We start from the raw sequence: 72,089 nt of genomic DNA, 5'->3' as shown, positions 1-72,089 counted from the left end.
TATGTATTATTTTGACAGGATAGATCTGTTCTGTTGGAGTACATTCTTTTCTCTCTTGCACGAAATAACCATGACTCTGCCCGTCTTAGTTTGCAAAGGTAAATTTTACTGTCTTTTTCTATGCAACAGTTGCCAAGTACGACTTGGATAAACAAATAAAATGCTGAATACTTGTGCATTAGACGGATGCGTTCCTAATTCAATTTTGTAGTTGGGTCAAATTAATTTTTTGCTACTGCTTTTTTCTATACTATGGTGGCTCTATCACCTTGTCCTTTTTCTTTGCCAGTAAATCATACCTCTAATTTATGCATTATTTTTCTTTATAACCTTCGTTTTAATGTCCTTGTTAGAATTTAAAGTCCTGAATTCCTGATTAAGATTTGAATACACTGCTAGTCTGCTACTACAAGTAATTCCTCTAAAAACCATGAGCCTGAATCTTATGAAACAGAAATTTCACTTTCTCTTCTCTCTTAATCTCGCTTTCATCAACATGACTAACCTCTCATGATAGCACAAAATTGAAAGCTAGTTTTAGTATCATGTGCTATGAAGATAAATAGGAGATATACCAGCTTTGATGTCGAAGCTTGAGTGTATCATAGATGTGCAAATGTTGTTGTTGTTTTTTTTTTTTTTCTATGATTTAACTTCTTTTTTGAGCTTTATGGAGCTGATTACCTTTTTACTTATCTTTGTTCATTTAATATTTTCTCTGTTCCAATTACTATTTCCTCTGTTCCAATTCCTTGCACATTTGATTTTTACGGTTGCTGAAGCATAACTTCAACCATTGATATATTTAGTTATGATCTAGTACAATATAATAAAAAGTTGATATTGTGAAAGTATACATTTTGATGAATCTAACAGGATCCCACTTGACTATTTTTTTTCCTTATGAAGCACATTACTAAGGATTTTCAAACAAAAATATGTAAATAGTGTCAAAAGTCAAATTGTTGCAAGTAAAATGAAACGGAGGAAGTGTATTATATTTAATAATATATTTTTTTTTTTTTTTTGAAATGTGTGTTCTATTGGTTATTCATGTAGTCTTCAGCAGGAATATGAATCTGCAAGAGACCTGAAATCTAATTTGGTAATGGGTTTGACCAATTATGAGTTGTGGTATTCACAACTGCCAAACAAGATGCGGCTGGGAAACTTAGAAGAGTCTTGCATGCCTATGGAGTCCGAGACTATGAAAACCAACTCCTCTCAGGAACTTGATAACCTGAACGATGGGGATGCAGCCAGTATCTATGAGACATATTCAGAGTTGCACTATCATTCAGAGACATCTGTTGTGAATGACAAGGACACTTGTGCAAATGTCAATCAAAAGCCAGACGGCGAGGTTTCTGGGGTCAAGCCAGTTGAGAATGACAAGAAACTACAGTCACAGGATTTCTATATGAGGTCTGATGAAACAAGTGTAGAAACTGATGGCTCAAATCAACATGCTTATCATCAATATCAATGTTCTTCTGCATATAATGTACACAGTGAGTGTAATTCAGTTTTTGTAATTATCTATCCTCACCTGCGCAGTTTGTCACCCCTCTCCTTTATTTTTTCTTCAGAGCAATTGCTCTTCACTGTGTTTCTTATAGATTTATGGAATCCAGTAAGTCAGTCCATAAGTACTGGTGGTCCTGGCAGATACTTCCTTTGGTCTTCCAGGATCATGATACTTAATATGAAGTGGTAGGCTGGTAGCATGATGATGTCTTGCTATTTCTATTGACAGCTCCATTTGACTTATCACTGTAGGAATATGTGGCATAGTTGTGTTGGCAGTACTTTGTGATGGATGGGGTTGGAATAATGTATATAAGTCACAAACTAAGGGTATAGATTGGTTGTTTTGATTGTTTGGGGTAGGAGGAAACAATTTGGTGGTTAGTGGTGATGGGGTGGGGTGGATTAATTTAGTCCGAGTGGTAATAGCTTCTCAGGGGCCGTATGGGGTAGTGGGATCTTCAGGTTGTGGTCTTAAATTTGGTGGTGGTAGAGGCATTACAATTGCAGGGTTTGAGGGAAAAAGGAAAAAGATGTAAATAGTTTGGAGCTAAAGGTGTCTCTGTGTGTGTTTGTGTCTGTTTTTATGTTTTTTATTTTTTTTTATTTTTTATGGATATAGGTATCTCTGTGTGTGTGTGTCTGTTTTTTTATTTTTTTTGTTTTTTTATTTTATTTTTTATGGATATAGGTATCTCTGTGTGTGTGTGTGTCTGTTTTTTTATTTTTTTATTTTTTTTATTTTTTATTTTTTTATTTTTATGTTTATATATATATATATATATATATATATATGTAAAATTGAGTAGCCAGACCTATTTCCTTGCTGGTGCAATTTCTCATTGGTTACTCTTGGTACCAATATATTGAGCCTTGTTTTGTCAAAACAGGCTTGCAATCACTGTTGCCCATAAGAGTGCCTTCTTCAGATAATTTGATGGACATGCTCTCTTCTCGTCGACAGTTTTTTGGTGATTATTACAAGGAAGCTTTGAAGTTCTTAAAGCTTGCTCTTCATTCTCCGCCTCCAATCTCAGTGGCAGCATTACTTCCTTTGATACAGGTACTTTATTGTTTTATGTTTTGTCTTTACCATATGCAGTGATCTGAGTTTGCATTCATTAATTCCTTTCCTTACAAAATTTGAGTTTATTATTAGTGAAGTTGGATAAGAAAGTTTGTAGGGTTCAACTGGTTTGCAGACAAATGCAAGATTAAGCCTGTTTCTCAGTTTCTGTAGCAATTTGCTATTAATTTGAGGATCTAACTTTGTCATGTCACTTTGTGAAAGTTAAGGCTTGTGTAGTATAATTATATTGAGTATAGTAGCATGATAAGAAACTTTTAGTTATGGTAAGGGAGGTTACGGAGGTAGTATTAAAAAAAATATATATATTACCCCTTTGTCCCAACTTAGTTTGCCAAGATGGGATTTGAACTTTTAGTATTGAAAAAGAGAGTAATATAAACTAGTGAACCCTTGCCAATTTTAGAAATGGGCAAACTAGGGATTTGAACTTTTAGTATTGAAAAAGAGAGTAATATAAACTAGTGAACCCTTGCCAATTTTAGAAATGGGCAAACTAATTTGGGATGGATGGAAAAAGGAAAGTGGGCAAAGTAAATTGAAATAGAGTAAACAAATTAACAATTACAAAATCAAATACATACAAAAAAAGTAATGACCAATGTGCCATCCACATCATTGATACAGACATAGGCTTTGAGTTTGGGCTGTGAACTCTTCTTATCTTTGGATTTGGTTGAAATGTATGATAAACTTGTTTTGGATACAAGGCAGGGGCAAGACGGGTATGCTTATAATTCCAATATCTACCTAACCCATGGCAGGTATGACTTATGATATCAACGCCCACCCACTACCCACCAATGTCATACCTATACCTGCTCCAACTAGTGTGGTGTGGTGTAGTGCAATTGCTGTTATGGTGAATTGGTGATGTAAATTGTTGGATATTATGTGTCATTGATTGCAATGTGTATTTCAATCTTTATTAATTAAAAATTTCTTTTGGCAGCTGTTGCTTCTTGATGGTCGCGGTAAGGAAGCCTTAGCTATTCTTGAGCAGTCCTGCAATGAGTCAAGCTCAGTGCTTTCTTTTAGGTAATGATCTTGCCTCTTAATTAAGATATGGAGCATACAATTGCATGTGGATTATCTATAAATAGGAACTGAAATGTGGTACCATGATATTGGGAGTAGAATTGGGAAAAGGCAGTGCGTTTGGTAGGGAGATATATGCTAGAAGAGGTTTGGAGATACAGGAAGTGAGACACATCCCATTTTTGGTGTAAAAAGACACATTGAATTTGGTAGATGAAGAAGGGAAGTAAATGGAAAACCCCGTTATAAATGGAAAAACCCATTTTTAAATAGCAGAAATTAAGCTGACGAAAACAACTGTTCACCCTCAATACGCTGCAGGATTTTCCTTCTTTCTTTCCGTTATTATAACTAAACAGTAGTGTTATTAAACCCTGACATAGGATTATAGGAATATAGTCCCATTTCTTAGCAAAAATATAAATAGCAAGCTGTAAAGTCGTTGCTTATCTGTAAGCACTTCACTTGTACTTCTTCCATTTGATCTCAATTTTTTACGTTTCTTAACTGCTCTCTTGTTTCAGTTAACTCCTTTTGGCACCTAAAAGCCTTATAAATCTATGGTTTTTTTTTTCTAAAATCCTGGAAGAGAGAGACCACAGTATTATATCTTCAATGGACACTTGATGTTTGGGATTTGAAAGCAGTCTTGACCTTCTACAGTTCTGCATGCTTCTCTACTTTGTGGTTTGAAAGGCATGGGTTAATATCTTAAAAGGGTGAATCTTACTGCAATAATGGGAGCATTAAAAGATGATAAATTAAAATTGAACAAGAGGGTGTTTGGTTGGGGTATTCATCTCTAACCCTGGAACCCAAGCAGCCGTGTCCACCTTTTTTTATGCACTTGGTATTGAATTTGCTAGAATTGATTTTGTATATGTGAGTTTGCAATGAATTTTCTAGTATAAAATTTGTATATGTGATAAATATATTTTATGTATGTGAATTAAAAGGGTTATATGGTTTTCTCACAATCTTACCTACTTCAAGTTCAACTTTCATGACATATTGACATGGTTTCCTATGGCTTCTCGGCAATAACCCATTTGTTTGATCACATCAATAATTTTTATCAGCTATCTTTGTGGATTGTTGTAGGGAGCTGCAACTAGTCATTTCTTTTCATCACAGTTTGGTCACAAAATATAATGGATTAGACACTCGTGATATCACATGATGGTTAATAAAACATTGTTAAGCTCATGAGTTCAGATTTAAGAGAATTTATGCTAAAGTGAGTTCACTTTAATTATCACAAAGATTAGCAAGCAAATGAAATCTAATTACAGGTTATTATTGTAACAAAATAATAAGACTTTAAATTTTTTTAGTCTGATTCTGTGCTTTGAACCAAACTGTTACAAAGGCAATTAGGAATCAGTTCATTCCGTTTCTGGACAAATACAAACAGATAGGGAGATTCAGGGTCATTGTTTTCCATTCTCCTTGTATCCCCTTTCTGGATTCCATTCCATTTACCCTGCTTAAACCAAACACCCCCTACTTATGCTGTGGTTTGTAAGAAACTTTGTGATATTAGTCTTTTGCGAGTTGAGAGACTCGTGACTCTAATTTGTTTGCTATTTTGTGTTCGGCTGTAACTACTCTATATTTTAAGAAGATTTAAATTGTGAAATCAGAAATGTGTCAGTAGATTGTTATGCATAAGTATCAACTGTCTGTTGAGATACAATGGCAATTCCTGAATAATTATCAAATTATGAGGTGATCAATGTGTGATTAGAGTATTATAGTTTTGTCCTCTATGCTTTGGCAGATTAAAGGCTCGTCTCTGCGAGTGCTTTGATGCAAACAATTATGATAACCTCTCTGGATGTTTCGAGGATGTCATGAAGAGGGACCCGACATGTAGGCATTCGTTAGCAAGACTCCTGGACTTGAATAAAAAAGGTATTGTATTTTTGGAACCTGATATTTGCTTTCTTTGTAATCTAATCCTATATACACTTGTTTATTGTTAAAGTTCAAATATACATGCTTACTAAGTTTACTATACCGTCGGCTTGTAGATAATCTGTCTTTTGTATTATTGTGCAAAGGCGTTGCTCTGTAGTCTTATTAATTTACACATTTAAATCAGATACAAGGAAATCGTGATTGATTGAGTATTGGAGTTTACATGTTCGCCCATCTAATTTTCATCAAACTTGGAACAAACTGAAAATATCATGTCTACCCTTGATATAATCTATTCAAGGTTTTAAGCATTGCACTTTTATAATCAACTGCCCTTTTTATGCAAGTTTTAAAATTTTTATAATGTGTTTTAATTACCAAAAGTATATGGTAAGTGAAAATTATGTTGTTGGAATTATGCTATCATTAACATGTCCAGAATAGAAAACTCTACTAATTGAACTGCATGGAGAGTACATACCTCGAGTAAAGTATAACATTTATATGTTAACATTTTATGCAAGGTATATAGTTGAGCTAGGAAACATAAACAAACAACACAATGATTCTTGAGCTCAAGTTTGAAAGTTGTAGTTGTTTTCTATGGAATTCTTGATGACATATTTGTTTAGTTTTGACCGAGCCTGCTGGTCATTTATGAGTAATTAGTACATATTCAGTCCTATTGTCACCTGCACTGAATTGTTTTGCTTTTGATTGTTTATTTTAATTCAATTTTTCCCCGCTAGTATAACAAAATTACAACAGTTACAAAGTGTATTAATAAATTGAAATTCTCCTAGGGAGTTGCATGTTACATCACCTTAAAATTAAAGTTTCAGTACTTATAAATTGCCAATAAGCACTGATATGTTCAACTCAAATGAGGTTTAGTTTAATGGCTAGAAGTTCAAATAATTTTTTTTTTTTTTGAATAAAGAAGTTCAAATAATTAAGTGCAGGCTAGTGAGTTAAATAAGTTGAGATTTCCAATCTCTTTCTGAGGACAACTTCTTTTCATAATGTACATCTACTATTTTGTTAATCCAAATTTTTATAATATAAAGTTTCTTATTAAAGTTGAAGAAAGTTCAAATAAGTTGATATAAGCTTACTTAAGTTCAGATGAGGTTGAATAATTTCATTTTGGTTCTGTTCTGTTCAATATTTTTCAAATAAAAAAGCATACTCCTTTACATGTTCATCAAAAGGTTGCTTACCCTGAAAACTTAGATGGCTGCTGCAGCATCTCTTTGTATGATGTAAAAAGTTTTCACTTTTTTTTTTTTTTTTTTTTTTTTTTTTTGACATTTAATCTTTCCAGGAGAGTATTCTCCTGAACGTCTGGTGGAGATGATTTCTCTTCACTTGGAAGCGACGTATGGAGATCACACTTCATGGAGGGAATTTGCTTTATGTTTGCTTAAACTTTCCCAGTGCGAAGAAGACAGAATGTCAATGTGTGTAGATGGGGAGCAAATTCAGAGTCAGAATTTGCATACTATCCGGTTCAGTAGGACACCTCCCTCATTTGTGGAGGGTACATCGGGAAAGACTTGGAAATTCCGCTGTAAATGGTGGTTGAACCGCCATTTTAGCAAGCACGTACTGGCATCAGAAATGGCAGAAGGTATCGCCTAAACTTACTTTGGCTATCTGCATTGTTTGTGTCGTATAATAATAATTTTTTGTAGCGGAGTGCATTTTGTGTAAAGTAAAACTTTTTTAACCACCGAAGGACAGTTTTTGCAACATTATCATGTTTTTGAAATTGATAATGAGAATCTGGTTTAATTCAATAATGTTGCCCATTCAAGTTTATTTCATCTGTGCCTGTTATACTGTATATAGACCATTGGTATATGAATGAGTGCATTTTGTTATTTGTTGCTAGTAAAGAAGTTGCATAACTATTCCTTTACCTGTGCCTCTCAATGTCTTAAGCTTGATGTTGGTTTTTGTGCAATGACCTGAATTTTTTGATGTCCCAGGTGACTCAAGGCTCATGTCGTACAAGGCAGCTTGTGCATCCCATTTTTACGGGAAAGAGATGGAATATGTTGTGAGGGTTAATACATATCTGAACGAGCATGAGAACGATAGGACCTTGTTGTCATTTTTATACACACACATGCAGAATTCTGTAGGTTTTTTCTCTAATCTTGTTAGAAAGTGACATAACTTGCTATATAATTTTATTCGTCGAGGCTTTTTTAGAGTCAAGATCTCGATAGTTTATTACTGCACTAATTTACTAACTGATCTCACTAATCAAAATGTTTCACCTTCCGAGCAGTAATCCGAACAAGCACTATAACTCGTGTTAAAGCACTATTACTGCACCTAACGCTTGAGTAGGTATGATATGTCCCCAATATGAATTTGGAGTGCAATATCAATTACTTAGGGAAAAAATCACTGGCAAATTATTACGGAGTATTGGTTATACAGTACTATAACTCGTGTTAAAATATTGCTCCGTAATAAAATGAAAATCCTGAATATTAGAATGGCAACTGCATATAAAAACGAAAAAACAATGGTCAAAAGACTACAAAGTGTTGGATTTTTAATTTATGTTAATCATATGCAAATAATGTTGGATGTATCATTCATGAAAAGTCATTTTTTGAGCTCCAACTTCAGGTTGTGCTTGTGCATACAATTTATGCTATTCAGGTCGTGTAAGTGACCAAAAATCTCTAATTCGCCAATTTAAGTTTGTGCATACAATCTTTGAAGTTGTCCGCACAATATTGACAACTTTTTAGTAAGTGAGCTTTGCGCAAATACCACCAGACAACTTTAATAGCAAATTCAAGTTTATCAGAATGAGAAACAAAATATTGCTTCAAAAAAAAAAAAAAAAAAAAAAAAGAATGAGAAACATAATATGTTTCTCAAGTGGCTTTTTTTGTAATTAACTTACTTTGGGTACCGTGACAAATATTAAAATATACTCCAAACATAGCTGACCATTAACCTTGGGTTAAACAACCCAACCAGTCTACTCAGTGCTGTCAAATTTCAAACCGAAACCGTTTAACTGTCCGAAACCGACCGACCCAAATGAGAACCGAACCGATTAAAAACCGATTTTGTAAAACCGACCGGAACCGTATTTAAGTAAACCCGAAACCGAGCCGATCTGAATAATGTCAAACCGTATAAGAACCGAACCCGTTAACAAACCGAACCAGTTCTAAACCGAACTGTAATCAAACCGAACCGAAAAGGAACCGAACTGTTTCTAACCCGAAACTGTTTCCAACCCGAAACCGTTTGAACCGAGGTAAAAACCGTTTACACCGAACCGTTGACAAACTGCAACCCGTTTGCACCGAACCGTTTATAAACTGAACCACTTACAAACCGAACCGTCTATAAATCAAACTGTAATTTCGACGTCACAATAACTCATCAAATCATGATTATGACACATCAATTAGTTGATTGAGTAAGAAGCAGCTAATAATGTGATAGTAAAACAATAATAATTCATTAATACACTAAACTTTTAGGAAAAATTGCTCCCATTAATTTGAACTTTGCCTCGTCCGCCGAAAATAATCCCAACTTTCGTTTATTATCTATTGCACCGAACTTTGGGGGGTATTAATTTTTGTTGCACCCAACAGGTCATCTAACCTGATGTAGCAAGTTACCTAGACACGTGTCAGCGTATGATCGGCTTAATTTTTTTTTTTTTTTAAAACAAAAATAAAAAACAAAAAAATAAAAAAAAAACCCCAAACCACCCACGCCCAGCGGCTGCCACCACACCCCTACCCCCACCACGCCGGAAAATCACTCCCACCCTCGAAAAAGCCCTCCCCTGCTGCCGGAAACCGCCGCCCAGCCTTCCCCCTACCTCGAAACCCACCCTTTCCCTTCCCCCACCCCCGAAAACCCCTCCCTCACTCTCGGAAACTGCCGCACAACCCTCCCCCTTCCCTCAAAACTCCCCCTTTCCCTTTCCCTTTCCCCACCCCCGAAAACCCCTCCCCCACCCCTATTTCCTCCCCTCTCCCCCGCCGTTTTCCGACCCGAATCCCCTTCCCCTTCGTTTTCGTCGTTTCCGCCCCCTTCCCCTTCGTTTTCGTCATTTCCGCCCCCTTCCCCTTCGTTTTCGGCAGGTGGGGAGTGGTGGTCGGGGGTGGGGGCAATTTTTCGGCTGCATGGGGGGTGTTTTCAGGTGGGGTCTGGTGGAAGGGGTGGGGGAGGGCTGGTGGATGGGGTGGTTTGGGTGGGGGGCTGGTGGTTAAGGGGGAAGGGGTGGGTTTATGTTTTGTTTTTTTTTTTTTTTAAATTTTGTTTTTTTTTTTTTAATTTTGTTTTTTTAAAATTTTTTTTTATTTGACCATTCATGTAGTGACACGTGTCCAAAAAAATGTAACACACAAATGTCGACCGGATTAACCGGTTGCAGGTAAGTTGGGTGCAACGAAAATTAATACCCCCCAAAGTTCGGTGCAATAGATAATAAACGAAAGTTGGGATTATTTTCGGCGGACGAGGCAAAGTTCAGATTAATGGGAGCAATTTTTCCAAACTTTTATAATCTACGTTACTTCGTAATAAACTAGTAAGATCAGTATGACTAAACTTGAAATAACATGATATATATGTATTTTTGTAATCGATGAGAATTTGTATATAATATAATGCTTAATGCCTAAATATGAAGTGATGATGTCTCGGCTTGATATAAAACTTGTTAACTAACAAAAGGTTAGCAAGTACTATGAAACTTCAAACCAAAATCGTTTAACTGCCCGAATCCAAACGACCCGATTAAAAACCGAATTTTTGAAATAAAAAACCGTTCCGAACCATAATTTAGTAAACGTGAAATGGAACTGATCCGAATAACGTTAAATCGTATAAAAGGCAAACCCGTTAACAAAACGAACCAAAATAAAACTGAACCAAAAAAGGACCGAACCGTTTCCAACCCGAAACTGTTTGAACCGGTATAAAAACCGCTTACACCGAACCGTTAACAAACTGCAACCCGGCTGCACCGAACCGTTTACTTTCCGAACCATTTACAACCCGGACCGAATTAAAACCGCTCAAGAATAAACCGAAACCGAATCGGACCGATAACTATTTATACCGAACCAAAACCGACCCGCGAGACACTTAAACCGATTTCAAACCGACTCAATTTAATACCGAACCGATTTCAAACCGAACCGAACCCGAAATGTCAAACCGTTTTGACAGTGCTAAGTCTACTATTACAACATTGAACAACGTCAACGACATAAAACCAAGGTGTTGATCGATGTTTTTGGTCAAATTTCGTAGTGGGGAGACAAATGAGGTCGAGATACGAGCTTATCGAAGTACGAGCAGCTTCAACATCTGATGTTGAAGCGTCAATTTGGTTTATGAGCTCCAATTTGGTGTTTTGAATAATAAGGAAAATTCATAAATTTAGTAATGGAGAGATTATCAGAAACTTAGTATGGAGGAAATCAAGTTTCAAGCTTAGCTTCAATAGAGGACATGGTCACCTTTACCCTTTGGGGTTGACTATGCCCTTAATTTCACCCTTTTATCTAGGGTTTTTCGCTTATATCGGCGCCTGAAGGGGTCATCTTCAATGTCACCGTCTCAATGGTGTTGACCCTTTGATGTGAGCTTCAATGGAGGAGGAAAGAGAAAGGAGGAAGAAGAAGGATGATTGTTGACGGTGTGAGTGATGCAAGTTAACTAGAGTTTCATGAAGTTAACTCAAGTACAAAGCAAATTACATATTTGTCCTTCATTAATTAGTTGAGATTACTTAATTACCCCTTGAGAAACAATTTTTTGTTTCTCATTGTGAGAAACTAGGGCTCCCTCCAACTTTAATTAAATAGTTTGACAACTTTAATTGATTTTTTTTCTATTTCTTATCCTATCATTTTTCTTGTGCTTTTGTATTTGCTATTCTATTTCTTATCCTATCATTTTTCTCGTGCTTGTATTTGCTATACATTTGTATAATTTAATCTCATTTTATTTGAGAGATATGAAGAAGATTTCCCCCATTGTTGGAGGTGACGAATCTTTATTCTTTGATTTAATTCGTGCCATGTTTGGGGGTTCGTTATTTGGTTTATCTTCGATCTAGTAGTAGTTGCTACATCTTTTATTCTCCCTCTTTATTTACTTTGATTTTCTTGAGTTGAGTAAATGTACAATCAATCATTAATACATATTCATAGTTGTATCCTGATGCACCATGTTTCCAGATGATAGTCACGATTACTACCCAACTCAATCTAACTAAATGGATGGGAATTAGATTAGTCAGCTCAAATCCTAGAAGAACCCTCAAGAGTGATAACCACTATGAACACCAATAACCAGAGAATAGAGAGAGAGGTTTTAGGGGGAGAAGAGATAGATTTGTATTAATTCATCTTAAGTAATTATATCCACTAATTGGCTTATTATAGCCTTCATTACAAGTGCATTGAACTAAGAAATAAAATAACAACTTCATAGAAAACTAGCAAAAGGAATCTAATTAGTTATTCTCTCTCTATATAGCAACAAGTCTCTCCTCCGGCTCATTGTCTAGCATAGTTTGCTCCAGCACAACAATAGCCAAAAGCAATGGAACAATAACCGTATCATTCTTTCCCATTTCACCCTCTTGCTGACTGATGTTTGCATAAATGCCTCCCCCTTTAGAGGATCCTAGACCCCAAGGATCAAATTATGGGAACTGATTCTCAAGGCTCTAGCATCCTCCCTAGTGGCATCTTCAGGAGATGAATTTAACCATTGAATTAGCCATTGCACCACAACATGGTTCCCTCTTTCTACAGATCGCTTATCAATCATGGTAGCGGGATGCTTCGGTGAGTCAGTACCACCATTAGGAAAAATAGAGTGATAAGTATGGGGATGAACATGACCTCTGTACCCCTTGAGCTGAGAAACTTGAAAAGTAAGGTGAACCTTAGCTGAACTTTGCACACACTTTCTTAATTATCTTGTATAGACCAAAGTATTTTGCTGCTAGTTTATGTTTTAGCCTGGACACCATAGGTTGTTGCTTGTAAGGCTGAAATTTAAGATATACCCATGCCCCCACATCAAATATTCTTTCACTAATATGCTTGTTAGCCTGCTGCTTCATTCATTTTTGCGCTTTACTCATATTTTGTTTGATCATTGCAATGATTTATTCCCTATGTTGTAAGCTTCTGTCTACAGTGTCCACTCTACTCATGCCTTGTAGGTAAGGGATGTGAATGGGAGGGGGTTGTCCATAGAGAACTTCATAAGGTTTAATATTAAGTGCAGACTGGTATGTAGTATTATACCAAAATTCTGCCAGAGGAAGCCACCTAGCCCATTCTTGAGGAGTGTTTGTGCACATACACCTAAGATAGGTTTCGAGGCACCTATTCAACACCTCGTATAGCCGATAAGTTTGTGGGTGATAAGATATGGAGGGTTTGTGTTGATGCCCTATAGTTTCATCAATTCCATCCAAGAGGTGCTAATAAACACCTTGTCTCTATCTGAGATAATTGACTTAGGGAATCCATGTATCTTTTAGATGTGATCTAAGTAAGCTTGAGCAACCTTCATAGCAGCAAAAGGATGAGATAGAGGGAAAAAATGAGCATACTTGCTTAATCTGTCTATGACAACCAAGATTACTTCCTTGCTCATGGACTTAAGTAAACCCTCAATAAAGTCCATAGTAAATTCTTCCCAAACCCTTTCAGGAATAGGGAGTTGTTGCACAAACCTAGGTAAGGTACTAGGGTCATATTTGCATCTTAGACATACATCACATTGTTTGATATAGTCAATAACACTTTGTTTCATGCCAGACCAATAAAATAAGCTCTTGGTTTTTCTGAGAGTTGCCTCCATGCCAGAATAACCTCCCATTGAAGAATTGTGCAGCCAAGTCATGATCTTAGTCTTTAAACCATGATCATGCCCCATCACTTGCTTCCCCTTTTTGCTTAGCGGTTGATTCTTCCACTTGTAGTGTTTGTGAGAGGTCGATTCATTCACCAAATTAGCTATGATTTTCTGCATATCAGGATCATCCTGCCATACCTTCTGCAAATCATCCATTAGAGTTGAATGAACAGGTGAAATCAGCATAGGCATCAACTAAGAGCTAGGTATCCTAGATAAAGCATCAGCTACCATATTCTCACTTCCCTGCTTATACTCAATGGTATAATCCATTCCCCCCAATTTGGACAATCATTTCTCTTGGAATGGTGTCACTATCTTATGATCAAGCAAGTGTTTTAGACTTAGTTTTAATGACAAAAGGTAAGATCATGAGGTGTTGCTGCCATATCTTCACCGCATAAACCATTGCTAACAAACTAGCAAAAGGAATCTAGTTAGTTATTCTCTCTCTATAGCAATAACTCTCTCCTCCAGCTTAGATTGCTCTAGCACAACAATAGCCAAAATCAGTGGACAATAAGGGCCTGTTCTCATACGTTTATTTTCAGTTCAGTTCAGTCCAGTTTAGTTCAGCTCCTAATTTCCTTCTCTTATAAAATATTCAGTTCAGTTCAGTTCAATTCAGTTCAGCTGATTTCAGTCTATTAGAATAGGCCCTAACTATATCATTCTTTCCCATTTCACCCTCCTGCTGACTAATGCTTGCATCATATCCCTTTTTTTGGATTTTTTTCCTCCTAATTCATAGTATACTAGATGAAACTCATGCGATGCACAACATGGATTGTCTGTATTTTTTAACCAATTATTGTTTTTTTGTTTTATTTATTCCTTCATTATACAATCTGTATGTATGTGATAAAATTTGTTATTTATTCGTTACATAGTATATCATTTAATATTTTTATTTAAAATAAATTGTTAAGTTTTCTCTCATTTAAAAATTTAAAATATTAAAAGATATTATTTTAGATTTAACTAATTAAATTTTAAATTTTATTCACCAATTTTGCTTATGTGACATTTGAATGATTTAATTTTGAAAGAAATTACAAATCATTCATTTAAATGGCTATCATAAATTTTTTAATCTTACATGTTGCGTTAAGAAAATTTAATCCTATGTGGCTCTCTACAAACTCGGGATTCGTGCTATATACGGGTTGTTTGAATATTTTAAAACAATTTTTTTTTTGCTATTTATGTGCTAAAATTTATTATATATTTAGATAAAATTCCTACATTCAAAAGATAATACTTCCTCCGTTTTTTTTAGTTGCTACACTTTTATTTTCACGGTCTCCTAAGCAGTTTTTAAGAAGAGAGAGGACCCATGTGGGTAGGAGTGAGATAGAGAGAAAAGAATGTCAAAGTGTTGCAACTAATTAAAAATTTCCATCGGAAAGTGTAGCCACTAAAAAGAAACGAAGGAAGTATTTTATCGAAGAAAGTATTTTATACTTTCACATGTATTAGATCTATGCCACTTCACCTTCCATATGTATTGTATGCCACATCTATCTTTGCTATCGTTTAATTGTGTTTCATCTTTAATAATCATATACTAAATACTTCATATTAAACAACAATTTGAGAGCACTTATTTAGTTTCATAGTTATTATTGTTCACTTTTTATTTAATTATACAGTTTATATTTTATAACTCAAATGATATTTATTGATATCAATATATATTATTAAAACTCATGGCAAGACATGTTGTTTTGTCATGTGTCAACAATTTTGCCATTTGGCATATGATGTGTCGCCAAATCATACCATACCATTAATGATTGAAAAACTTCATGCATTAACCTTCATGTATTAATGTTAAGTTTAATTGATAAACTCTTCATATGCATAACAATTTCCCTTGAAATGTAACACCTTAATAATTACATAATATAAGGTTTGTAAGAAATTACTCTATTTTTATTTTGTGCATTAATTTATAAAATTGTAATCATAGAGTAAAAGATTTTTGTGCAATATGGAGTAGTATATATTTTGATATCAAATCTATAAAGATTTGATTACTTATCATTTTTTTTAACAAAGAGTTGATTTTAATGCAAAAAAAAAAAAAAAACCTTATAGTCAAACCAACTCATACAATCAACAACCTACTTAAGCTATCATTTTACCAAAAAAAAAAAAGAAAAACCACCACTTAAGCTCTCAGTGACAAACAAGCTAAAATATATATACTACGTAGTTCGATTAAAGTAATAAATTTACAATGACCTAGGCTTCCTCTGGGACAATAACTATTGGGTTGCAAACTAAAACCCGTCCCATGTTCCGCACATAAATTAAAGCAACTAAAACATGCATATTAATTAACAACATCAGTAATTAACAAGAAAGGGAAAGACGAAATCACCCTTGACGTGTGCTTCGCTCTTTCTTAGAGCTCGGATTTGAAAGCGTAGAGCCCCACATATGCGCAAGCCTTCAACGTCTCACACCCTCGAGACCCGACCCGAACGACCCTTACCCCTAAGCTTAGTCGGGGTTAGACCAAGAAAGACTAGAGTATTACGAACTTAAAGGTTTTCTCACCTATTGGGAGATGCCTTATTGAGTTCAACTCAAATGCATAATTCCAACTCTTAAAGTTGATATTCATAGGCAAAGACTCCTAAAAACATCCATCATCTTTCCACTACAACAATTCACCACTTGTGCCACGAATTATGCCACGGGAATTCTAAATTCGTGGCATAATTTGATCTTGCCACGGGAAAAATTAAATTCAATAATAAACTTGATATGACAACAAATATTATGCCATGGGAAAAATGATGTTCGTGGCTAACTGAAACTAGTGCCACGACTATATGTTTTTCCCGTGGCAAATAAACACTTATGCCACACGTATTTATATTCTTGTGGCAAATAGACAGTGATGCCACGACAATATTATTCTCGTGGAAAACAAACACTTGTGTCACGGGTATTTTATTCAATGTGACAATCATTATAACACTTGTGCCACATCAAAATTTATTTATGTGGCAAACATATGTTAATATAAACCGACCATATTTCTTTTAAAGAAAATAAACTTAGTGTAATGATAGGAATCTTACGACAAAATTTCTTTTATTATGGTTAAATTTACAATTAGTTTCAAACATGAAATACAAATTAATATGTAAAACAAAAAAATTACAAATTCTTTCAAATAAAATTGTTGGTTATGCACTATTATAAATTTTTAACCATATGACATTTACCCAAATAATATTCAAATAAATTTGTTTAAAAAATGTTGTATCTTATAATTATTGATTATTTTAAAAAAAAAAAATAATAATAAAATAAAATAAACAATGTAGTGTAAAATTGCCAAAAAAATATTTTGTTTTGCATTTTATTATTATTAATTTTTGTTTTTTTTTTTAATTTGCATTTTTTAGAAGATTAGCTTAGTCTTGTCAAATTGATGAATATATTTGATATTAAAAGTCATATGTTACAATAATTCTGAACAAGTAGAGCAGTACCAATGCAAAATACACTAGTACACTTGCTACGGTTTTATTCAAGCCTTTTGCTCTGGTTTTGAACCGCAAAACTAGGAGTAACACATAGGAACATGTATTTGCTACAATTCAAAATCATAGCATTTTTTACCTAATTGCTACGGTTTTATAAAAAAAACATAGCCTTTTCTTATTATATGATGCGATTTTAATGTGCAAATAGTAAACCAAAAGAATTATTTTTTTTTTGTTAGCATTTTTAAAGCTTAATTAATGTTGAGATTATTATATCTTCCTTGAGTCCTATTTTCTTCAATGTATTCTCAATCCAGAACCTCTTACATGTACATGAAGAAATAAAGTAATGAGAATCCAAGTCAGATTTATATCAAATCAATAAAACATGGTCCATTCTTTTTTCTTTTTTCTTTTTCTTTTTTTCCTTTTTTTTATAAAACCCATAAAGGGGAGCTAATTAGATATGTCAAGAAGAGCTACATCAAGAATACGAGAGGGAATTACATCAAACCAAATTCATTGACCCACTTCCCTATGATGAAACCGGGTCAATTCATGAGCAACCCTATTCCCACCTCGTTTCACAAAAGACCAATAAACAATAACAAAGTTAGTGCAAAATAACAAAACATCCTCTAAAATTAAAGAAAATTCACTATAGCCAATCTCTTCGCTCTTCAAAGCTTGGAAGACCTGCAAACAATCACCCTCAACTAAATTTTGGGCACCCATATTCGCAGCCAGCTGCAGCCCCCATCACACGGCTTTTGCTTCAGCCACCTTCACGTCCCACTTCTCACTGCCCTGCTAGACCCCTGTAGCCATAACTTCACCAAAACCATCCCTGATCACTACCCCAAACCACACCCAAAGTCACCTACAAAGGCAACATCAACATTAACCTTTAAGAGTCCAGCATATGTTGTCCAATCGACACACAACATCAGCCTTCCCTGAACTAACATCAGTAGCACAGCAAAAACCAGGCTTGGAATTTCCAGTCTTTATAGCATAGCTCAGCACTTCCCCATAGTCCCTACACTCCCCCTCCATGATCTAAGAGTTCCTAGCACCATAAATAGCCCAGCAAATGGCTATAAAGTTTGCTACATCACACTCATCCATATTCAAAAAACAGGATTCCTTAATCCGTCTTCCCTTCTCACCTAATACAATAAATCAAAATAACAAAATCAGAAACAAAGAATTGAAAAAATCGAATCCAAAACACAAAAGGGGTAAATTACGAAGAAGATTCTGGATACAAGTAGCCCTAATTCAACACAATTTCCAATTACCACATCGTGGTTCAATCAATGTATAGGTCTCTTATATGATAAGCTGCTGCACAACTCTCACTAGAACTTTTATTGATGGTTAAAATGTTGATTTGAAACCCATTGAATTCGAGTTACATTATGAAATCAGCTAATTGACGGATGATGATAGATTGAAAACAAATTTCACAACCCATTGAAACCCGAAATGATATTTGATATCACACATATATGTATATTAAAATTTTTTTTTTTAAGAAAAAAAAAACCCCAATAAATAACGTTAATTAATTTACATAAACATAATTTCAGAGAGAAATTAAATTTCAGATATAGGAGAGAAGGAACTTACCTGAGAATTTGAGATTTCCCACTTGAGTCTAGAAGAGAGTAGTTGGGTTAAAAGCTTGAAATTGGTAGAGAATAGAGGATGGAGTAAAGAACTGGCTTTCCCAAAAAAAAAAATTTAAAAAAAAAATGGAGTGAAGGATGAAGAACGCAGGTTGAGGAATTGAAGCTGTTAGTGTTTAAGTGTTTTACACCCTTTTTCTTAATGTTTTTTGTTTTTAATTTTGTTTTTGATTTTTTTAAATTTTTTTATTATAGATTAGATATATTGAGTATTGATTTGGAGGGAGTTTTACCACCTAATGTTGATGAGTTTTACTTTAGGGGTAGAATTCCACACAAAATTTTCAACCTCTTTACTGATTATGGAGGTAAATTTCCCTCCTACATTTTACTTGTAGCTTTGTAAAATTAATTTTATTTTTTATATTTTATTTTTTGATTTTTTATTGATTAGAACTTTATTTAAAAAATTATAATTTTATATTTGAATTGCTCACTGAATAGATATAAGATAGTATGATATGAGACAACGATCATAACATGGAGAATTTGCTTACGAATGATTCGATTTGATTCAATTATTACGTATTTAGTAGATCTAAATCTTTTTTTAGATGTCGTATAACTTTTATTTATGAATGATTTTATATACTCCCTCCGTGTTTTTTTAAGTGACTCACTTTCCTTAAACAATTGTTTTTTTTTAAAGTGACACACTTCCTCTTTTAGAAATTCCTTACATTTTAATAATATATTTTCACCCCACTATCTCTTACTTTATCATTTCTCATTCCTTTCATGGTCCGCATTTCCTCTCACATTCTTTTACTTTATCATTTTTCACTCCTCCAACCTACCCCACTAACATCTTATTTTATTAAAGTCAATAAAATCTCCTAAAACTACGTGTCGGTCAAACTGTGTCACTTAAAAAAAACACGAAGGGAGTATATAAAAAAAAAAAAGAAGATAGTGTACAACAAACATAGCATTCGATACACATGAATATATATAAATGTTTTATTTTATAAATATAAGTATAATCTGAAATAATTTAGTGCTCCGTAATAGATATGAGCATAGTTTCAAAATTACATTACAATGATTATACAAGTACCTATATATATAAATTAAGCTAGATAGGAGACTATACTATTATATGAAATAATTAGAATGAGGTTGTTAAAACATGGATTAACAATAACCTAATATTACTCTAACAATATTGTTAATCAATTTTATAGGATTATTAAAATAGTATTGGATGGAGGAACTCTATTAGTAGTAAAGTTAAATTACTCTTTAACTCTTTCTCAGACTAAGGGCTTGTTCACATTTACTGAACTAAAGTGAGCTTAACTTAACTGAACTAAACTGAACTGATTGGAGTTGAATTGAACTGATTGGAGCTGAACTTAACTAAACTAAACTAAGCTGAAATGAATATTTTTTTAAGAATGAAGGAAATTTGAAGCTGAACTGAACTAAATTGATTAGAGCTGAACTGAATTGAACTAAACTGATTGGAGCTGAAATGAATTGAATTAAAATTAAGCTGAAATGATATTCACACAATATATTTTTTTTTTTTTGTAACTAGATTATTAAATGTAAGAAAACATAATTAATTGTGTACTTATTAGATTATTAAATGTAAGAAAACATAATTAATTGTGTACTTATTGTCGGAAGTTAACACAATTAATATTTTATCAATAATTCAATTTCAGTTATTACTTTTATATTTCGAGGACACTTATTATGGGGTTATTTATTCAAGGGTTATCAGTTAGGGGTTAGTTATTCATGAGTTACTCGGTTGGTTATAAGTTACTTAATAGTAGTAACCCTTAACCGACCAAGTAACCCCTTAAATAAGTAACTCTTGAATAAGTAATATCGTTTTTTTATTATTATTATTATTAATAAGCACCTTTATAATATATGCAGTTTTTACTTTTTTCTAGAGGAACAATATATACTACATTCTATAATATATATACACCACCTTTGATTTTTAATTAGTTGTAACTTTGAGGCATTATTAGTGAGATATAAATTATTCCGAAGTTGCAACTAATAAAAATCGAAGGTAGTATAATTAATGTAATAACAAGTTATTACATTATGAATAATCATACATGTGTAATAAAAAAAATAGAATTAACCACTTCAAATTAAATAAAAAAAAAAACTAAGACAAATCAACAAAACACAAAAAAGATTAAAAAAGGATATAAGGTCATTATGTTATATTGATACTTATATAAAGTACCACTTAATCTTAATTAACAAATAATGTTAGTTCACCCTATTCAAAAACAAAAAACAAAAAAAACAAAAAAAAAAAAAAAAAAAAAAAAAAGAAAGAAGTTAGTTCACCGATTAGGTAGCTAATTACCCCAAACAAAAAAATCTCACAAACACTAATCCCCTCACAAATCCCAAATTTTTTTTTTTGAATAAAGCCTCTAAAGGGGACTAAATCTCATTAATAGGAAAATCAGAAACCAAGAGTGGGACAATACAATCAGGGAAATCCGAAACAAAAGTACGACTACCTACTATCCCAAAATCGATTAGATTAGGCGCTTAATTTTTTTTTCATTAGCCGCCACTTATTAACAAATTTAGCAAAACCACAAAATTCTCCTCAAAAATCAAAAACCTTCCTATTAAAAAAAATTCAGAAACCTTGTTTGCTGATAAACGAGAACCGTTCGTTCTAAGGACCCTAATTTGAAGATTCGACTAACGCTCAGAAGATCAATTCTTGGACAAAATTTCAAGGTTAGATCTATTTACTGCTCTCTTTTCTCATATGTTGTGTTTTAATGCGTGAATCAATGGAAATTTTAATTTATTTTTTCTAATACATATGTGGTAGCAATTGAATTATGTTGGATTGTAGTTGATATGCTTGAACAGATTTGTTCTCGAATTTTGATTTTATTTTTCGATATTTGCTTCAATTTGGCGAGGCTCAAGATTTTTGCTCTTTAATTTTCATAATTTCTGATTTTTGTTCTCGAATTTTGATTTTATTTTTCGATTTTTGCTTCAATTTGGTGTGACTCAATCCTCCGATATACTTCAGACTTACAGTCTATAACTGAGTTGTAGTGGTATCAATCTCTCAATGTAAAGCATATAAATAAATATATGATGTGATTCATGCATGCAAATTATTTAGAAGACTATTACTCTGTACTTCTTAGATGAAGTAGCTTTTAATTAATAAGCTAATAGGGTTGTTGAAGACTTTGATTAATGATTTCCCATAATTAATAATTATATACATGATGGTGGTTAAGATCTAAAAATGAGATTTAGTCCTGGTGGTTCTTCGACTGCCACACAAAAACAAGTTTATCATAATAATTTATTAAATTATTATCATATGCATTTTGATTTGAATTTTAGCACAAAAAAAAATGAACTTTGAATCTTACAAAACTAATCATACATATTTGATGATTGTTAAAAATCTTCTGCCACCATTGCAATTTCACTGAAAATGTCCATAAAGTTCAATGGTTAAATGCTGAGTTTGTGCAAGTAGTATAAAAAAATAAATATTCTTAATAACTAACAAGTTTGAAGTTTATAATACTTCGGCCCTATTTTTTTGAGTTTCTGGGTAGAGTAGAATAGAGCAAAACAACTCAAAAGAACGGAACCAAAGGAGATAGAGAGAATTTATTAAGAATAAGGCATATTTCCTCCTTTTTTTGTTAATAAACTCAATCCTCCGATATATTGATGTATACAGAAACCTGACAAATTCTGTTGGAAATGTGCCATTCTAGTCATTGTGAATTGTGAATTATGTATGACTATTGATAATTATTAGTGATATGACTCAGAGGGAGTCATCCCACATTACAGAACCCCCAAATGATGGAGCGGTGTAGAGTTGCTCCCTTGCATCTAGCCCCCTAAGTCTTAGAGGTGCTACAGCGGTTCTAAGACTTAAAGGAGACTGATGATTCACGAATGAAAAATCTGCTGAGATTTTGATTTTTCTACTGAAAAATATGAACTGCTTTGATAATAATCTTACTTTCTTGCTACAGCATCGGAATATTCCGCTCGCTGAAAAAATTCTGACTTTTGCTGAAAATTTCGATTTCCCTGCTGAAGTTTTTAATTTTTCTACTGAAAAAATCTGGTTGACTTGCTGAAAAATCAGATTCTTCTTGCTGAGGAACTTTATTTCCTTGCAAAAATTTCATTTCTTCTTCTGAGAAGCCTACAACCTCGCTGAAATTCTCATTTTTCTGCTGGAAATGCTGACTCCTGCTGAAATTTTGCAAGGATATAGCTTTTTCTTCTTGAAAATCTTGTTGTTTTTTGAAACATTTGATTATCCTGCTTGCTAAAAAGTTCTGATTTTCGCTGGAAACTTCGATTTTCTTGCTTAAACTCTGACTGACTTGGTGAAAAATCTGGTTTCTCTTGCTGAGAAATATTACTGCTTTGCCAAAATCTTGAATTATCTTCTGAGAAGCTTTCTTCCTTGCTGAAATTCATATTTTCCATCGAAAAAACTGAAACTACTGCTTAGATTTTGTGAGAATATCGATTTTTCTTCTGAAAAATCTTACTGTCTTGCTGAAAATTCTGATTTCTTTTGCTGACAAACCTTGCTAATTTGCAAGAGTCATCAATGTTATAATAACCTGAGCTAGCTGCTGCAGTTCTTAGCTGATCTGAAATCTTATCAAACTGAAGAATTTGACTTTGAATTTATTGTCCTTTACCCACTTATTGAATTGTGGGAGTTCTTCTACTCTTACATCCTCTACACAAGCTATAAAATTTTGCATCAAACTCGGCGGCAGCTTACTGCTGCGAAGCTAGACTTTGTGCTCCGCAATATTATGCTGACGGGTAGGAAAACGCTTTGATCAGACTAATTTTGTCGATCAGAGTACAGTAGGAGCCTTTACTTCCTTTGTACGTATGATCATGACATCCTAGAGGGGTCAGGTATCACTTTGACTTTATACCTAAACAATCATACTTTTTCTTCAATAGTAAAATCAAGGAGCAGTAGCTTGTAGGCTTCAGGGTCTGTAGGCCTTATTATCCAACAAAACTTGTACACCAGCTGAATTTTTTTTTTTTTATTTTTTTTATTAGCTGAATTCTTGACACATGGAAATTTAAATTTTGTTGGACATAACTAAATGTCATTAGCTTCTAAACCACTAAAAAATTTACGAAGTAATTCTCGTACTTATTCAAAATATGCAAACGTACAATAATTGAGAGTGTAATTTGATTCTAAAAACTCTGTAATGTTTGTAGAAGAAGAAGAATGGCGGGAAGTGTTCTCGAGTTGATGTATTGGTTGCAACTCGTACAAGAAAATCTGAGAAGGCTGTGAATGCAATCAATTTGGCAAATAACACTTATGCAGTAGTAAGTTTATAAGTTTTATGTTTGTTATTTTCTATTTAACATTTACCATCTTATCTTCTAACTTAATATTGTTTATTCATAGGATGAGATAAACAAATTAAAGGAACAAAGAGAGCAAGGTCTTAATGAGAAAACAGATGAGCAAATTATTCAGGATGTGCTTGGCAAAGATACACATGGGTATTTGAAAGCTCATGGACCTGGTAGAAGTATAACGCAACATTTTAAAGTAAAGCCCTCTCGAATTGATCTTACTCAAGAGGTGAATGAAGTTATAAAGAAAGCAGATCAAGCAATTGAAGATGCAAGAAAAGAAGCTGAAACTGCTAGAACAGAAGCAGAACAGGCTAAAATAGAAGCTGAACAAGCCAAAAAAGAGGCGGAAGCTGTTAAGAATGACGTGGACAGAAAAATTGCTGATAATAATGCAGTTTAGGAGAAGAAGTTTAGTCAACTTCTGGATTTTCTTGGAGCAGGAAGTTCATCAGATTCTGATGATTTAGGAAGTCAAGGTTCAAAGGAATGAAGTAAGTAATGCTATCTTCACCTGTTATACATTATTCATTGGTGCATGATTCATCTTAGATATAAGTTTATGAGCTTAAAGTAGTTATACATTATTCACCTGTTATAGCAGCAGTAGTTAGACATTAAAGAATTTTGCCATGTGCCAGTTGTTATAATTTATGAGCTTAAAGTTAATTGTTCTATATTTTGTGTCAATTTGACTTTTTCATTTTGAAAACATATCCTTTTTTTGGTGCTCTTTTTGAAAAAATATTAACTTGATCATTTATCTATTTATTTATTGTAGGTAACAAGGAGCGGAGCACAGACATATTGTCACATTGTACATATATATAGAGTATATATTGTTCTTCAGCAAAACGATTTGAGTGTTTTATTTTTTATTTATTTTAGTAAGAGTGAGCTAGTGATGAGACAATGAGACAATTGATTTCTAGTATGTTTGTATGTATGGATATCGAATTCAAGTATGTTTGAATGAATGGGATTCCAAGACATAATATCACCTTTTTAATGTTATATATCGATTTCAAGAATGACAAATATGACTTATTTGAGAAAAACTCCATCTTTAATATTCAGTTATGCGTATACCATAAATGCTGCAACAAATTAAAGCTTATGCCCATTGAAATTATTAGCCACGATAGTCATTAGTGTAAAATGATATTATTTGTCACGAAAGTAATGTGGCAATGGATTTATTTGCCACGGTATTATTTGTGGCAAATAAATAATTAGCTACAGTATATTGCGGCGACAAAGTTTATTAGCCACGGTAATATTTGTGGCAAAGAAGATTATTGGTCACGGTAATGTTTGTGGCAACTAAGTTTATTAGCCACGGTAGAATTTGTGGCAAAGAACTTGTTAGCCACATTAATATTCGTGGCAAGTGAATTTGTTTGCCACGTTACATACCCGTGGCATAAAATTCGAAATTTGCCACGACATCCATTTTCCCGTGGCAAATTTCCTAGCCACGGCCTCTTGTGTCACAGGAGTAAATTTAAAAATTCCCGTGGCTACACTACATTGCCACGAGAATTTTAAACTTGTGCCACGATTTTACTCGTGGCACAAAGGTGAATTTGTTGTAGTGTAATTCCATATGGGAGAGATGATAGAGTGAGAAAAATAAGCGATTAATTTGATTCTAAATTAAATTAAACAACAAGACAAATAATTAAACAACACTTGGCACACACATGTGAGTGGTTAGGTAAGGACCACAAGGGGGGGCCTTATGGTCTCCTTGATCCCCAAGTAAAAACCTCCACTAATCATAAGCAAGCATGCATGACCGGTCAAGGGAAATAAGGCTTGCCAAGATGGAAGCCTTGTGCCTCCGCTTAGCCTGCCAGCCGCAGCAAGCCCATGAGGGCTTTTGCTCGCTGCTGGCTTGTGGGCTGGGTCGGTGCGTGCGAGCACGCTAGCATGCTGCTAGCTCCTGCGCTACTGCTTACCGATGCTACTAGTGCGAGCTTGCTAGCTGGCTTGCACTAGCAGCACTTCCAGCCCCGCAAGCATGCTCGCACATCACGCCTCGCATGGCCAGCATGCCTAGCATGCTTGGTTGGCTGCCAGGCCATGCGAAGGGCCAACACACACAACCCCACATCACTTGGCTAGCATGTTGCCCGGCTTGTGCGGCCATAGCATGCTCAGCCCTGCATGCCCCGGCTAGAACCATGTTGAGCCTATGTGAGGGCTTGGGCTGCGGTTTGTCTGTATCGACTAAAGTGATGCGGCAAAGTCTTGTGGTTGCCTAATATGTTGTGGCGTTTGATTATTTTATATCTCTTTGATTCCTAGAATCGTCTTGACGATAGACGCTAGGCTTCGACACTTTAAGTTCAGAATTCGACGTCTTTGTTCGTAATAACTCTATTGACTCATTTAATCCTTCGGATTAATTCATCGTTTCGGTTCGGTTACTTGATTGGGTGTGACTCGAAGGGTTCAGTCTAGATTAAGTTGTAATATTAATCATGCATTAACACTCAAGAGACTGTACATAATTTTCAAGTTAATGTAGACATGTATGTGACACGTTCCTAGATGTATCTTTTTAAAAAATTTCATTTTCAAAATATTTTATCATTATAAAATAATTTTTTTGAAAAGATATATATTGAATTTGAATATCCATCCTGTAGACACCTAAAAATGTCTCCCCAAAACCAAACCCGATGATGAACAACCTTTCACCTCCATTATTGGTCGGGTTGAGTATGTAATCTTTGGAGTGCTTAAATCCATGTTCATTCCCAATACATTTCATAAACCAATACAATTCCTAGCCCATTTCCCCAAACCATAACTTATTTTCCTCTTTTCGCGCCTTTAAACCCAAAATAATTCATTTCGTGTCCTTTAAAATCATTCATTTCGTGTTCTTTATATAAAACGTTTATTCCAGTTTATTCTGGTCCATAATATGGGTCAATTGATTGAATATTTGGATGGGTCTTGAAAATATCTTTCCAACAATATATTATAAGCCCAAATCCGAGTTATAACGAATAAGTTATGGCCAAAATATTAAGCCGAGCCCAAACCGAACCTAAGCCCACCTTACCTACGACCCAATTATCATATGGAGGGTCCAAAAGCTTTAATCCCAATCCTAAACCAATTAGGATTAATTAGAAACTTCTATAAGTTTCTAAAAGATCCTAATTATCCTTTTTGAAAAGATAAGATTAAAGAGTTTGAAATTGAATAAAACTCCTTTTTTTAAAAGTCCTAATTTTATTCGAGTTGAAAGATGTTGAAAGATAGTCATATATGATTTTCGTGCCTCATATTTTTTATCCAAATTTTATATGGTTGGATATCCCTTGAAATTATCTTTCCAATGATATATTATAATATCAATTCCGAGCTATAACGGAAAAGATATGAAGGAAATGTCAAACTCTATCCAAAACTAACACCGTCTCACTATTTCAGCTATATCTTTTATTCTATAAAATATTTTAATCTGATTCTAATTGGGTTAGAAAGTAGACTTCAAGAGCTTTCCAACGATATTTTATTCATCTTATTCCAATTTCTGGATCAAAAGATATGATAAATAAAAAAACCGCAAAACTGTAGTCTATCGAGTTTTATTCCCATTTAATCCGGATCTTATCTTAATTCTTTGAACCTTTTTTTTTCTCTATAAATAGAGATCATATCACCCCTTTTCCAATCATCAACAAGATTGATCATCACATCCTTCTCTCTTTCTCTCTTTTACACCAAAATTCTTCTCTCTCTCTCTCATATTCTAAGCCTTAAACCTATATTCCTAATTACACCATTCTTCCCTTAAGCACTCCAAGGAGTCCATACAATACCCGAAGTTCTATACTTAAACCAAGGCGTGAAAGGTATAATTAACTGAGGGTTTGGACCAAATTAACTCTACTTTTATTTAGTTTGATTGTTTCAATTTGATTTATATTTTAATTGAAGTTACTAACAGTTTATTCATGATGTAGCAATTTAAAGGAACACGCAAAATGTGAGTAATTAATTAATTTAGTTACTCTTATTTTATTTTAATATTGCTAGTATCATGATTATGTTTATTTATATTTGATTTGACTAACAATTTATTGTTGAATTGCTTCCAATATTAATATTTATTCTATTGTTATTACGATCACCATATTGCATGTTTAAAGGGAATATGTAATTGAAAATCACGCCTAATAAGATAATTTGGACAACCGGTTTAGGTTCCTTTTTAATCTTGTTGTTTAATCAAGTGATCACAATATTTTAGAATTATGTGTTGCATTAATATTCAACCAATTTAGCTTAATAATAATTTGGAGCAAATTGAATATTTTGTTTGTATGCCTTTGAGATCGCAGGAATCATTTTTCACTATAAGAATCGAGTAGAGGCCAATACGGGCGAATGTGACTCCATGACTCACTTCGTACCATCATCCCCGATCCTCCTTTCGTGGTTCCGAACCATATGGAGCTAGTAATCTCATGGATTATGATTGGGGTGTAACCTTCACGGGTCAATCGTTGTTGCCTTCGTTGTCCCTTTATCGTGGTTGCCTTTTATGATCCGTGAACGGTTTATAAGTTCCTTAAAAACTTGTTGGCGGCTCCCTACTTTCCTTGTCCCTAATCGTATAATGTCAATTCTCACATCCTATGAGTGCCAAGCATATTCACCACATGCTTTTACGTAGGCGCACTTCGAGCGACGCCTACACATTCAGATAACTATTTCAAAACCAAATTAAATACATTGTCCTAAAATCTATCTCTTCACATTCCACACACCGCCTCATAAAACTACCTCCACTATTAATACTCACCCAAGCACACATGTCAAATCACATTATCCCTCAAACTCTCTCTCAACCACAAAAATAATTTTACAGCTAAACCATCCCTAACCATGGAAGCCGAAAACCAAAACCCTAAGGACCAAATTGAAAACTCGCCCACACAAGATCCAACAACTATACAGCCAATTGCCATGGTAATTCCCGATATTCCAAAACCTCTCACCTCATAAATAAAAAATACAAGCCAAAAGAAGTTGAAGAGACCGAAACCTCTTCAACTGCAAGCTTACCCAATGTCATAGACCAACTCAATGCATGGAAAAAGAGAAAAGCGAAGAAAGCTGAGAAGTCTCTCGAAGAACAAATAGAGGAAGTCGATGCTATTTCTAAGGGGGAAGATTTCAAGGAGAAGGACGACTCTGAGGGGGACGATGATCAGAAAGCTTTGAGGAAGCAGGCTGAAAGGTATGTTGTAGGCTACAAAATAGATTTTGATTGGTGTAGAAAAGTGAATTTTCTGGAATTCCTAGACCTAATAAAATTTTAGGTGTGGGAAGTTCTGTTTTCGGTGAAAGCTAAAAATTATTTATATCCTTTAGCTATGGATGAATTTTGCAAAGAATGTGAGTTTGACGAAGGGATGTGTTTCAGTAACATCAATGAGGTAGATATAGAATTTGATGCTAAAAGGCTAGGAACACTGTTGCAGGTTCCTTGTGAGGGGTTTGACACCTATATGAAAGGAGCAGTAAATGTTAAGGTTGCAAGACACACTAAGACTGAAGTAATTAGCTATTTAGGTGGAAGGAAGGATGTGAGTGTTATGAACCACAATGACTTGTCTCCTCTACATAAATTATTCTTCAATCTTGTAAAAAAAATCCTTAGTTCCTAGAACACAAAAGAAAAATGAACTCTGTTATTTGGATATGGCCTTAATTTTATACATATAAAAAAGGATTAAGATTAATTTTCCAGCCTTGATGATGCAACACCTAGAGCACTGTATTTACAAGGAAATAAAGGTGGGATATGCTGCTATCCTTGCTTCAGTGTTTGAGGATCTAGGTGTAAAGCTTGTGGACTTCTATGACCGAAAGAAGGAAAAAGGAGAAAATATTATCAATGAGGATACTCTAAGAGGATTAAATCTAGAGGTTGTCAATGGGAAGTGTGCAAAATATGATGCGAAGAAGAGCAAGAAAAAGGGGGAGAGTTCCCAGCTGAGAGAGCCTGTTAGGAAAAGTCGAAGAGTCTCATTTGGAACTCAGGTGAAATCTAATGCTAGTGAGCCCTTGGAACTCAGTGACAGGGAAGATAAAGCTGAAGAGCTGATCAATGATTTGTTTAACATAATCATGTAAGTGGAAGGAGAGATCCTAGAGGTTATAGGGAGGATGAGGACAACAGAGAAAAGCATTCTGAACCAGGGGAAGGAGTTTTAGAAGATTGTCTCAACCTTGGAGGCCAAGCTAAAGAAGATGGAGGAAGAAATCAAAGCAAACCTTGAGCAGATCCTCAAGACTCTTGAAGCATGACCAGCCTTCACAGTCTACATGCTATCCCTAACCAAATTCCCTGCCTATCTTGATCTTTCTGGATTATGGAACAATGTTATGTTTTTTTTTTTTTTTTTTTTTTTTTTTTTTTTTTTTTTTGGGAACTTGGTTTGATTTTGCAACTTGATTAGATTTTGGTTATTTTGGATCTTGGTTTGTAATAACTTTAATTAATTTGGATGGTTGTTTTGCTTTTATGCTTATATATTCTGGAACTTTGTCTATATATGTATGCATTGCTTGTTGAGAAAATACAGGCTAATTTGTGTGAAAGTACTGGCTTAAGAGAGCTAGTCAGCGCTGCTTCCAACTTCCCACACTCGATGAATTGCTTGTGGGCTGTGAGTAGATGAATAAAACTTTGAAAATTCAGGTTTTTGATAATGCCAAAAGGGGGAAAAGCAGGAGCAAACTTGGAAGCCAAAGTCATTCTATTTCCAGTTGAGTAAGTAACAAAGGTTATTCTCTTCTCTGAATTCATTTTATTCTTTCTGTTTTATTTTTTATTATTTCATTTTGTCGTTGTTAATTTACTTAAAAAATATTAATAAAAAGAAAAAATGAAAAAACTAGCCTTTTGCTTTACTTTATTATCCTCAGAAGTTTGCTCAGTTTGTCATCATCAAAAAGGGGGAAATTTTTTACCCTTATGAGTTTTGATAGATGATGATGGTTGTGATTGAGCAAACTTCTATCTAATGAGGACTTTCTAGTGTTTTGATGTTTGCAGGTTTAGTATACTCTAGGAGTTAAAGTAGGAACTGAAGCAGAGGAACTTTAGAAGGTCCAGAATGATTAGTAAAGACAACAGAAGAGTTCCAGAAATGGAACTTCAAGGAGTTTCCTAACAGGAATTTTGCAACGGGTTGTAACGACATGGTTCGGTGTAATGCTGGGGCAAACCTCAACAACCAAGGATCAGAGCAGAGCTTGAGATATCATCCGAAAAAGATGGACTTCATAACTTAGATTGTATTAAAGATATGTTTGTTTTTCTAAGATGATGTAAATATATATCTGGTTGTTATGCATGGAACTTATTCGAAATCGGATAGAGCTTGGCATACTAAGTAATTCGTAAAAGATAAGCTTAGGTTTATGAAAAAGTATTTTATTTGATTTTATCTTTTAAAATCTGATTTACTCCGTTTTATCTTTTTTCATAAAACTTTATCTTTTAATTAAAACGAATTTGATTAAAAAAAGGGTTTTCCTAAAAATGAAATTAAATTTGTTTGATTTTGGTTTAGAAATGATAAGAATGAATTTCTGTTTGAACTTATCATTTTGCTAAACCCTACTTTATGAACTGAGGAACTTCTATAAATATAGAATTAATGCAGCGAAGTAAAATGAGAGTTTTAAGCGTGAAAACCACTTAGTGCTTAAGAGTAAGTTTGCTTAAGGTTTAAGCTTTATCATTTTGATTTTGGGTTTCATGTGTAGCTTTCCATTTATACATTAGAGTGAGTCTTTGTGTTGTAATTGGTTTTTAGGGAGTTTGTGAACTCTTGATAATTTATTGGAGGAGTGTGTCTTCTCTAAAGTTCAAGTGATAGTAATGAGAGCACAGTAAGTAAGCTTCAGTGAGGAAGCGGAGTGTACGCACTTGAGTAGTGTTGAGGGAATCTGAGTGGATCTCAGATCGGGTAGGATATGTTCATATCAGGTAGCAAGTGTCCTTAGTAGAACTTGTGAGAAAGGTCTGTAATAATAGGTTGTACTAGGAGAGTTGCCTATTATAGTGGAGTTTGTTTGAAAGTCCCGAGAAGGATCGAGGTTTTACTTCCAGTTAGGCCCTGAAAGGTTTCCTCGTAAAATCTTGTTGTGTTCTTTAAATTACTATGGCCTTTTATGTTTTGTTTTAATTTCCGCATAAGTTTCACAATTGGAACCTACTACTATTCACCCCCCTCTCGTAGTAGTTCATCTAAACTAACACAAAATACTCCAGGGGTAAGATATAAATTGCGCAAAACCATTCAAAAAGTACATGAAATCACTTTAGAAATAAACAACATTTTTTAAAGTTTAAAAATTATGAAAATATTTGTAATGACGTTGAATGCAGGAAGAACATCTAATTACAATAATTTAATGGCTCAGGTTTGTCTCTTTGTTCTCATTTTAAGTTATGCATTAGTTTCTAATTCACCAAGCATATACAAGTTTATCTCCTTGATAAACAAAATATGTTTATCAAATGACAAAACTGTAAATAAATCAACTTTTTTTTTTTTTTTTTTTAATTAAAAGTGGACTCTATAATAGTTGATTTATTTACAAAAAAGTCTTGATGACTATAAAATAAAGGAGAAATTATCAAAAATAATACAAACTTTAAACGGTCCGCTAAAAACAAGTCATACTTTTGATTATTTCTAAAAAATACAAACTTTATAGGGTATCCGCTGAAAACAGGTTATAAATGTTTTGTAACCTAATCAACCGGTTACATATGACATGTGTCATAATCTTATTTGTTTGACAATATAATTTGATTATTTATTTATTTAATGTTTTTAATTTTTAAAAGATTATCATATGTATATATATTTATTTAATTAATTAGTTTATCTTTGTTTATCTTTTAAAAATTAAACCCACTCCTCCACAAGCCACACTGCCACCTTTCCCGGTGCCGGGCCGCCGGCAGCGCTCATTTTCCCCTCCCTGGACTCCGGCGCCAACGCTGATCGTACTCCCCTTGTGCATTTCCTTTCCCTCCTAAACCAGCAACCTCCTCACTCCCTGATTCCCCTTTCCTTACCGCACAAAATCCCCTAAAATCCATCACCATTAGAACCCTAACCGAAACTGTCGCCGACGATTAGGGAGGTTCGGTTAGGGTTTTTTGAGGGTGGGGGATGGGTTTTAGGGAGTTTCATGGGTTAGAGAGAGGAGTTTCGTGGGTCAGGGAGAGAAGTTTCGTGGGTTTCGGGTAGAGGGCTGATGGTTCAGGGAAAAAGGGAAAGGGTCGGCACCAGCGCCGACACCGGGGGAGGGAGATCTGGGCGCGACCGGCGCGCCAGCGCCGGTGGGCAGAGAGTGGCGCAACAGAACGCCGGAGAAAGGGAAGAAGGTGGAAGCGTTGGCTGGTGGGCGGGAGATGTTTTATTTTTTAATAATTTTTTTTGTAAATTATCTTTAATGGTTAACCATTATGAAAGTTTAATTAAGAGTTAATTAAAGAGTTAAAGTGTTTTTTAAAAAAATTATATGAATTTATCAAAAAAAATATATAAAGTATAATCGTTCATTAAGGTTACAAGTAAAATATCTCGATTAAAGCGGATACCCTATAAAGTTTGTATTATTTAGAAATAATCAAAAGTTTGACTTGTTTTTAAATTTGTATTATTTTTGACAATAAAATAAACCCCACAATAGATGATTTGATAACAAATATGTCGACTAGGAAAAATTGTTGATTTATTTATTATTTTGCCATTTGATAAACGAATTTTGTTTATCAAGCAGATAAATTGGGGTTTCGTCTAATTCACCTAGTTCAATAAGCGTATTATAAAATGAAATTGGCATAATTTTTTTAAAAAAAATTTGTGAAAAATGTAGGAAGTCACGTGATGAGAGAGAAATAGAAATTCCATATGAACAACTTAACAAAGTCTTACATCCACCCCACGAATTATCACAAGTTCTCTGTTTCCCACCTCTTTCCCTCTCTCCTCTTCCCCTTAATTTTAATTTTAATTAAAACCCCCAAATATAAATAAACCCAAACAAACCCTCCTATATTCAAAATTCACACATTTTCATAATCCTTTTCTTCTTCATCTTCTTCCTCGAAAATTCTCCCCATTTTCAGAGGAGAGAGAAAGCTCGGAAACACCCGATAATGGCGGCCTACAGAGCAGAAGACGACTACGATTACTTGTTCAAAGTAGTATTAATTGGCGATTCTGGCGTCGGAAAATCCAACCTTCTCTCTCGTTTCACCCGCAATGAGTTTAACCTTGAATCCAAATCAACCATCGGCGTCGAATTCGCTACTCGTAGCATTCATGTTGATGATAAGATTGTTAAAGCTCAGATTTGGGATACTGCTGGTCAGGAAAGGTAATTTAGTTTTGTGATTTTGCATGCATTTTGATTTTTTTTTTTCCAGTTTTTTTGTATAATTGATCTTTGGATTGTTTGTTTTTGAGCCCTAATTTTGTGTTTATTTTGTGCATTTTGGAATTTTTTTTGACTAGTTCTACGATTTTATGGTCTTTGGTCAATGGTGTTGCTGAATTATGCATTTTTGATTAGCTGTTGACTATTTCTTTGGAATTAGGTTTATTTCATTTGACTTAATTTTGATTGGAAAGTGGATAATAGTTAATTGATTAGCCATTTCCTGTTTTTTGTTTGATGCTGTAATTGAAATTTGGATATATTTTGACCTGACCCTGGATGATGAGTTTTTATGCATGACTATAATTTGAATTTGCTAATTGCAAAGAAGGGGAATGCTCGAATAATCGAATACACAGATTGGTGGAGAGGCATTGATCGTTGAGCTCAGGGATCAATCTTAGACAAATGTTGATTTTGTTTGATTTTCTGAATGAGTGGTTTTCGCTTAAAAAGGATGGGAGAATTGTGGGGGTTGGGAAGAGGAGTAATGTTGCTAGTTTTTGACTATTTGATGTGTATATTTTGATGTTCATTTTCGCTTTGTGTTGCGTCACGTTTTCTAATTATATGATAATATTAGCCTGAAATGAAGTGTGTTGATATTGGTATGCATGATGGCTTTATGTTTTAGCCATCTGGGAGGATACAATTCGTGTCATTTATTATCCTCGTTAAGTGTCTTGAGGGTAAGTATATCCAGCTCTGTATATGTTTGTGTAAGAAAATTATATGAAAACTTGTATGGCGCAACAATAGAAATAAACTTATATTTTTGTACTTACATATTGCAAAGAGATGATAAATTGTTGAATTATCCTAAGCTGCATGAATGAAGATGTTCTATAAAGGGCCAATAAGGCTGCTAAGAAAGGAGGTCCTTGCTTAAGATGGTAGCAGTAGTAGTGGTGGTAGGATCACTGAAAGAATATGTTCGGTTATGAGGAATGATATCAAGAGAGTAACTTTTCAGGGTTGGAAGTCAGTAGAATCGGCTCATGTTCTGATTTTAGTTATGCAAGCTCAGCATGCTTTTTGATGAGTTTAATCAGTGGAAGAAACATTAATTCATACTCATCTTATAACATATCATTTGGAAGAGACAATACTTATGAACCTTTGGTCATTATATGAGAATTCATTCTTGGAAGTGGATTGGTGCTATATTTTTAGAATTAAATTTCAAACCATAACTAGCAATTTTGGTACAAATATTTTCAAAGGTTGCTTTATTCATTGTACTTTGTATGAATTACATTATTTTTTGTTGTTTATTTTTTATTGAACTTTGAAAGTTTGGTCTGGTTAAGGTCCTTGTCCTGTAAAAAGGATCAATAAATATCTGTTTATGTGATGATAAGTATTAATTATGACAATATCTGTCTAATGCTGCTCATCCTTATTCCTTACTGTATTTGGGTAGTCAAGGATTGGGTGTCAAGTTTAAGAACTTAACTGTAATTTGTTGATCAAGCATTTCCTATTTTTACAGTAAATTTTCTTAGGCTGTCAACATTATAGTGATTATCTTTTGTGTTTCCGTTTGTTAAAATATACATTTTGTGTCAAACTTTGTCCATCAATTCATGAAAATATACACTGAATCATAAAATAGGCGTAATATGCTGGCTTCTCTTGTTTAAAATTTTAGTTTTTCGTAGCTGTTTCCTTCTCTTAAGGTGTCGTTAAATATTCGTCTTTACTCAAAGTTTTTTTTGCATTGGTTGTCATTAATCTCTAAATAATGGTCACTCCTTTCCTCATGTTGGTAATTGAAGGTACCGTGCTATCACTAGTGCATACTACAGAGGGGCTGTTGGTGCTCTATTGGTCTATGATGTTACCAGGCATGTAACATTTGAGAACATTGAGAGATGGTTAAAGGAATTGCGAGATCATACAGATTCCAGCATCGTGATAATGCTCGTGGCAAACAAGGCAGATTTGAGGCACTTGCGTGCTGTTGCCACTGAGGATGCCAAGGCCTTTGCAGAAAGAGAGAACCTCTTCTTCATGGAGACCTCTGCTCTTGAATCTTTGAACGTTGAAAACGCATTTAGTGAAGTCCTCACCCAAGTATATCATGTTGTCTGCCGCAAAGCACTTGATGTTGGGGGTGACCCAACTGCCTTGCCAAAGGGTCAAACCATTGATATCGGTAAGGATGATGTATCTGAAGTGAAAAAGGTTGGTTGCTGTTCTGCCTGATCCAGCTGTAAGATAATCGAGATGTTTATCTCATCGCACAGGAAATTTTGTAAAGTTCTCACAGAAAGCCATGGTTTTGTGAAAATCATTCAAAGTATACATTTATATTCATTTCAGAACTTTGAAGAGGCCAGATTATTGAAGTACAGAGGGATATGCTTAATTGGTTTTATGTTCCTTCTCTGCTTATGGTAATTTGTGTTTGCTCGTCTTATACGGAGTACTATCTACAGACATACAGTACTAATAATAGCTTAGACATGTTTACAGAATGCATTTGATAAGCAGTGAAAATTTTCCAGAATTTTATTGGCGTTGAACACTATTTTCATAAGAGCAAGTAGACAGACTTAGAAAAACTAACTCGCACCGTATACATGTGAATGATGCGAAACACTAAGGATCCAATATTATAATGCAAGATGATAATTGTATAGAAGTTTAACAAAGTGTGAAGTTTTATGTGGATGAAAAATTAATTGCAGGTTTCAAAAATTGTTGAAAGTCAATTAGTAGTTGGCATGTCTTGTGCATTCAAAGGAGAATCAATGGTAATATCATTATTTTTTAGAAAAATCTTATAACTAATCATCATCATTGAGGAAATAAACTACACGTCTACGCACATCATTAAGTATACAGGTGGATTAAGTTAAGTTAGCACAATGATTTTGGTTGTTCAAGCACCATTGTACCAACAATTAATTAAATCATCTCATCAAAAAGAAAAAAAAAAACAATTAATTAAATCAGCTATGTCTAATAAGGTAGTTGTTCCAACTTAATATATTTTAGATTGAACGTTGGATATACAACATTTTCTTTAGGATTACATTAATAAAGCACGACAAATACATTATTCGACTCACTTGTCAAAGTAACCATCTCTTCCAAACCGAAAACTGAATCATAAAAAATCATTACCTTATTGCTTGTGATTCTAAATTCAGAAATTACATGAACCAAATCAACATGATTAAATAGCATGATTTACAAAGAAATTGTACTTCTTTCACTGAGAACATGCATATCAGGATCAAAATCATGATTAAAGCTAAGTCAACTAATTAGAGCAACTGATGGTTAAAAAACTGACTTGTTACTCACTCAAAGTAAAATAATTTGTCTTCATAAGTAGAAAAGACTCAAAGTAGAACAAAGTTTTCACATGAATAGGACATTAGGACTAACATGCATGCTCTAAATTATACGAGGTTGTACAGCGTATGTAATATTTGGTGCATTGCCATTACATTTGGATTATCAAGGGTGGTTAATTGGTTATTAAGTTTTCATAGCTATACTTTAAGCCAAATAAAGGTAGCTAGTAAATAATATCCTACGTTATTACTTTACTTGTAGTATTAGACATGCTTGTACGTTAACAGTAATAATATCTTTGATTTACACTGATTTTGTGGTGGGGGTGTTAGTTATATCAAATAATGCCCTATATTGAGGTAACAGCCTATTAGTTCTCTTGATTTCATTACATTCCTTTGTTAAGAGTCTCTTGTATAGTCGTACTTATTGGATCGACTGATCATGACATCGTATTCATTTTGCCTTTTTGTTTTTCTTCTCGAAATTAATAGCCTAAACAACGAGAATTCAGGAAGACAATCTTTCCCGTAGTACTGTAATTTCAATCTTTAACAATATATATATATATATATATATATATATATATATATATATATATATATATATATATATATATATAACATGCTTGATAATTGGTTTAGATTGTTGAAAAGTCAATTTTGTTATAAGTGGTTTGCAGTTAGATGCTCCGTATTTGATATTTTTAATATTGTATTACAAAGTATAGTAAATAGTTTTTTGCATTACATGTAGACCTGTCAATCGGGTCTGTCAGGTCGGGTTACTCCAAGTTACGGGTTATTTCGGGTAGAGAAATGCTCAACCCTGACCCAAAATTTTGGGTTCGGGTCAATCCAACGGGTTTGGAACAATTTAGTACGAAGTATTTAATTTTTTTGGCTAATTTTTACTTTTTTTTTTTAGTAATTTCTGATTTTTTTTAATTGAACATTTTCACCATATTATTTTTAATTAGCAATTACATGCTACATAATTTAAAATCGATCACCATTTCATTAAAGCACATCAATTTCTAACTAAAAAAAATGAAAATAAATTAAAAATAAAACTTTTAAACACCCAAAAATTTAAGGAGGCCAACATTAATGTGTGTAGTATAATCTCTTTACAAATTTTTGTATGTGGCTGGTCACATGGTGCGGCAAGGGTTACTTGTAGGGTGTTACTGGTTTTGTCAGGTGTTACTTGTATTTTGGGGTTACTTGTATAGGTGTTACTGGTTTTGGTCGGGGTTACTTGTAGAGTGTTACTGGTTTTGTCAGGGGTTACTTGTAGAGTCTTACAGGTTTTGTCAGGGGTTACTTGTATGTGTTACTTGTATTCTAGGGTTACTTGTATGTGTGTTACTGGTTTTGGTCGGGGTTACTTGTAGGGTGTTACTGGTTTTGTCAGAGGTTACTTATAGGTGTTACTTATATTTTAGGGTTACTTATATGGGTGTTACTGGTTTTGGTCGGGGTTACTTGTAGGGTGTTACTGCTTTTGTCAGGGGTTACTTGTAGGTGTTACTTGTATTCTGGGGTTACTTGTATGGGTGTTACGGGTTTTGGTCGGGGTTACTTGTAGGGTGTTACTGGTTTTGTCAGAGGTTACTTATAAGTGTTACTTGTATTATTCTAGGGTTACTTGTATGCGTGTTATCGGTTTTGATCAGGGGTTACTTGTAGGGTATTACTGGTTTGGTATGAGATTTTTGTTTGGAGTTACTTGTAAGAGTTACTCAGGATACAAGTAACCCCGCGATACAAGTAACCCATATAAGTAACCTGATAATACAAGTAACCCCAGAATACAAGTAACACCCTACAAGTAACCCCAGAATACAAGTAACCTTAAAATACAAGTAACCCGTGCCGCACCATGTGGTATGCTGCACTGAAAAACCTCTGTAATCTCTTTTGACATAATATCAGTAAACATGTTAATTAATGGCATGACGGTGATGTGTGGGTTATGTGGATTCAATTAGTGTTGTTATTGATGTAAGAGGTGACTGGTGGGGAGTTGAGCAAGAGTTATATGAGATACATAAATAAGAAAGAGATGAAATGAATGTCCGAGGGTAGACAAATGATCAAACTCAATCAATAAACTAATATTAATTTTTAAATAAAGGCTTTCCATAAAATCAGGTCGACAGGTGGGGTTTGAACTACAAATTTACCAATCAAACGGATTTAGATTAAATCGGGTTACAGGTCCAAAAAATGTCCAAGACCTACAAAAACGGGTTGGGTTCGAGTCGGGCTGAAAATTGACAGATCTTTCCGACTCAAATTAGCGGGCATACACTTTGGACATTGGGTGGGGGAAGGGTAAGAGAATCCCCACCCCAAAGTGCTTTTAGTGGGGTTTGACCGTATAACATCATGACTCTAAGATATAAACATTACCAATAAGATAAGGATTATACGGCTATATGCTAAATATGCTAAATTTTGTATTGAAATATGGAATTGAGGTTGAATTGAGGTTGCCAAATATTGTGGCCTTGTGGGCCTGGTGGGCGGGGATTATAGACTTATAGTGCGAAATGTGACTTATACCACGGTACTCAATTGGAAGCTAAACAACAATACATACGACGTTTTCGTCTTGTAACTTGTTATCTATTTTTTGTTTGAATGAGGATAGAAATAGAATGGATAAATATCAACGAGAAGAGCAATTTCTTAACTTCACGGAACATAACACTGCTAGTCTGCTACCACCAAAAAAAACACATCGTAATTTACGTAAATAAAGCCCAACCCACATTTGACATTTTCAATACATTTTGATGATACATTAGTACATTACATTAGTAATACTCATCCTTTTCATTTTATATTTTATTGGCTTTTATATACTCCCTCCAATTTTAAATACTTGCTCCACTTTTCTTTTTCGGCCGTTTTTAAATACTTGCTCAATTTCCTTTTTTAGAAAGCTTTTACAATATTAAATTCAATTTTCAGACTTAGTGGACCCAACATAGGGATGTCAATGGGGCGGGGCGGGGTGGATGTTGGTCTTCCCATCCCCATCCCCACCTAATATTTTCATCCCCATCCCCGCGGCGGGTTCAATTTTCATCCCCATCCCCACCCCACCGGGTACAGCTCCAAAACCATCCCCGCCCCACCCCCACTTGGATATCCATCCCCACCTAATCCCCACCAAAAACCCGCCTAATCCTCACCCAAGATTCACCTAATATCTGTATCTTTAATACACAATCTTACATAATTAATGCGAATTATAAAATAAAACATTCTATACACATTTTTTTTGTTATAATATAAGTGTCGTACAAAGTATTATAACTAATATTGTATTTCATGTAATTATTTTATAAATAGAATAAAATTATGTAATTTTGCTTTAAAAGATATATAGATGTGGGTATGGGGTGGGGATGGGGCGGGTACGAAGTGGGGGCGGGTGGGGCGGAGTGGGGATGGGGCGGGTACGAAGTGGGGGCGGGTGGGGCGGAGTGGGGATGGGGCGGGTACAACTTAAAATCCACCCCCGCCCCATCACCCATGGCGGGTATGGTTTTAATCCCCATCCCCGCCCCACCACCCGCCAAACCGAGACCCATCCCCGCCCCATTGGGGCGGGTCTCCTATGTGACCCGTCCCACTGACATCCTTAACCCAACATAATACTCTCTCTTCCTATTCTTCCACTATTTTTGCTTTTTACATTTTTTATTTTCTCAACTACCCCACTACCTCCATATTTTATTACTTTCTCCAATTTATCCTAAAACTCTGCGTATGGAGAAATGGAGCAAGTATTTAAAAACGGATGGAGTAATCAGTTTTTTTTTTATTTGCATCACTTGGTGATGCGCAGAGTTTTAGGAAGATAATATAATATTGTGAGTGGGTGAATAATTTATTATAGTAAAAGTTAGATGGGACCATGAAAGAGAAAGAATGTGAGGAATGTAAATATTTTTATTATATAAGTGGGGACCATGGAAGAGAGATAAATGATAAAATAATTTAAGTGAAGTTTAAAATAAGAGAGAGAAAAGATAAAATATAGTGGTGCATTTAAAAAAAAAACACCTTAAAAGAAAAGTGATGCATTTAAAAAAAAACAGAGGAAGTATATATATATATATATATATATATATATATATATATATATATATATATATATATTTTGAAAACTAACAGTCCACAAGCTCAAGTCTTGCAAAACCTATGTAATACCTTATGTCCTTATAATCTTATGGACAATTTGTCCACTCATTAATGAACGATTCCTTTTCTTTGCCTAAAATAAACAAAAGAGTCTTGCATTAAATATTACTCCCCCCATTTTTAAGTACCTGTTCCGCTTTTATTTTCAGGCCGTTTTTGTATTTAATTCATTACTCACATAGTCACATTTAATGGACCCATCATAATACTGCCTCTCCTCCTATTCTTCCACTACTTTTGTTTTTATAATTTTTTATTTTCTCAACTACCCCACTACCTCCATGTGTACTTTTTCCAATTTCTGCTGAAATTCCACACATGGAGAAATGGAACAAGTATTTAAAAACGGAGGGAATATTCAATAACAAGTACAATATTATAACAATTTTAAGTACTCTGTTATCCGAAGTACTTTGATACTCAATAAAACAAAATATTCAAAAGCCTAAATCGAAACAAATCTACAACATCCAACAAGATTAATATTAAGAGTCACCCATTTGACTTACCAACAAAAATACTTTGATACTTTGTATATTCATCACTCTCTCTGTTGAGTGTTGACTCAGATTGAAACATCATCGCCTTCCGCAGGAAAAAACAATGGCGTCAGAGGTGATTAAAACGGCGGAGTGTCTCGATTTTCCGGCGGATTTAGATTACCTTTCTGGGTTTGGAAACCACTTTTCGTCGGAAGCCATCGCCGGAGCTCTGCCACAAGGACAGAACAACCCTCTTATTTGCCCCTTTGGTTTATACGCCGAGCAAATTTCCGGCACTTCCTTCACTGCTCCTCGAAAGCTTAATCTTCGAAGGTGTTGTCCTAATTTTCTTTTTAATTACCTCTTTTTCAATCTTTGATTACTTTCTATGAAATGTTTTGTATGTTTCATTAAAATTGCTGTAATTTGATTATAAAGCCGGTTAATTGTTAATGCATAACTTTGACTATTGATCTTTGCGATTGTTTTCCTGATTAAAATAAGTGAAAATCGGTTGCAACTCTACTAGTTATGTCCAACCAGCTTAATCCAACATGTTACGTGTTGAATTTGGTTTTTACATGTATATGATATTGAAAATTTTAAAATATGTGATTAGTGTTAGTATTATATTTCAATACGTTTCTTTTGTCGTGTTTGTCTAGATTCAAGCGTAAATGTGTATGATTATCAATATTTAAAGTTATACAAAATTGAAAATATATCTTAAAATTAACAAGATTTCTGATGAACATGTTTTTTCTTTTACAGATTACAAAAATTAGGCAAAGAAGAGTTTGTAAATCGTGTCAAAAGGCAAAACGTGTCCGTTAGTTTGAAATGAAAGAAGTATATGAATAGTGTATTAATTGTTGGGAATTTCAAATAGAGACAGTTGGTATTAATATTTGTGATTCATGAAAACAAAAAAATCTCTTGTAAAGTTTTGCATGATAAGCTTTAAGAATTAAGATCATCGTTATGAGTGGTTCTTAATTTGAGTAAAGAAATTCTTTTGTGATTAGTTTTAAGCTTCAATGGTGAGACTCTTTTATGAACTAAGTTATGTTCAAGTTTTTTCACATTTCCTATAATCTTATATGCTTATTGTTTTATTACTTGTTCTGTCCTAGAAATATGAACTTATTTGATTGTTGAGATTGAATTTGAATATTTGGGACCTCAAAGGTTCTGTATAGTAGTTAGGTAAACTTTAAAAGACAAGCAGAAAGCTGAAAATAAAGTTTATTTAAAAGGTTATTAGCTACTAATTTATTAGAAATGTTTGGCAAATCATCAAATTTGTTGAAAACTATAAAACAACATTATAGTTTGCAATTACTTTTTTCGTACTTCGTAATTGATATCAAGTTGTTGGTTTTGGTTAAGGGAAAAGTTTGGTACAATGGTACAAAAACATTTCAGCCTAATACTCTTATGCCTCCTTGCCTAACACCTCTAATAGCTCTAAACTAATTAAATTTCATATTTCTGGATGTTTTATCTAATAATGTGTTTCATGCTTAGTGAGGCATAGCATGACTATTTTTGTCATAGTGGTGAATTGTGCGTGGATAAAGGATCAATCGTGTGTGCGTGCTAACTGAGCAGTATTTTTTTTCAAGTACTCTGCGTCTCTGCCTACTAAAACAATGCTATGCTTTATCCTCGTTTGATTGTTTTGGTAATAGACATGAACTGAGAGTAAATTATATCTTTGGCAGTTGGTTGTATCGCATCAAACCATCAGTTACACATGAGCCCTTTAAACCTCGTGTCCCTGGCAATGAGAAACTTATTGCAGATTTCAACCAGTCTAACAGCTCTGCTAATCCAACACAACTACGGTGGAAGCCTATAGATATTCCTGAAGAACCAACAGATTTTGTTGATGGTTTGCAAACTATCTGTGGTGCAGGCAGTTCCTATCTCCGTCATGGATATGCAGTTCACATGTAATTGGTATTTTTAAAAATTATAGCATTTTCCACGTTCTTCTCTTTATTTAGTAATTTGCTTCCTTTCAGTCATTTTGTCTGTAAAGCTCCAAATTTCTTGTTTGCAAGCCCCTTTGCCTTATTACAATTATATGATAGAAAAACACAGTACATAAGTGTGGGTGAAGGTGGTAAATTTCAATGCCATTTGTTTTTACTTGTGGTATCTTATTATAATACTCAATTGCTGATTAGGATCACTAAGTGTTAGCATCTGTGTATACTTCAGAGAACCAAGTGGAAACAATAGTTTTTGCATTCTTTTTGGGCTTTAAAATTTATCAGCACTTTCACTTACATTAGAGCTTAAGAATGTCACATTGTATTGACAAAGAAACATTAAGTTTAAGATTTTTGGAAATAAGTCAGCCTGTATAGGTCACTTCAGCAACTACAGAATGTTAAAAATTATGTAATTTACGACTCTAAAATCACACAAGTTAATTAAACTTGATACCTTTTGGCATTTTTAAATGGTTGGTGGTTTGGTGCTAGTAAATGTTGTTATAATTGTTTATCCTGCCACTTAATCCTGTTTATTGAATTATTGGTCATATTAAATGAAATATCAAACATCAAAACTACGTGAAATTTCTTTTAGAGCTGTAATAATATTTTTCGTAACAAGGCTGTATGTAAGAAGTGTCCTATACAAAGGGTTGTAAGTGCTAAAACTTTTCATGAACATCTTATACAGTATTGAAATTTAAAAGGCTGTTTTCTATTGTCAAAAGATATCATCAAAGTGTTTTCACCCATGTTTTTGTTAATGATGTAATGTTATCTACTTATCTGACTCGTTTTCCAAGTTTGTTCATCTCATGGGTAGATTCAGCTAGTACTCATGCCAGTGAACCATAAAATGCTGATATTTAGTAACGAGATGTGGATTTCTGAGAACATACAGCATCAATTTTGTTTTATCTATTTTGGTGAGTGGAGAACAAAGCCTCAAGATTGCAATTGCTTATGTAGGTACACTGCTAACAAATCAATGGATAACTGTGCCTTCTGCAATGCTGACGGAGACTTCTTATTCGTTCCTCAGAAAGGGAGTGCGTGCCTTTTTTTTTTTTTAAAAAAAACTTTTCTCTGTTCATGCATCATTGTTTGATGTGCGGTTCACACATGATCATATTACATTAAGGTCTTGTTGTTTTTGCCTCAAAAAATTATGCTAGGAAAATTTCCGATATAATAATGGCTGTTAGTTTCACCTGTTACTAAAAATAGCTCATATATTGGACAATAAATTGAGGAAAAAATTGCTTAGATATATTTAAGAAAAATGTAATTTCAGGGGAAAAAACAAAGCCTAAATCATGCTTTATTGCTGTATTATAGATGCTTGTCCAGAGACGTTTCAGTTATTTTAAGTCAGTTTTTATCAAGAAAAAACCTGCTTAGGGTTTCTTAGGATTTGAAGAATGAACATTCTATATTCATTGAAGTGAGATGAATTATGGAAAACAAAGGTGTCTTCTGTTACACATCATTAATTTCCTTGGTGCTTTCAAAATATCATTGAGGTGCAACTTTTAAGAGTTTATGTACTTACCAGGGCTATGGATCATGACGGAGTGTGGAAGATTGGAAGTTATTCCTGGTGAAGTTGCTGTAGTGCCTCAAGGATTTCGTTTTGCTGTCAACTTGCCTGATGGTCCATCACGAGGTTATGTTTCTGAGATATTTGGGACACATTTCCAGCTTCCAGATCTAGGCCCTATAGGTATTAAAGCTTTATGATATTGGTGAAAAACCGTGCACCTATATACATTTGAAGATTAGGTACCATCAAAGCTTTGGCATTTTTGTTTGCTTGTAGGTGCCAATGGTCTAGCTGCTGCAAGAGATTTCCTTGTTCCCGTTGCTTGTTTTGAGGAAACTCCCTATCCAAATTACATAATTGTTCAAAAATATGGTGGGGAATTATTTACTGCCAAACAGGATTTTTCTCCCTTCAATGTAGTTGCCTGGCATGGAAACTATGTCCCATATAAGGTGGGTTATTATTTTGTATATATGATATTGTATGCGTGCACCATCGAAACTATGAGCTAAGAATTTCTGGCTTAACGCTGTGTTATGATTATGCAAAGTAATTGATATCTTGAGCTGGTTATATTTCACATTACTGACACGCTCTGCTTGTAGTATGATTTGAGCAAGTTCTGTCCCTATAATACTGTATTGGTGGATCACGGGGACCCATCAGTAAATACAGGTTGGTAACTATTTCTTCCATTGTACACTTTTCTTAATGTTTCAACTCTCAAGCTACTTCTATGAGTCCAATTTTAACCTCAATTTGGTTGCCTTGTTCTTGCATTGCAGTGCTTACTGCCCCAACAGATAAGCCTGGTGTGGCTTTACTTGATTTTGTCATTTTCCCTCCTAGATGGCTGGTTGCGGAACACACATTTCGCCCTCCTTATTATCATCGCAATTGTATGAGCGAGTTTATGGGACTGATATATGGTAATTATGAGGTATTAACTCTCCAGTTCACACTATATCTTAATATCTTTACTCTATTAGGTTCTCAACTGGTTCAGTATGCTGCATATACTGTCCTGATTATGAAAACCCAAGTAATGGAAGCTTGTGAGAGCAAAAAAGTTTATAGTAGAAAATTTAGCTGTGGCTCATATTAATTGAATTCAGTATGTAGTTCTGCACTGAAAGTTGAAGGCTAGCCTTCAGTTAACCCTGTTTTCCTACTCCTATTCATTTGTTTCGTAATGGAACTTCAGTCAGTTTTGGTTTTGGATTTATGGCTTGTCACTCTCCCTTGTTTCCCCACCATGTCAAAAAAGTGATATACCTGTATTTTTTCACACCATGGACGTAGTTTTTGTTGGGCTTGTGCCTCTAGGGCCCTTTTATTGATGATGACCTAAGAGATTTACCTCACACCACTAGTTCTAGCCTCTTCCTAGGAGTTATGTTTAGGATTTGGGTGCCTTGTTCAAACTTTTGTCACTGAAGGGGGAGTGTGAATTTACATTTGAATGGGAGATTGTTATGAACAAGTATAAATATGGTGTCCTACATTCAAAAGTCGTTGGCTACAGGCTTCAGTTTAATACCCTAGTTTTTTTTTTTGACAAATATTACCCTAGTTGGCTACTATTTTATTGCCCATTGATTTTTGTACTGAATCTTACTCATATTTGTTTAGAAGGGGTCTTTCCTTGTTACTCTTTCATTCCTAAAATGAATATTCAAGTTCTTTACTTTTTATTATGTCTGTTCTGGGCTGTTATATCTCACTAATCTTATGTGCTCACGTCTTTCATATCGACAATTTTATTGAACCACATGAAGGCAAAGGCTGATGGGTTTATCCCGGGTGGTTCAAGCCTGCATAGCTGCATGACTCCACATGGTCCTGATACCAAGACTTATGAGGTATGTACGTATGTCGTTAGTTGACTGAACAACTTCCGTCCATGAGATTATGTCCTCGTAATTTCCTGTTATTATTTTCTTTCAGTCTTTACTTGTTAGGTTAAACATAAATGTTCTTCTACAGTTGGGTGATTTTATGATTGAATGCACTTAGTTTTGGATAGATAATGTATCAGTCTGCTATTATTGCCCATCATTTAGCTTAACAACTTTGTATGTCTTCCAGGCAACTGTTGCATGTGGGGAGAATGCAGGACCGTACAAAATTACTGATACCCTGGCATTCATGTTTGAATCATATCTAATTCCTCGAGTTTGCACTTGGGCTCTTGAGTCACCCTTCCTCGACAACGATTACTATCAATGCTGGATAGGACTCCGGTCACATTTTCGCAAAGAGGACTGTTCTAAAGCCTCCAGTAATCAGGATGCTGATTAGACATGGCTAGATTCAGATAGACTAAGTTTTATGATGCAGACCTTATGGTATCTTAGCTGTCAGTATGTGTACATAAATAATGGAATGTATTTGCATTCTGCAAGTGAACTAAATTTACATTTTAAAATCCCAGAAAGGGGCCATTAATTATTTGTAAATAAAATAGAGAGTATTATTAACCATAATATATGCTTTATGAATTTTTTGCACTTACTCAGACATTCATCATATCATGTCCATGTGATGGGTTATAAAGTTTTATGCTTGTGAAAATTATGAGGTGACTCTTATAGATGCTGCATCAATTAAATTACAACTAATACTAGTTTAGTCATTTGTAATAGAAATTCCATTGATTCTTTTCAGCTATATGGGCCACTAGTTAAATTTTGACTTTTCCATTATTCACACTCTCCTTAGGTTTTCTTCTGTGATTTTTACATAATGAAATAGTGTGAAATCTTATTGGATTTGTTTTAATATGTAAATTCAAAATATAAAGGGTTTTTCTATATAGTGACCTTTCAAGTCTCATTTTTCTACGGTGTGCCCTTGCATATATGACTTTCTACATTGTAACCCGAAGGTACAGTTAGTAGTTGCATGGTAACCTACATTAGCAAGCATTTATGACGAACGTAACTCTTACTGTACACTTAACTTGCTCTCTCCTTTAAAATTGCCTCAACTCCTCTTCTCTTACTTCTGTTCACTTTTCCTTGTTTCATTTACCCTTAACCTAAAAAGCACCAAGACACTTAAAAAAGGGGACAACTTATGAACAGTGTTCTTCCTATATTACACCTGCATTTGTTCATGCTTTTCCTTATCTACAGTGGTCTTCCTGATTTACCCCCAAAAAAACCCATGTGCAGCATTGAGGCATTCACTGACCTGAAAGGCTAAAGTCGTATCACCTTATCAAAAGTAATTCCTAAGTTTTCTAAGTAAAGCAGATAGGGAAGTAGGGTCGAACTACAGGAAAACGAGTCAATTTATTCTTAACTAAATTAAATAATCTAAATTATTAGGTAACCAATTTATTGATATGAAAAGAATTAAACTACGAAGATTAAAGTTTTAGGAGAAAATCAAATAAATAAAGCTTTGAGTATAGGTTCACCAATAAATAATATTCCAGGGTAAAACAAAATAATCAATGCATTTATTAATCATATCATAAAGGGCTTTCGCTATGTATTACAATCACAAAATTAATCTACTGGTATTAAATCGCATCTTTTTAATCTTGACTTAACCATTTATAAATTAACTCGCCTATTGAAACTAAGCCTAAACATCAATTCTCATCTGTCGAATCTCGAATCAATATTGCAAAACTCACATAATTTAACTAGGCCTAATCTAATTGCATAACATTAAATCAATCAATAGGAAATTAATCAAGCATTGACAACAATGATAAATTACCGCTTCATATTATTTATGGATCCCCACAACCCCAGAAAATAATCTACTCACACATAATTAAATCTAAACTAATCAAAGCAATTAAGCAAAACATGATGAGCAAAAGCAAATAAATTACTGAAATAAAAAGGAAAGAAATTGTTACCAAAGTTAACGGAAATAATGAATTGAATTAAACCAAGAGTTTTAGAGAGAGAAACAAGAGAGAAGTTTAAGCTTAAGAGAAAATTAAACTAATGAAAGAGAGATTTAGCTAAAAGAAGAGACAATTGTATCAAACAACTAAGAACGTATTTATACAAAGCTTCTAAAAATCCTAATTAGAAACTAAGTAAAATCATCAAAATCAAACTTCAAGACACACGCCCGGTCGGGCGGAGCTTCGCCTAGCCGGGCCCGCCTTTTTCTTCCATGATGTATCTCTCACGTCCGGTCGGGCGCGAGGTAGGGCGAGAAGCAGCTTCTTTGGTCATCCGCCCCGCCCGTTCGGGTGCGCCTCGGCGAGGGCTCACCCGATCGGGCGAGGCTATTTGGGCAAACTTGGACTAATGATTGGGCTTCAATTCTTTAGCCCAATCCGGATTTCTTCTTTGGGGATTGATCTCTCGGTCTAATGCCTCGACTTCTCATATGTTGAGCCTTTGATCACCGGTTTGCTGACTCTAACCGGCCTTGGGCTATGAAAGATGGTCGTGATCCTCCAATGCTCGTAGTTGCTTCAAATAATCCCGGGAAAAAGCTCCAAATATGCAATTTCCTACAAAACGCTACCAAAACTACGAAAACACTAGAAAGCACACATTAGCAATAAAAATGGCTCTAAAGAGCCAAAAATACTCCTAATTATGACCAATAGATGGGGGTAAATCACTATATAAAATAGACATATCATGACCACATGTATCATTGAGGCATTCACTGACCACGTGTAGGGGTGGCTGACCACGTGTATGAATATCTAATAATTAGCTTCTTTTTCACTCACTTCGACAATGTGGGAAATTAAATCACTTATTTCTGCAAAGCTTATTAATGGTTGACTATTAAGAAGCTGAACATGTAGCAATATTTAGGAATTTAAAGCTATTTTCCCATCATTTCTGATTGCAGATGCACCAATTCGATGCTCGATCATGCTACAAACTGGTAATTGCTACACTTCTTAGTCCTCGCTTCTGAAGTATCTATAAATTCGGCCTTAGAAATTGGTACTTTAATTTTGAGCTAATTATATTTATTGGCAATTATTAATGAATTGAATGGCAACTAATTTCAGTTATTTGCTTGTTGAGATAATTACTTTATACAACTTAGTTTGATACACACTTTTGTGGGTTTTTCAACAGCTCAGTCTTTGGACCAATGGATTTGGGAGGACCAAACGGCTTGTTTTTTTTTTTTTTTTTATGATGAATCACCTAATTACCTGTTGGTCTACTGCTGCGCATGATGGGTAAGAGTGTTCCTCTTCTTATAACCTCTGCTCATGTTTTGGGAAGTGGGATTGGCTGCTTCTTTACTGATAATAGGCTGCTAAAGTTTGTGATTAAATGGATTTTACATGTTCTTTGTGAAGATCATAATCCAAGGGGATTAATTTATTTTTAGGGAAGAGATGCTAGGCGATGCTTTTGGGTTTTAATTGATTGGTTGTTATTTTGAATTAAGTATGAGTCTAATCCTAAAATTTGGTGCTTTATAGGCTTATTAGTTGTTACATTCTTCCTATTTGTGAGTTAGATTAGATGGTAGAGATATGCTAAGTGATAATCCATTGTATTTTGGGTGTTAATTACTACTTTTAAATTTTGGTTTTGGTCTTTGTCACAGTTTTTTGTTTTTAGAGCTGCTTACCTTATACAACCCACAGCTCAGTCTTTGGCCCAGTGGTTTCAGAGGGTCTAATTGCTTGCTTTTGGATGAAGCACCTAATTACCCATCGGTCTGTCACTGTTCATAATGGGTAAAAACGCTCCTCTTCTTTACCATGTGCTTACTGATAATAGGATCTTCAGGTTTGTCATTAGATAGATTTTTATTGAAAAATGTACAAGGTCCATTCAATTACATGTTGTGTTTTAGCTTAGTTTGTTTTGACTTGCTTTGTCTACTGTTTTGTATTTGTATAAATACAAGAGAGTTCATTTGGTTTTCCTCATTACAAAAATACACACCACAGTTCCATGGAGGTTACATTAGAGGTAATGTGAATTTAGATAAAGTTCTCAGTGCTAAAGTTAACAACAACACACCTCTAGATAAATATACTTTAATATTACTAAACATGAACATAGAACATTTATGAACTTGCTTGAAGGATTTGCTCAGAATCATGCACACAATAATAAATTCTTTAACTTCACTTGCCATGGTTAGATTGATTCTTGTCCTCATGGCTTATGTACATACATTATGTCACTGGACTTAAATTTGCTAAATCACTGATATGTTTACTGCCTAATTATTATTTTAAAATCTTGATATCCTAATTAACTCGGTGCGATTTACTGAACAACATTTTGTTGTTTGTTTGGTCTACACCAATTGTGAAGTAAAGATTTAGTTACATCTGTTTTACTAAATTGATTGGCTAATTAACCTGGTTGTGTTTTGTTAAACTATGTTTTTGATATTGTTTGGTTTAGAGTGAGTGTGAAGTCTGGAATTGGTTACATGGGTTTTGCTTAAACTCTAGTTTTGAGCTTTTGGTTACCAATAATAAATCATAAAATTGTGAGTCTTCAAGGGATCAGTTTTTGGTGAAGGTATTGAATATTCCTTTTTGTTTTTGCCATTTATATTGCAGAGTTATGAGCTTGCAATGGGTGGAGGTGCAGATACTGCTGTATGTATTTCCTTATGGTGAACTATGTTACTTTGTTGATTCTGTTATGTGCTGGTTTGGCTTCTTTTAGTTATTGTTTGGTGACTTTGTTGTGTTATCTATATTATAAGTTATATGCCTTAGTAAGTTAGTTTGATTACTTTGTATGAAATTCTTTTGTAGACCTTTTCTTAAGGGTAGCTATGTTGATTTGTTGTTTTGTACATTATATGTTGCATGCCTTAATAAGCTACTTATATTAGTTAATATAAGGTAGCTACTTTGCTATTTTAAATGAGGTGTGTTCTGTTTAGATGCCTACAGTACCTTGCTGGTAATTAGTTGCATGTTCTTCAATGGCTTTGTTATTCATATGTGATGTAATTACATGTGTTATAAGTGTGTGTCTTTGCTTATGTAGTTGTGCTTTGTCATGTGACATAGATTGAGTCTAGCATCTGTCTATGTCTTCCTACAACATATTTTTCGCTCCCTTCCACACGTAGCTCAGGTTATTAGATGGCCTTCAACCAAGGTTAGCTACATAAGCACCTTTCTTATGTTGTAGGTATGCACACAGGTGGCTAGGTCTGAAACTCGAAAAGTTTCTATTTCTTTTTCCTGCCTTCTTCAACAAGTTGTTGAATACCCGAAACTCCCTCCTCCGTCTTACTATTTGGTTGACGTGAGAAAGAATGCTGTGAAACTTGTCATGGAGACTGACCAGATTTGGGGCCCTATGTGTATGAAGGTGGTCCAGCTAAAACAGTTGGGTAATCACGTGAGAGAGCCGCTGAAAATGTTGTTCGTTCCCTTCGGATGAAATATAACATTCAGGTTGAAGACTTGACTTCTAAGAAAATTAGCAAGCTCCAACGCTGTGAAATTCTGTATTAGATGAAACACATTGAGCTTGAATCAATGGAAAGGGAGGCAGGGGAGGTGCCAGTCAAGTCGCCAGATGTACCAAACCAAAAGCGCTGCAAGAAATATGTGTGCATTGGCTACATGGATCTCTTGCACACTCTGATTGTGGAGACTAAAGCACGTGTTTCAGCAGTTGACACCTTCAAGCTCGGGCCAGCTAAATTTATTTCGTGGCTTACAGTTTACGCTCCTTCAATTGCTACTGGAATAGAGTGCATTTTCAGCACTGTTCGCGCTGACTCCAAGGCTACCTAACAAGATGTTGCTAGGAGGGTTGTAGATTTTCTGTGCACTGCATACAACCTTGACATAGTGGATATGAACTATGGCAATGGGGTTTATGCTGGCATTAAGTGTTCCTTAGCTAGGGAGAGCTACTCAGCAGCTAAATAACGTGTGCCGGGGGTTCAGGGTGCTTTGCACTTAGCTCCTTTTTTAGGCGAGGACGGCTGCGTAACGCCTAAGTCTAATGCGCACATGATTCCAACACCTACTCTTCCTCCACCTCCACCTCCACCTCACAAGGCAAGAGCTAGGCTATCTTTTGGTGATCGCCTCAGTTGGAAGCCATTACCAGTCCCACCTGAGTTGGATATCTTCTTTAAGCGTAGGAAGTTTGATTAGTGGTCAAAGTGGAGTCGCATAGGAACTTGTTTTGCTGTCTTCAGTGTTCAGTTTCCTATGTTTGTGTTAGGACTTTAGTTATGGCATATCAACTTATTATTGCTTATGTTTCAGCTTGTTTTGTACTACTCTATGTGTTAGTGACATTGGCAAGAAATGCTAAATTAGCAGAATATAATGTATTCCAGCCTTTTGAACTTGATTAATGAAGTATTAATTTCTTGCCTTTTTTTTTTTTTTGGTACCCAGGATATGTTCATTTCCAACTGTGCGGTTAAGTGTGTTTTCTTATATGCACACCATGGCTAGGCACTAATTTGTGCTGGATTGATTTACTTGGTTACTGGTTCAAGGCAAAAAAAACGTTGCAATTTGACCAGTATCCATTTATTCCCTTGGCAGGTTATACTAGCTGCAAATGCATAGTAACACCATTACGTTTATCCTGAACCTTCCTGCAGCGCTTATTCGCAACTTCTTTGCTGTCATTAGCCCAATCTTATATCACTATCATGCGTAAATACGAGTTCCTTTTTCCATTGTATTTGTTCACTAAGCTATCTGCAATAACTTATAGTTTAGATAGGACCATAAAGCTACAGAGTATTTCTGTTTGTTACAAAAATTTGCTTTGATGATATACGTACATATCATGCTTTACTTCCAAAAAATCCTCTTCAAAAGACTCGGATTAGCAAATGTTTACAGGCATTACAGACTATGTCTCATACCCCTGCTTCTATGAGGTGTTTGTTTGTTATTCTTATTTTCGCTTTCATTACACAGAGAACTAAATGAGGCAAGTTCCACCTGATTAGGTTATTTAGCTCTGCATTTGAATAACACAGTGTTCGTTTACAAAACCACAGATTTTGGCTGCTGATGCAGCTGCAACCAACAAGGCACAGGCTAGGAAGACAAATACTGGAAGCACCTTCTCAGGCCGGTGTATGTTGTATAAAAAACCTCCTGAAAATCCACGGTCTAGCAAGCGTCAGCGAACAATTACAGCTATGGAATAGCCACCTGTTTCCGTAAGGTGCTTTTATTTTTTCTTTGCCACAAGAATACATGCCTTGCTATGTTTATGTAGTTTTGCTGTTGTTGTTCTTGTGCTATTTTTCTTTGGCCGTACAAAGAAATAGGTGAAACAAGTGCACAAGGTAGTAGAAGAAACCAAAAATTGAAGAAGCCACAAGAAAAAAAAACCAGTAAGTCTTTCTTTTTTTAAAACTTCTTCTTTTAAGTTGTTTGCTCATTTGAAATCAGATTGAAGGCCTTGTATCATTATCACTGAAATAGTAAACTAATTTGCAGTAAAATAAATTTGCATTTCATAAATTTAAACAATTTAGTATTACAACAAAAGCAACCATTTAAACTGCTCCTAGCTAGCCAGCCTAACTATTTTATTTACCATTACCTATCACCAAAACCAGTAAACATTACCTGACATCACATTACTTTTACCCTTTTCATTTTCAATCTTCTCAGCATCCTCACTTTATTTAAGTGCCACATGATCTTTAGCAACATCATATATACTAATAGTGGTAGCCATTTCATTTTTGCAGGTTTGAGTTTGACCTAACTCAATCATAACCACAGTATCATCAGGGATTTCTTTATTGTTCTTTCTAGCTCTTTTCCCTTCATTACAGCTTTTCATTTCTACAATTTCGATTGACACTTCAGCCACTTGCCTTTATATCTTCACAATTCTCTTTTCCACATCAAAATGAATGGCTCTTACATCTGCTAATTGGCCCTGTAAATTAGCTTCTCTAAGTTCAAGAAGCTGAAGCTCAGATTGCATGTTACGTTTTTGAAACATAGAAGATTGGTTAGAAAATATATTGTTATCATTTTCTGCCATGGTCAATTGTAAAACTAAGAATAGAAAAGGATAGAATGAAATTTTCACATATAAAAATAGTACATGAAATAATATGAGGTTGAACTGAACAAGCCTAATGTACAATAAATAATACACAATGTATAAGCATTGTACATAATAAATACTAGCTTTCTGTAGGGAATAATTTCAAGCCTTATAAAATCCCACTAGCTTGAACCCCACTGTGATCATACACTAAAGTACGGTGGCGTCCAAAAGGGAAGAAGATAGAGAAAAAGAGTCGCCAACAAGTTTTTAAGGAACTTGTAAACCGTTCACGAGGTGAAGGTTACACCCCTTAACGATCCAAGAGATCGTCAACTCCATAAGGTCATGAACCAAATAAGGGTTCGGGGATGATGGTACAAATCCAACCTAAAAGAGATTGAACCTGCCCTAATAATAGGCCTCTACTTTATTCTGCTCGTATTCATGTGCGCTTTCTGACTAACATACAATCAATAGGATTAACCCTAAACCTGTTTAATCTATGTTGGTTGAATTTAATGCACAAATAAACTATTATTGGCGATCACTTGAATTATAATCACAATTAACCCTAACAAGATTATTAATTATCTTATTAAACGTGATTGCAAATACCAATTCCCTTTAAACATGCAATAAAGGTGATCAAGCAATAACAATATAAAATATGATACATATCAAGCAACATAATAAATAATATCATGAATAATCATAATAATCATCATAATCATGTTAAAGCATAGCAAGATCCTAGGCATGATACTAACAAGATTAATAACAAACCCTAGCATGTCACTAAATAATAAAAATCAAATCTTTAACCCTAACATGATACTAACAATCATAAATATTAGGAAGAGAATAAAAGGCATCATAGCAATCATATTTAATATTAAAGTTACCCTAGACATGATACTAGGTTTATCATAATAACAATATAAACATGATTTCTACATCATAATCAATAAATCAATTAAAGTACTTACTTGGATGCCTCGTACCTCTTTCTAATAACAAAATACACACGTTAGTAACTTCAAGGAAAATAACAATCAAAACAATTAAATTAAATAATTTAAGGAGAGATTTGGGACCAAACCCTCAGAAATTAAAACCGTTCACGTCTAGGGTGAAGGCAACTTCGAATATGGCTAGGTGTTTCTAGATCTTGTGAATGCGGAATTTTGTATGAAAAAGCAAGAAAGAATGAATGCTAAAGAATTAATGTTATTGAAAATTGATGAATAATGTAGATGAATGAAGAGAAAACTAATGAATGGTAATTGATGATTGTTGATGAAGATAGTTGATGAAAACTTAAGAATAAAGAGAATTGATGACTCTTGATGATTGAAAACGGAGTTTTCGATATGATATTTATAGAGAAAATCATCCAAAAAAGATAATTTATCAAAACAGAGTCTGAAGACCACAAAACTAACTTGGCGCCAGCCCTGGCTCATTGGCGCCAGGACCAGTGGCTAGCGCCAGGCGCCAATGCTGGCGTCTGGCGCCAATCCTGGTTCCAGGCGCCAAGGCCTGGGGTTGGACGCCAATTTGGATTTCAACGCGTTTTCGAAAATCCGATAAATTTCCCGTACTGGAAGATAAAATAATATAATTTCAGTCGAAAATGCTATTTGATCTAATTAAAACTTTGAAGAGTCCTAACTGAATTAAGAATGATAAAACCTTCTAGAATGTTCTAGAAGACCAAAACCATTCCTAATTGCATTAGGAATGATAAATCATATTAGGCCCTCCCCTAGATCATTGGGCCGTACTTAAAACTCAAACCGGGCCCAGTTTAGTAAATTGGCCATAAATTCCTCAATATTCATCGGAATTGGGCTTATAATATATCGTTGGAAAGGTCTTTGCAAAACCCATCCAACTACACCACTATTGGACCCATATCATGGACCAACCAAACTGGATTGGCTGTTTTCTCAAAATAAAGTTTTCAAAAACAGAGAGAAGAGAAAAGAAAAGAAAAGAAATAAAACTTTCCGCAACACTAGACCTTTCCACACTTTCATTTCATTCGATTATGATTCGACGTGAAAGGCACTCATCACTGGGTTTGGTTTTGGGGAGACACAAATGGGTGTCTACAGAAGCCCCCACTTTGACTGAGTTTGGAGAAACGCAAGTTTTGAAAACGAAAGTCAAAGTATCGATAGGGACGGAGAATGACTCAGAACGTTCTGCGATCCTAAATCAATCTTGTAACGCCGATAACTGCAAAACTTGCATTAGTTAAACAGATAAAAGAGTTAAGAAACGCGTATCTTGCACCGTCGAGCACACGTCTCTGAAAGTAACCGATTGTTGCTGCCGCTTTACTGTTGTTTAGGTTTTGATGACCTCCTGCAAGTTAGAGAATGTCATCCCGCTTGAAAACCGCTACGCCTTGTAACTGCTTCCAATTAGAAGATTGCTTCGCCTGAAACTATCCTCTCCGCTGTGATAATATTCCACGTCCAAGGGAATATCATCGAAAATTATTTCTCTTGAAATAATTCTCATCCGCATTATGATCATCTTCCATGCCTCAGGAATTATGATCGAAGACAACTTCGTCCGAAATTACCTTCAGTTGTTTGTGACAACTTTCCGCAAGCTAGGGAATGACGCCGAAGACATCTTCTCTTGAAGTCATCCTCATTTGATGCGATAATCTCCCAAAGGAAAATACCGAAGATCCACGCCCGTCGATCTTTAAAAGTTCGCCTGAACCTTGCTTTTGCTATGCCTGTACGTCGGCGCTCTTTGCTCTTGAACCTGTATGTCGGTGCTCTTTGCTCTTGAACCTATATGTCGGTGCTCTTTGCTCTTGAACCTATATGTCGGTGCTCTTTGCTAATGAGCCAATGCTTAGGCGCTTTAAGCTAAGTGAGACGATCTTTTTATCAGGTCGATCACTTTATGTAATCAAGTCGATTACTTAATCATGTTAAATTTCTTAGAGGGGCTAACTAGCGTACCAAGGAACCCAAAATATGTTGCAGAAAGCTAGCACAACCCCAACAGGTGGCTGGCTGCTTTGGCGTCGCTGAAAATCAATCAGCGCCAGCCATACGGCATTAGCGCCATGCGCTGGAATTGGCGTCTGGCGCCAAGCACAGAATATGACGCCAATGCCTAGGGACTGGCGCCAACACGGGAATCACTTTAAATTCCCGTTTTCAGTTCATTTTGTGCTCTGGTTTGTTGCGAACGCTGCTCGAAAGAAGTCGAAACTTCAATTGATCATTGTTCATTCGTTTCTCAACCAAATTCGCTCAAATTTGTTGCAAATCAAAGCTCTTCTCATCCATATTCCCGATCTATGTAAGTTTTCCTCCAACTCACACCGGTTTTTTATGAATTTTGGCATGTTTATTCACGAATTTCATGAAAATTCGAAACTTATGATGCTCAATTTGCTTTGTTTATCAAGTTTTATGCCATGAAATTGCTTGTTTATGTTTGTATATTGCCTTGGGAGTAATTTGAGACTTGTTTGACTCAATTTGGTGAAGAAATGAGCAATCCGCCATTGTTGGACCTCTTAAGGTCGTGAAGAACAATGCGGCCCATTCTTGATGTCTTTGCTAGCAATTCTTGTTCAATTTATCACAATAATCACTATAGTGTTTGCAAGAAATTGTTTGATTGCTTGAAAAAAATGCTGTCACGCTCAATTTGAATTTGTGCTCTGTTTTAGTACTACGTACTCTGTTTTTTTTTTTTGCGAACATAGTATCATGCGGTTAGGCAAACCTTTAGATACTATAGAACCTTAATTTATGATGATTTTGCACAATGGAGCATGGCTAGACAACGAGGCTCAGGTTCACGGTCCCGAAACACTAGACGGGAGCATGGGCCCGTGGAGGATGACACTACACCGTCCACTTCGCTTGGTCAATTCCCAGAGTGGGATGAGCAGACCTTGTTCTTTGCCCCTGTCCACCACATTTCTGAGAGGGTGAGACGGGGAAGCGAGCCTGGGAGGACACGGCATCACGGCTCTGGCTGTGATGGTCTAGGCGATTTGTATAGGATGCATATCACCAGAGATCGAGAGACGAGACTCCTATGGGAGTCTTGCGGACTGGTTGCCCTGTTTGAGACCTCCGAGGCTATGGTTGCCTCCAGCGGGGGTCACCACGTAGTACGCGCTCTGGTGGAGTTCTTCTGGGACACCACCAACACCTTTCATTTTCCATGGGGTGAGATGATGGTCACTCCTACAGACTTCAGTCTCATCACAGGACTGGAGTTCTCTTCTGTGCCGCTGCCGTTCGACGGCGGTATCGACGTCTTTTCTCCAGAGGTCGAGGAACTGTTGGGGCCGATTGCTGTTCGGGCCCGAGCTGAGGTCGAGACGACTCAGTTCAGTGCTAGGGGGATTTGCCGCTCGACGCTGGCAGCGGCTCTTGATGACGATGCGACCACCCGAGAGCAGCGGGTGCGCATCTTTGTGCTGATGTTGTTGTTAGGGACATTTTCCCCTGACAGGGGTAGTAGGGCGTTGCTTTACTACCTCCCTGCTGTTCGCGATCTCCGGCGGATCGGGACTTATGACTGGGCCAGCTTGACCTACACTGACTTCGTTCGCGCGCTGAGGGACTCATGTCGCCATCGGTCCTTTAGGACAAACGTTGCTCTGTCTGCTTTCTGGAAAGTCGTAGAGGTAAACATTATTCCCTATAAAGTTTAGCCCTATATGTTAGGCAACATTTATTCATGCTTTGGCTCTTTTGTAGATCTGGTTCTATGAGTACTTTCCTTCCATTGCGCCGGCGAGACCATCGCCGAGGGGGTATCCAGTGAGCGCCTCTTGGGGCGGCCACCATGTGAACCTGTCTACTGCACGTGTCCGGAGTCGGATCATCTCGGTACGACTTTTAGTGTTTGTCTTGCTCTTCTGCGATGTTTTAGACATGTTCTTATGTGATTGGTGCTTTTATAGGGACCTGAAGTAGTATACCGACCATGGGGTGGTTGGACAGTCCCTGGATTAGTCGCACAGTACTCTGCTGAGCGTCGCTACTTTCTGGGGACCTACGGAGCGGTTGTGTACTTAGGAGAGAGAGTTGCTAGACAACACTCTTCCGATATTTTTGTTGTTCCTGCTCCTCCACCACGTCACATGTTTGACGAGAGAGAGTTGTCGAGCATGGCTGAGGAGTCTGGTTCCCTCTGGCGGTCCCATGTGATCCTTGGGCGGAGTTATGCTGAGGAGCTACTTCCTTTGTTGGCTTCAGCCCCTGTACCGGCCGAGGATGTAAGGGTAAGATTCTTAACTTTTGTTTCTCGCTGAGTAGCCCCCAAGTGATACCTTGCTGATTTCTTTCTGTCTTAGCAGGATGGTCCCACTGAGTTTGTGCCACCCCGTATGTCCATCCACTACCAGGGGATGTACGGGCCGATCGAGGAGATGATTTCTCCGGCTCCTGAGGGCGAACGCTTCGTGGAGCGGTTGATTCCTCGTCACCAGACTAGGGTAAGCCTAGTTTTACTTCAGAGTCTTGTATTCAGTTATCATGCACTTTTACTAATTTAACTTTCCTTGACAGTTCTCACGCGAAGTGGTTTCGGCTATGGCACGACGCATAAATGCCTTCCGGAGCCAACTTGTTCGGATGAGGAACGCGGCTACCTGTCGTCGAGACGACGCTGTCCGAGAGGTAACTTTTCTTTACTCATTATATCTGCATTATGGCTTCAGTTTTTTACCTTGTTTCTGATTGCTTCTCACACCCGTACGAGGCCTGAGGGGCGGAGAGAGCCGGCGAGGTCTAGCTTGAGACGTCGTCGCACTTCGTCAGGAGGTAGAGGTGGTCGTTCTGAGGCTGCTCGAGCCGATGTTGCTGAAGGCTCAGGGTCTTCTTCTGAGGGTGCTCCTGCTGCACCGGTAGGAGAGGCTACCTCGGCTTTCAGAGGTGGTGGGATGTACGAGGTTGGCTTGTCATCGCAGCAGCCTCCGCGGTCTCAGCCTCAGGTTGGCCTTGGCTGGAGCGGTCCCGTTTTGAGTTTTCCTCCTCCTACGGAGACTGGAGCTGGTGCTGAGGCTGGAGCTGGTGGAGAGGTGACTCCTCGGACGGCGCAGTTTTATGGCATGATGGGCTTACGTCCTCCGGCGCCGTAGTTCATTTCTGTATATGCATTTTATTTTGACTTTTTATAGAACTTTGCCTTTGACTTGTTATTTAGACACTTTGTACTTTATGTTATTGTATGTTAGTGTGTGCAAGTGTGATAACAATTTTGCGCAAAAATTCCGTCATTTTTATTATTGATGGAGGGTATTATCCGACTCTCTCCCCCCAAAGGAAAAATAAAAAGGAGAAATAAAACGGAGAGGAAAGCTGATTTTTGAATTTTAATATAAAATCCAAAAAAAGGAAATAAAAAATTAATTAAAGATATTTGCTATATTTAATTAATTAAGATATTTAGAAGAAACTAAACGGGCCCATAAAGTCATTAACCGACTCCAATTTAATATCAAAACGCAAACTGAGCACGCGCGGCTGTCCTGCTGACTTGGCGCCAGCTGGCGCCAGGCGCTATTTCTAGCGTGTGGCGCCAAAAGCTGATGGGTGACGCCAATTCTCGGTGTGTGACGCCAATTGACGCTGACTCCGTATTCCAGTCAGATTGAAATTCCTCGCAATTTGTGCATAAATAGCCCCCTGCTCAGCCGATTCTTCACATAATTCCAGCGAAAAAAATTATTCTTCTCTTTAGAAAAAATAATAATCATGTCTTTAGCCACTAAAACCTTCACCCAATATTATCATGAATGGTGTCGATCTCTTATTGCTAGAGAAAGAAAATAATTGGATTTATTTCACTTGGGGGGAATATATGGCATTAAAGGGGTAGATCTAGACATAGACTTCATACATACCGCTTTAGAATATTGGAACATTGATACACATTGTTTTAGAATAGGGTATGATGAAATTAGCCCTTTGCCAGAGGAATTTGGTGCTATTTTAGGCTTCCCTGCAATAGACCTGGTAGTAATCCCTAGAGTAGATGCATATTACTATAAGGATTTTGAGCGCTTTTTTAACTTGAAGGAAAAGGATTTATCAAAAATAGTAGATGGTAATGTGGTGAACTTAAAAGAATTCGCACGCTATTATTTTGATAAACCGCTTTCTGAATCTTTCCACATATATAGAAGAAGGGCGTTCTTATTCTGCATGCTTAATCAATTTTGTCTTAGTAGTGGTAAAATTAACGAGGGTCAATCAATTATAACCACTGTGCTAGAACAAATTGAATCAGGGAGAAATCCAATGCCATTGATAGTTGGAGAGACTATGATTAGTCTAGATGAATTGAAAAGGGACCCAAAAGCACCTTTTCGCGGTTCTCCAATTTTATTACAGGTAGAAAAATAATATTTTTAATTACAAAAATCAAAAAATATATTTTTGTATTGTAATATGAATTTATTTGCATTGGAATTTTTTACAGATGTGGCTAATGGAGAGGCTAGGATTAATTAGCCCTCCGGACGACATTGAAAGTTATACGCCCACTTGCTTTGTGAGGAGAAAGAAGCGTATCCCTAAAATTGAGCGCCATGGGTGGAAGAAAGTCTTTGAATCACGTGATTTTGCTATCAAGTGGGTCATCCCATGGTGGAAAATAAAAAGGATGGTTGGTGTTAACAAGCAACCCTTCTGTCGTCTTCCAAGCTTGTCTCGCGTGACATATTATTACCCCTGCAGAGTAAAGAGACAATATGACTTGCTTCAAAATATTCCTTCTGGGGATCTTCGTCCTCCCTATGAGTATCCCATATCTCAAGAAGTAGATAAATTTGACACTTACTGGAGCGCTAGACCTTTATGGGAGGTGATTACCCAAAAGGTTCCCCCTTCTTTACCTAATGATGTAAAGAAGTGGTTGCTGAAGAAGTCTTCAATTGATCAGGGTAGAACCGATGTGAAATCGTTTAGGTGACAGGGTGACACCGGCCAAAGAACGCTTAGGTGCAAGAATTGAGTTCAAAACACCTACAATGCCTAAGAAGAAGAATACTACTAAAGACAAGGGGAAAAGGAAAGCTATAGACAAGAAGGCTTGGGTGGAAAAGAAGCATGGAGTGCTAGCTGAAGGAGAAACAATCTATTCTAAGATTGAATGTAGGTCCTCTAAAGGATGCCTACTAGCTAAAGTAATGGATGAAGAGGAGGAAATGGAAAAGAATTGGAAAAGAGCAAAGAAGGAGAAGAAAGACTAGAACATTGCTTAGCTTTAGATTTATTAGATTCTTAATTTTTATTTAAAGTTAATTTATTTCAGCCTTATTTAAATTCCATTAACAGTGCAATTTTATTTCATTAATGAAATTTCAGCTTTCAATTAAATTGTTACTTTAAATTTATTTTATTAAAGCAATGAAAAACCGAAAAAAATTAATTTTCGGAAATCTTTCGAGTACGGAAGTCGAAAATTTTCCGAAAAACACCGAAATTCGCCCAGATTTTATGACTGAATTGGCGTCAGTAATTGCAGATTGGCGCCAGCTATTCAGGTCTGGCGCCAGGCGCCAATTCCATCGTCTGGCGCTAATGGCTTTTGGCTGGCGCCAGACTCTGTTTTGTGACGCCAGTGGCTTTTCCGACTTTTGTTGACTTTTTGTTGATTCTGGAACGCGGAGATGTCGAAAAATAAAGTGGCCGCACCCGTAATGGGTTGCCTACGTATCCTTTCCTAAGGAATCAGGCCGAACGTAGCTCTCTTGAGTGTCCTACTCAAGTAATTATGGGTAGTATTTTTTAAGTTGGTCAAGATTGGTCATGTTTGAGAATTCATTGCCATCCATATCAGTTAATTTTGCTGCACCACCTGACAGGATTGTTTTGACAATGTAGGGGCCAGACCAATTAGGTCTAAACTTTCCCCTTGGATCTAAAACATTTTTCCTTAGCGCTTTTAATACAAAATCTCCTATTTTGATATTTCTTGTCTTGACCTTCTTATTAAAATGTCTAGCCATACGAGTTTGATAGCACTGAGTGTGATGTAGAGCTTCTAGTCGTTTTTTGTCGAGTAGGATCAATTCTTCATATCGTGCCCTAGTCCATTCGACTTCATCGAGTTTACTCTCTAGCGCAATACGCAGAGATGGTATTTCTAGTTCGACAGGTTGTACGGCATCCATTCCATATACCAAAGAAAATGGTGTATTTCCTGTTGACGTACGGATTGACGTGCGATAACCCCACAATGCAAAGTGAAGCTTGTCAGGCCAATCCTTATAATTTTCTGTCATTTTCTCGATGATAGTCTTTAAATTCTTATTAGCTGCCTTGACTGCTCCGTTTGCTTGAGGTCTATAAGGGGACGAATGATGATGTTGGATACCATATTTATGTAGCAATTCTTCACATTCGGCTTGAAAGTGAGTTCCATTGTCACTTATCATTTCATGTGGGACTCCATATCGACAAATGATATTTCTCTCGATAAAAAATTCTACATGTTTTGCAGTGAGTTTAGCATATGATTGCGCTTCAACCCACTTCGTAAAGTAATCAATTGCTACTAGAATAAATTCATGGCCTCCTGTCCCTGGAGGAGCGATCTTGCCAATTATGTCAATTCCCCATGTAGAGAATGGCCATGGTGATGTGTAGGTGTAGAGCAAAGATGGAGGAACGTGTTGTAAATTGGCATAAATTTGACATTTAGGGCATCTTTTCACGTATTGATGGCAGTCCCTATTCATGGTAGTCCAATAATACCCTTCTCCCATTATTTTCTGGACTAACATTTTGCCATTTACATGAGTTCCACAGATTCCTTCGTGGACCATTCTCATTATTCTTTGTGCATCCACCTTCCCTACACATAGGAGAGCTCGACCTTTAGGTACCCTTTTATGTAGCTCGTTGTCTATGAGTACATATTGAGAAGCCAAAAGTCTCAAGGCTCGTTTTGTTCTTTTGTCAGCATGAGGAGGGTATTCTCCATTGGTGACATAGTTGAGAATGTCTGTGTACCATGGTTCTTCTTCTTGTTCTTCATCTTCGTCTTGGACCGGGTTGTCGTCTTCTATAGTCTGTATGTATGCCGGTTTGTGCCTTTTTTCGATAGTTAGAGGCATTTGCTCGATATCCGTGGGAATCCTAACCATTGAGGCTAATCTTGCCAAGGCATCAGCAAATTGATTTTCTTCTCTAGGTAGATATGTGTATTCTACCTTCTCTAACTGATCGGTAAGAGTTTCCAGATAAGTTTGGTAAGGGGCTAGGCTTTCACTCCTTACTTTCCACCTTTTAGATATTTGATTGATGATTAGAGAGGAATCTCCGAATATCCTTAACTTCTTTACTCCCAATGCAAGAGCTGTTTCAAGGCCTACCACACATGCTTCATATTCAGCAGCATTGTTGGTAACGTCGAAATCAAGCTTTATTGAGATTGGGACGTGTTCTTCCTTAGGTGATACTAGTAGTACTCCGACACCACATCCCTTTTGGTTTGAGGCTCCATCGAAATACAAGGTCCAAGTATCATCTTCGGTGACCATCAAATCTTCATCTGGAAATTCATTGTCCTGTATTGGTGTCGAGTCTTCTATTGGAAAATCTGCCAGAAAGTCTGACACCACGGATCCTTTAATAGCTTTTTGTGGCATAAACCGCACATCGAACTGGGCTAAGTTGACTAGCCATCTTGAAATACGTCCATTGAGTGTTGATTTCTCGAACAAGTATTTGAGTGGATCTAATCGAGATACCATGAAAACGATATGCACCAACATGTAATGTCTTAACTTAGTTGTGGCCCACACCAAAGCGAGGCACAATTTCTCGAGTGGTGTGTAGCGTGTTTCGTATTCGAGCATCTTCTTACTTAAGTAATAGATTGCATTCTCTTTGTTTTCTACCTCTTGTGCTAGCATGGCTCCCATTGTCTCTTTGGTAACCGTCAAATATAACCTAAGAGGTATTCCGGGGAGTGCTGGCGCTAATACGGGAGGATTTGCGAGATAGGCTTTGATCCGGTCAAAGGCTTCTTGACATTCGTCATCCTATATTGCTGGTACATTCTTTTTGAGCTTTTTGAAGATTGGTTCGCATATCGTTGTTAGTTTTGATATGAACCTGCTTATGTATTGCAACCGGCCAATGAATCCTCGAATCTGTTTCTCGGTCTTAGGCGGTGGCATTGACATGATTGCTTTAATCTTGGTTGGATCTATCTCTATTCCTCTAGAGCTTATGACGTACCCCAAGAGCTTGCCTGAGGTGACTCCAAAAGCACATTTTGATGGATTCAACCTCATATTGTATTTTCTTAACCTTTCGAAAAATTTCCTTAAGGCTACTTGATGGCCTGGACGGTCCTTTGATTTCACAATCATGTCGTCGACATATACTTCAACTTCTTTGTGCATCATGTCATGAAGCAAGGCAGTTGCCGCACGTTGGTAAGTAGCACCTGCGTTTTTCAACCCAAATGGCATTACCGTGTAACAGTAAGTGCCCCATGGTGTGATGAAAGTTGTCTTCTCCATGTCTTCTTCCGCCATGGGAATCTGATTGTACCCTGCGTATTCGTCCATGAATGAGAGAAGCGCGTGATTTGCCGTGTTGTCTACCAGAATATCGATGTGTGGCAAAGGGAAGTCGTCCTTTGGACTTGCCTTATTTAGATCTCGATAGTCGACACACATCCTTACCCTTCCGTCTTTCTTTGGAACTGGGACGACGTTGGCGACCCATTCGGGGTATTTGGATACCTTGATGAAACCTGCAGTTATTTGTTTTTGAACTTCTTCTTTTATTTTAAGTGCTACGTCGGGTTTCATTCGACGCAACTTTTGTTTTACAGGTTTCATTCCTGGAATTAATGGTATAGTGTGTTGAGCTATTTCTCTGTTAATGCCTGGCATATCTTCATATGACCAAGCAAACACATCGATAAATTCTTTAAGCAAGTTAATTAAATCGGTTCTTTCTTGTTTATTCAATGTTAGTCCGATTTTAACTTCTCTTTTATGAGTTGAATCATTTGAGATGTCAATTGTTTCAGTCTCTTCAATTATTGGTGTTTTCTTTTCAAGTGTTTCCATTGCTTTAATAAATTCTTTATCTTTTTCATCGTTAGCTAAGCAATGTTCATCGTCTTGGGTTAGGGAAGAACACGAGAAGTAAGAAGAATGAGCGTTATTATTATACTCTGAGATCATTACATCAAAGAGTGATATGTCCTCAGGGACTGGATCATTAACTATCCTAGGGGAAGAAATAGGAAGGGTAGGCATTATAGCTAAGGACTTAGAAGATTCTATGGGGAAAGACTCTGACTCGGACTCTGACTCTGACTCCGACGATTCTTCAAACATTGGCCCTTGTCCTGTCGTGATTGATATCTTCCTTCCACTCGGAGTAGTCACCTTGATAGTCTTGCGCCACCCTTGCAGTAATCCTTCAGCTGGAGTAATTAGCTTTGAGGGGTCGAAGTTTTCACTTTGTAGGACCGTTTGAATGGGTGAGGAGTTATCTTCCTCGTAAACTGGCTCAATCTTTTCTCGTCCAAACGGTAATCCCATGACGTTAAAGTCAAAGCATGGGGGTGCTTTCTCCTTGTGGACGGGAGTTGGGATTTCGTCAGTGAAATAGAAATCCAAGAAAATCTCGAATCCTGGTTGTCGTATGCCATTTACAACAAATGGTTCGGGAAATTCATGGCATGGATAGTCCTCTCCTTCTTTTATAAACTGACCATTAAGCGTAAGAGGGTACTGATCCATCGGAATTGCTTTCTTTTGAATGCGAGCGTTCCTACGTGCTTTCAATTTGTCCTAGGCTCGCTTGAGATCTTTCCGAGTCGGTTCGAAACCAAGTCCGAAAGTATCTAGTTTAGGGAGGCCAGGTGACTCTATTGATTTTGCTATCCCCTTCTTCTTTCCTAAGGTCATCCCAGGGAAGTGTCCTTGTTTCTTTAGCATAGTGTTGATAATCATGTTGGAATGGGGGTCATGGCAAAGAGATGTCCTTTCATCCTCTTGGATTAAGGAGACTTCTTCGTTAAAGCCCCATAGGTCTTCATCATCTTCGTCATGCTCCACGTTGATGATTGGATTCTCTATTGATTTGATCCTCATTGGCGAAGCATCAATGGTGATGGGTATTCCTCCAACTATGGCTTTCACTTGTTGGTGGAGATATGAAGGGACAACCTTTAGGTCATGGAGCCAAGGGCGTCCTAGTAACAGATTGAATGAGGCTTTGATGTCTACCACTTGAAAAGTAGTAGCATGTTCTATTGCTCCTGCCGTCACATTTAGGGTTATTTTGCCAAGAGCTTGACGTCGAGTATTATCGTAAGCTCTTATTCCTTGTGTGGACGGAGTTAAATCCTCATCCTTTATGCCGAGCATCCTCGCAGTCCTAAGTGGACAGACATTAATAGCCGATCCATTATCCACAAGAGTCATGGGAACGTTCATTCTTTTGCAGACTACCGTGAGGTTTAATGCTTTGTAATGTTTGTCACCTTCCGGGGGTAAATCTTTATCAGAGAAGGTGATTAGATTAATTGGACTAGGGAGATCACTCGTGAGGAAGCTAGCCAGTCCCTCAGGAGTGGTGTCAGAATCTATCCCGATTTTGTCCAAGGCATTCATCACAGCCAACCTATGTTCTCGAGATGTTGCCAGAAGCTTCCATACATTCATCTCCACTTTTGTTTTCTTGAATTGTTTAACGATGTCATTGTCTTCGATGATAGGTATGGGAACTTGTTGTACAGTAGGCATAGGTTGTGTTGAAACGGGTGGTTGTATTCTCCCGGATCTTGTGAGGACGTCTATGGATGAATCTTCTTCAGCCCAAATGTCGTCCGTGGTGTATGATACAGAAGGTGAGTGTCCTAATATGTCTTTTAGATAGACATCTTCTTCGTCACTGTCTCATACTCCATTAACATTTATATCCTCTTCTTGTTGAACTTGGACTAATTCCTTTCTGTCAATCATTTTCTGCACCCAATCCTTGAATTTGAAGCAGTTTTCTATGGCGTGTCCTCCTGACTGATGGTATTGACAGTAATATCTATCTGTTCTTTTTAATGATTCAAATAGTCTCGGTTCGAGAGGTTTGACCTTGCCACTCTCGGAGAGCATTTTAAACATTTGTGCATACGGGATCCCAATTGGAGTATAAACCTTATTGCTCTTCTTGGGTCTTTCGGTGATTTGTAAGGGAAAGTATTTTGCCTCATAAGTCGTTTTTACTGGTGTAGATTCTTTCTTAGGTTCTTCATCATATTCCTTGTGAAGTTCATTCAAAATTTTGAGATTTTCATGTAACAGTTGCGATGTCTCCCTCAGATACAGTGTGAGTATTCGTATCTCTACCTCATTTGCTGGTTCTGGAAGATTATCTTCGACATCGAAAAAGGTCTCTTCTTCTTCCTCTTCGACGTTGGTTTCTTTGACAGGCTTAATGAGAGATGAGGGGTAAACTTCGCTTTCTTCATCGGAGATAGCCAATGTGTGAGCTAGAGGTGCATTGTCAATACTCGGTTTCTTACTGGCAGGGGGCAACGGCAGCTTGTTACTGTCAATTAAGTCTTGGATAGCTTCCTTAAGCTTCCAACAGCTTTCAGTAGAATGGCCCCTACCTTGATGATATTTGCAATGTGCATTGGGGTTCCAATTAGGCGACCTCTTCTCGACTGGTGGATCTCCAAATGGTCCAATGGGAGTTATAAGACCTTTTGCATTTAGCCGATCAAACGCGGTGTCATAACTCATGCCAATAGGAGTGAAGTTTCTCCTAAAAGGTTTCTTTTGTCCTTGGTTGTTCATGGCGAGGACTTCTCCCAGATTAAAGGTGCTAACATTATTTGAGTGGGCGGTTTTGGAAGAAGAAGGATTGTCGTTCTTCTTTCCTTTCTAGCCACTGTTGGAGTTATTGTTGGCAGCTTTAGATTTAGCCAAGTCATCTTCGATATTAATCCCAATATCATAAACGGCCTTAAAGGTATGAAGGTTATTTTGATATTTAAGGTGTTTTGAATATTTTTCTTGGAGGTTTTTAATGAACAATCTCACGGACTCTTTTTCACTTGGTACCTCAATCATTTTAGCTGAGGTTTCTCTCCACTTGTTAAATAAAGATGTGAAGCCTTCATTCTCCTTCTGTTTGAGGATTTCAAGTTCTCTATGGTCAGTTTCGACTTGAACGTTGCACTTGTACCTATCGACGAAAGCGTTTGCTACGGATTCCCAGGTAGAGGTCTTTTCTTTTTCAAGAGAAAAGAACCATTGTTGGCAAACGGTCTCGAGAGATAGCGAGAACAGAGAAGGGAAAACTTTCTTATCGATACCCTTGATACTCATTATTGTTTCAAATGCCCTTAGATGGAAGTAGGGGTTGTCGATTGCTCTAAACTTTGGGATGTCGTTGGCACTGAAATTCTACGGAAGAAGATCCTTATCCACCGAGTCCCCTTGGGATGTGAGTTCTTGAAACTTGTAATCGCTGGACAACTTGCTTAGGCTTTCTTGCATGAGGTCCATTTGTTGTTGCTTCGCGGGATCTTCGATCTTAAGTGCGAGAAGCTTCAGTGTCTCAGTTACAGTAGCCAGTTGGTTCTTGAGATCATTAACTGCTTCTTGAGTTGCCATTATAACTCTTGCTTTCCTCTTGCGAGCTATAGGTTTGTCGAAAAGTTGTACTTGTACGAAGAGGTTATCTTTGATTAATCGTCCTTCCTTTCTTGACCACGCGCTGTAAATTAAGCCAGTTTGCGTTTTAATTACTTGACTCGAATCAATTTGACTTTATGGCTTTTACAGAAAAAAAAAAGGTATGCATATTTTTAGGGAGCAATAATGTACAAGTGTTTAGGGAACTTAAGTATTATTATTGGAGGATTAATATCCGACTTACT

The 72,089-nt window shown here is 36.0% G+C and overlaps 3 protein-coding genes and 1 long non-coding RNA gene across 5 annotated transcripts in view; all 4 read left to right on the top strand.

The window, feature by feature from the left end:
- The window catches only part of LOC145629244 (uncharacterized), an 11,238-nt gene extending 3,379 nt beyond the window's left edge, over positions 1-7,859 (top strand). For both annotated transcript variants that reach the window (XM_081681789.1, XM_081681790.1), the window contains 7 exons: positions 19-98; positions 1,060-1,511; positions 2,418-2,590; positions 3,567-3,652; positions 5,433-5,566; positions 6,897-7,202; positions 7,564-7,859. In XM_081681789.1, coding sequence (XP_081537915.1) covers positions 19-98; positions 1,060-1,511; positions 2,418-2,590; positions 3,567-3,652; positions 5,433-5,566; positions 6,897-7,202; positions 7,564-7,748 — 1,416 coding nt within the window. In that variant the 3' untranslated portion in view covers positions 7,749-7,859. The remainder of the gene's footprint in view (positions 1-18; positions 99-1,059; positions 1,512-2,417; positions 2,591-3,566; positions 3,653-5,432; positions 5,567-6,896; positions 7,203-7,563) is intronic.
- Positions 7,860-21,117: 13,258 nt separating this feature from the next.
- On the top strand, positions 21,118-25,129 carry LOC145629243 (uncharacterized). The gene is made up of 4 exons (XR_014111624.1): positions 21,118-21,443; positions 23,967-24,080; positions 24,163-24,607; positions 24,895-25,129. It is a non-coding gene; the product is annotated as an uncharacterized LOC145629243 (long non-coding RNA).
- Positions 25,130-34,119: 8,990 nt separating this feature from the next.
- LOC145629242 (ras-related protein Rab11B-like) lies at positions 34,120-37,125 on the top strand. The gene is made up of 2 exons (XM_081681788.1): positions 34,120-34,553; positions 36,392-37,125. The coding sequence occupies exons 1-2, from the start codon at positions 34,333-34,335 to the stop codon at positions 36,819-36,821; spliced, it is 651 nt and encodes a 216-aa protein (XP_081537914.1). The 5' UTR covers positions 34,120-34,332; the 3' UTR covers positions 36,822-37,125.
- A 5,552-nt stretch (positions 37,126-42,677) lies between these two features.
- Positions 42,678-48,684, top strand: LOC145627146 (homogentisate 1,2-dioxygenase-like). Its single transcript, XM_081679536.1, has 9 exons — positions 42,678-42,957; positions 44,349-44,579; positions 45,597-45,676; positions 46,183-46,350; positions 46,447-46,622; positions 46,776-46,845; positions 46,956-47,110; positions 47,949-48,032; positions 48,259-48,684. The coding sequence occupies exons 1-9, from the start codon at positions 42,746-42,748 to the stop codon at positions 48,469-48,471; spliced, it is 1,389 nt and encodes a 462-aa protein (XP_081535662.1). The 5' UTR covers positions 42,678-42,745; the 3' UTR covers positions 48,472-48,684.
- Positions 48,685-72,089: the final 23,405 nt, after the last annotated feature.

This window comes from Chenopodium album, chromosome 4, assembly GCF_948465745.1.
Source record: "Chenopodium album chromosome 4, dcCheAlbu1.1, whole genome shotgun sequence".
Classification (NCBI taxonomy): Eukaryota; Viridiplantae; Streptophyta; class Magnoliopsida; order Caryophyllales; family Amaranthaceae; genus Chenopodium; species Chenopodium album.
Note: the sequence above shows the minus strand (reverse complement) of the source record. Positions and strands in the feature narration are given on the sequence as shown.

Bases quoted from the DNA above. Each gene is read 5' to 3' on its own strand.
- LOC145629242 (XM_081681788.1), top strand. From the start codon at position 34,333: ATGGCGGCCTACAGAGCAGAAGACGACTACGATTACTTGTTCAAAGTA. The intron at 34,554-36,391 runs GTAATTTAGTTT...TGGTAATTGAAG, and splicing joins GATACTGCTGGTCAGGAAAG to GTACCGTGCTATCACTAGTG.
- LOC145627146 (XM_081679536.1), top strand. From the start codon at position 42,746: ATGGCGTCAGAGGTGATTAAAACGGCGGAGTGTCTCGATTTTCCGGCG. The intron at 46,846-46,955 runs GTTGGTAACTAT...CTTGCATTGCAG, and splicing joins GGACCCATCAGTAAATACAG to TGCTTACTGCCCCAACAGAT. The intron at 47,111-47,948 runs GTATTAACTCTC...AACCACATGAAG, and splicing joins TGATATATGGTAATTATGAG to GCAAAGGCTGATGGGTTTAT.